The sequence below is a fragment of the Pocillopora damicornis genome, chromosome 1, assembly GCF_964200805.1.
Source record: "Pocillopora damicornis chromosome 1, jaPocDami1.2, whole genome shotgun sequence".
NCBI lineage: Eukaryota > Metazoa > Cnidaria > Anthozoa > Scleractinia > Pocilloporidae > Pocillopora > Pocillopora damicornis.
In genome coordinates, this window is record NC_142670.1 from 32,857,482 (window position 1) to 32,914,981 (window position 57,500).

Genomic DNA, 57,500 nt, shown 5'->3' on the forward strand with positions numbered 1-57,500 from the left:
CAGTAGTTGCTATCACAGTAGTCAATTTCTCTCATGCTCTTAATAATTAATTTCTTGTTCCTATTTGTCTTTGAGAATAAAAATGCGCTGTTTAAGTGTAACAGCCATAAAAGAAACTGGAATCTATTAAAAAATGTTGCAACTTTTCGAAATGGTATGAGTTACTAAAGCGAAACTTGGGGATAAATAAAATACAGATGATTTTCATAGAGTTTTCATCAGCCTAAAGATAAAAAACAACGTTAGAGGAATCCTTATATGATGAAATGAGACACATGCACTTCGTAGGGCAGGAAACTAACAAAATGGAATCACACTTTTTTGTCCCTGACAACGCATGCATTTACTAGCGTCAAAAAGAAGTCCTGCATCCTTAAAACATGGATGAAAAGAACCCCTGAACGTCTTTAATTAAATTGTGTTTTTTCTTTCATTCATATTGGAAGGTAATGATACATGCATGTTCGCGACATCATCCAAAATCAAGAACGACTATGCACATCAGGACAATTTGAACACAATAAGAGAAATTTCATATCTACAAGCAACCATCTGTTTTTTGTTTATCAAATAAACACAAAAGCCCTTTACTGACAAGAAAAGTCGACTCTATTAATGAATGAAAATAAAAGGATCGACAATCCTTGAATAAGAGTCGTTAAGTGTGTTGATGCACTCGAGATGAAAACATGCCTTGAATGACTACAAAAACAAACAGTGGGCCTAATTTCCAATATAAAAAAATTCACTGTTATTGAATTGGTCCTTGCCGACAGAAGAAATCCTTCAGGTACACGGACCGTGGCAAATCTTCCAACCTTTGATTTTCGTTTGCATCAAAATCGTCGTCAAGTAGCTTCGTTTCTGTATGCACAGCCTTTGCGCTCTGGAACTTGAGTCCAAGATAAGTCCTTTAAAAAAATTGTTAATTATGGTTCCGCGACCAAAAATTGATGCATTAAGGAAATTTATTTTTTGTGAGGTTTCTATTGTAGGAAAGACGCCACTTGGACGCAAATTACAACCGCCGCACCTGTGCGGCTTAAAGACAATTAAGTCCTGAATATTCCACTTCTCAAAGCAGAAAAAAGTAAGACCGGTCAAGCAATTTGAACTTTATTCTCTTGATAATTATTCCAAAAAAATTTTTTCCATTAACTGAGTTATCAACAATTGGGAGAAACGTTGTCTCGAATCATTTATCCAAAGTGAACCTTATGATTCATGCTATTAATTATTTTTTTTATTTATTTATTTTTTATAGTTGATATTTGTCTTGAAGACTACTCCAGCCCTCTATACATAGAGAATAAAAAATTTCCCGTACCAGATTTGACTCAATTTTTTTGCTCCTTTTGATTTGACACCGGAAGGGAAAGTAGAAGAACCAAAGTGGAATTCGATCAATATCGTGTTAAAACAAATACACAGACCTTCTATGGATGGCAATTGAAGGTGAAATTTTAGAGAGAATCCTTGTAGCTATTGTATTTAAACAAATGCCAGTATGGAAATATCGTGGTTTTTTATGTTCTATGTGATAAATTTTGGCCGTGTTTTGAAACTGTGAAATTTTCGAAAGCGATATTTAAATGACCGACCAAAAAAAAAAAAAATTACTGTGAAACAGCACTTCTAACCAGCGAGAAAATAGAGCAGTCCACCAAATAGGCCTTCTAAATCTAAGTTGATGTCAAAGAAACTGTTCAGTTTTCGTTTCTTTTCTAAATTCTGTGCCTGTGCGAGTTTACTAATAGCTTGAGTGATCCTAATGACTTTTAGTCCTAAATAATCTTTTATTCGAATTTAAATTTTACACCATGCACAGGTGGTCTGAATTCTGAAATTTCTAACCTCTCGGACAAACTTTGGCGCTTTTCCACGGACGAGCTTTTTTTGGGCAGTCTTAATAATCTTGTTTTTTTTTCTAATGTTAAGTACTACAGATATTCCAAAAAAAATTAATAAAAGAGTTGTGATTGTATTTCGAAAAAAGCGTCTGAGACATGGCGTTTATCTCCGTTAAGAGACTCGAAGTTTGAAGCGTACTAATTTGTTCACAGTTGGAGATTTTATCAGACGTTTATTCATTCGATGCCCTTCTAGTGCGCTGATTAATTTTGAACAAATAGACAATTGTATGTTTTGCGAGTAACCCATTGTGTTGCATTATTTTTGAGATAATGTTGGGAAAGTTTCAATCTATATTACGTTGACTTACTTTCCAACTATTAAGGTCCATCTATTTGCTAATTAGAATGGTGAATCCAACTTTTGTGGTTTGGGCGAGGTTACCTAACAAACCTAATATGGGTGGTCAAAACTCGCTCATGTCTCTAGTACTCTGTCACCTTACTTAGAGCACAAATACCACAGTACAAATGAGTGTTTGGTAAGATATTTGTTTGCAAAGATGAATGACACCTTTTATCTAAGAGAGAGAAAAGAAAAGTGAACCATGTACACCCTTACATCAGTATAAATTTCAAACATGCCTTTTACAAGGAGAATGTAGTTAAAAATCAAGAGCTCTTTCAAGTTTGGGATCATTTCTTTATTTTTTTTGAGCCTAATGTTTGATTCAGCAGTGAATAATTAATTGTTTGATTTTCTCAATCACAATTTCACTGTGAGGGAATTGAACTTGAGTCAAGGTGGTGGTATATTGAATTGAGATAATTTTGACTGTGTGTGTGTTGACTTGTAGTGAAGTATGCAGGGTATTGGTCTCTAATAAAGTCAATCAAATCCAAAAAGTCACCAGTGGTGTGTAACGTTCCATGTGTACCTTAATACCTTGGGCTCAAGAAAAAAAAAAGAATAAAATGTAGTACAATAAAGGAATTAAATTTATTATATTTTTTGGTGAATCGCTCTATTTCACTGTTTCCTTATGTTATTTGTTGTTCAATAATTTTACTTTTCTAAAGGATCAATACACGATGGTGGAATAAAACGGCGTGTTGGATGTGATTAGTGAGATTTTCAGGTCAGTTGGAACTTAATATGAGAAGTTAACTTTTTTTAATACGTTACAGACTAGCTTTCTATCTCTAGTTTCAAATCCATCTACATTAAATGGAGGTACAGTATTCCCCTTTTGAAACAATTTGACAGAGAACTGGACCGAAATTAGTGGAGAACTGATACCAGCTTGTTTGAGGACCGGATCCAGTTTTTGGGTTGACTTCCATTTACGGCTAAGTTATTAAGTCCACATTTTCATGAATTAGGTGTTTTATTCTTTTCCTTTTCTCCTCTCACGAAAGGTTCTTTTCAAAATCTTAGGCACGAAGGAGTAACAGGATTTTACAAAGGATTGATTCCCAGTGTCCTCAGGTTAGGTAGAATGTTAAGGATAAAATTGATAATACAAGTAGATTTGTTAAAAAGATTTATCACATAAACCGCGATGTTACACAAGGATTTCCGGTCCTGAGAAAAGCCGTAACAACACGATACGAAATTTTTTCACCTGTGTTGATATAGCGAATCAGCTGCTGACACGTCACTCGCCCTTGGCGCCACTCGGTCAGGTTAATGAATGAGCGGCAAAGCCTTCACGATTCTCAATACAAGGTAGCTTGTCGGAACTTTCTCGAATTGTGGCGGCTAAAACACTAAAAAATTCGTATCGCTGATAGAAGGTTAGATTCAAACTTTTCTAGAAGGGGAAAAAAACAATATACACAAAGAAAAACCGAAGGCTACGGCTTTGGTGTTGGCATTTCTCGCGGCTGAGAATGAAAATCGACAGCTGGAAGATTAGCTACTGGCCGATTTTGGCCGTTTACCTGAAAGACTTTTTCTGTTGATAAGGACAAAGTCAATAAATGGAATTTTGTAAATTGAAAATTACAAACATTGTTGTTTTTGAAATCGTGATTTAACGCATTTTTCCATCCAAAGAGTTATACTTAGCGCCAACGCACTCCATGATTGTTATTTGGCAATTGTCGATTCATTTATTTTCATTCATTAAGGAAGTCGGCGCTTCTTGTGAGTAAAGGGCCATTGTGTTTATATGATAAACAAAATAATAAATGGTTACTTGTAGATATGGAATTTCTCTTCTCGTGTTCAACTCATCATCTCACCCGTTCGCTGCGCTCACTCGTGAGCTATCGAGTTAAACACTCGCAGAGAAATTCCATATCTACGCGCGCCCATGTATTATTCTCTATTTATATGATCAAGAATTGGCCAAGAGGGCATACTGGGATCTCATATTTAATTTTAGTTGGCGCTTTGTAAACATATCAAACTCTTTCCCCAGCGCGACGCACATTTGTTTTTCTCGGTTCCAGGTGTACGCGACCACTAACCCTACGTGATGCACATGGTCTCCGTTGCGAATTTTAAAAATGGCGGACAGGCTAAAGAGGGAAATAAAAAAAAGCAAAGCGATTTTGCAACAAATACTTAACATAAACCCCCGTTAGAAAGGGGAATCCACGATAGAAAGATACAAAACTGTATGATATTGAGATCAGGGAGGTTGACAAAATCAACAAGAGAGGTTGAAAATTCATTACGTTGGCTATAGCACATGCTTCGATGAATGGACACTCTTCAGGGCCGATAGAGGATCTGGATATTTTCCGTTTGTTCGCAGCGAAAAGCTGTTCATTCCCTCGAAAAACTCTCTAGAGGATAGAAAAGAATCGTTCCGTGGCCAACTTGTTCGTAAAATAAAGAAAAAGCTTTGGTCTAGACGGCGATAGGACCCTGATATAAACATGGACCTTAATGTTGACCAAGATGTTTTCATGGAGGGTCTTGGGAGTGTTTTGCCCGGCGTTCTTCAAAGAGGGAAGATGGTTTACCAATTGGAGTTAAATAGGGTGCTTGATTCATATCTGGGGCTGAAGTGGGATGAAAGAGTTTTAAATGTAGCTGAAGATTTTGCTTATGTAATTCCAAGAACTATTAAGTATTAGCTGGGACAAAGAAGTCCAATCATTGAATACAAGCTCATCGTTGTAGGTGTTCTTAAACCCTTTCATAACCTGCTGCCTCCAGGAACTGAATCCTGTTTTTTTTCAGAAACAGTTGTTTGAGGGCATCAACCCCTTTGTGAATTGTGGATCTGAAGAAATCTTTAGAAGCTCTATTATTGTATTTTTCCAAGCCTTGCTATGTGTAATATGCTATGTTCTGATAAAGTGACAGGAACTCAGGAACATGATAACATAGTGCATGCATATAGGGAGTGACATCTTTTGCTTGGTAAACTTTTAGAAAGTGTTCAAACCATGATTTGATATTTCTTTGCAGTTCAAGAATACCCTCTTCAGATATAAAATCTAGCCTCAAATCACCAATTATGTCCATAAATTTAGCCCAGATCACTTGTATGTCTTTGTTTTGACTGCAAAGAGGGACAAGCATAGGTTCAGTAAGATCTCTATATTCCAGCTTTTTGCTCTCTTTGTTGATTCTAAAATTAAAAGTGATTCCCATACTTTTTATAAATTTTTCATAACATGCCATGTGTTTATATTTATCTCTTGGGAATCCATCAGAGGTTTTTTTTTCTCAGTAGCATCACTTCTTCTCAGCTCTCTTATGAACAAGTTAATGAAAACATCTGAAATCCTCAGAAAAAAATGTAGTGTATCTATGATGACAAGGTCCATAGGTATAAAACCAAATAATGGTTGTGCCTTACAGTTTAATTTCCTTCCAGTGGAAAACCTTACTATTTTGGTGACAGTTCTAGCACCAAATTTGGGGTCATTAATTGACCATGTCTTGCTTGTGTCCCACCGTTGCTCCCTGGGACACTTGCACCACACACAAGCATAATCCTCATTTGCCCTGCCTAAACCACATACCAGCGCTAAAAATTTCAAATATCCACGTAAAGAGTATTCAATTTTATATGTGCAATTATTTGCACTTATCTCCTTTAAGTTCGACATTTCCATTCGAAGGTCTGCTAGGCTGTCTCTCAGATTATCATATGTCTCTGTAGTTTTTATAACAGCAAGTATATAATTTCCCTTCACACCCATTACCACATCCTTTTCATGGAGAATAGTAAAAGTGAAGTTGACAACTGTAAGCCCCTTTCCAATATTTGTACCATCACCACCAAGCTTGATCTTAATAGTTTCTCCATCATTGATTTCTCCATTCTTCTTAAGCTTAACAATGTGCTTTTGCAAGCTTTCTGCAAATCCTAACTGAACACCTTCAGCATCTCCTGGTGTTGGTTTCTAGTTCCATTCACTGTTTAGCTCATTAATTTGCTTCTTGATGGAATATATATTGGGGAGATCATCAGCCTTAATGGCAATTTCATGCCAGGCCTCATTTGAAATAATGAATTTATCTTTGAGGTAAAGCCACATATTTATGTTATCAATGTCATCATTATTAAGGGCCTTTGGGTCAGACTCTGTAAATGGCAGCTCTCTCTCTCCAACAAGATTGAAAGTTTCATATTGATTAGTTTCAGTGTTGAGGACTTCAATTTTGGTTGCAACAAAATTGTACAGCCCAAGAAAGGAGAGTGTAGTTTGGCACCCCTCCTTCAGTTGGTTTTTAATTCTATTTTGATGGTGCTTAGAATAGTCATTAAACTTTTTCTTAGCTGGGCCTCTACCTTTTGTCCCATTTGTAATCACTTTTTTGGCCAACTGAATAAATTTTTTATTGTAGAAGGCCCCTTTCTTCTCAGCTTTCTCGAGAACTTCTCGGGCTTTTTTATCCACTCGCAATCGCTTTGCCTTCTCCTGTACCAACTATTCTTCTAATTTTATTTTTTCTCCCCTCGACTGGCTGTTCTCATCTTTAAGCTGATGTACATCAACCTCGTTGTAATACACCTTAAATCGATACCGAGGGCCCGTTTCCAAATTGCTAAGAAGTGCATTTAATTGCCACGATTACTAGCTTTCTTGACAGCTTTCTGAAAACAGAATATTTTCTTTCTGAAGACTTCTGATATATGGCTATTGATTATTATACCTCGTATACCTGATTGCTCAAACATTTTGTTTACAATTATTGAAATGACCGACTCATGGTTTTCTCTGAAAACTTCTTTGCTTTGAAATAGTATAGATTAGTAAGCTGAAACGAAAAATTAATCAGGGAAGTTTACGAAAAATCCAGCGAACAAGCTTAAAAAAGGCATTATTTAGACTTCATACTGCGATGAACTTCACAAATCTTACGTTTTTATCTCGTAAGTAAACAATGGCAGATTGATTCCCGAAGTGCTTTCTGAGTTTCCCGATCCCTCTCCTACTGTTTTCACGCTCACCAAACAGGAAAAAATCAAAAGGAGGAAGATACAGCTGTTTTGAAACGCCATTTGACGAGGGTAAATCTGCTTTTTGTTCGACACTTAACACATCAAAACAAAGGAAATTTGTTCCTCTTTTTTATTCTGGCGGTACATTTGTAAATTGCGCTTGCGTAAAAGGGATATCGCCCGAGACGCTTCACTCGGTTGTATTTTGAATAAAAACGCCTTGTTAATTTCACACAACCGCTCGGAGAAAAGATTAAAATGACGAGGGAAAAACTTTACCTTCAAGTTAGAAAATAAATGAAATAGAAAGCCACAATATTATAGTTTAATATTTCAGAGGTACATTGAGTGCTTTTTTCCGTAGAGAATCCGCACGATGGTAAAATGTTCGAAAATTACACTCGATTTGAGTGGGGCGTGAAGTGGGCGTGGTCACTATATTCATGTTAAGACTATTTGTACCCCGTGAGTTTGATATGAAATGGTTCGAGACAGGCGATAGATCATTAAGAGGCTGTTAAAATTCGAAGTTAGTTTTATATGGAAGGTGTTATAGCGTTGTTTTCGTCAGTTATATTATCGAATACTGTGAAGTTATTAAGATACTTGTCCTTGTTGAGTTTCGGGAATCCAGTTAAGGAGCGTTGTAGAAGATGTTAAGAAACCGTATTCTGTTTGAACACGTTCATTGTTGGTTTTACTTTATTTTTTCTTGTTGATTTTAGCTTTGTTAGAGAATCGCCAGCATGTGCACTCACATTCGTGGTGTACGAAAACGTTATTCACTTCCTACTACCGAACAGATGACATCGACGGGATAAATAATGCAATCCAGCAATGAAAGACTATGGGCAAAATTCCCCTTCGTGGTTTTATTACCAGGCTTTATTCAGCAACAGTTCCGACTGTTTCCAGATATAGGAAAAAAAATATGTTAATCGTATCAAGTTAACCGCCTAGAGCATTTACGCTTTTTATTTGAACCTCATTCACTAGCGAAATATGAATATGATTTTTTCTTAGAGCATTTTGTACACAACAATGCAAGAAGAACCATTCTTAGTTCCTAAAGATAACAATGATTTCTCTCATTATTCTTTAATTAAGAACTTCTCCCCTATCTTCCCCCACCCCCTCTTTGGGTAGCAAATTAATGTACATTCCTTAGCACTAAAAAAGGCAGAAAGTACGAGAAATACCTTTGTGCAAGTTTTTTTTCATCACTGTTTACTTAATAATAATTGACGATTGAATTGATTTTACTTGTGAAAATTACTTGCAATTTAATCAAGAAAAATGTTCAATATCAAATTAATTGTGACAGTTCTAAAAAAAAAATTCCTTTCCCTGTTCCTTACGTTACGATATTTCTCAATAACTTTCTCCATTTGTTATTGAATCCACCAAAAAAATAGTGAAAGTTACTCTTTCGCGATTGCTATCGAGTGAGTTTGAAGAGTCTTTCACAAAATCTTTCATCACAGAACCTACTCCAGCCCATGGAATACACAGCCCTTAACATTTACAGTTGTGTTCGTGTTATGAGACTCAGCTGAAAATAGTCCATGCAAGTTAAATATATTTATGAAGAGATACACAGTTTTTGTTAAATCAGGAGATAACATGCACGATGCCCTTCTATTTACACCTCTCAAGAAGCTGAGCTACATCCTGATACAGCTTTTATCATTTTCCTTTGAAAAGAGCACCAACAATTTTTTTATATTTTGATACGTCGTCAATAAACTCGCCCTGTTTTGCCCCATTTGCTTTGTGTTTAGCTCTCTTCTTGCAAATTAGAGACAAATGAACATCAAATGATTCAGAGACTAATCTTACAAAATAAATATCAAATCTACCCTGCAATCCTTTGGCCTTTGTTGGTTTCTTTCCTGCGCTTATTATTTTTCATAGGATCTTTTGAATATTTTTGCAGGATAAAACAAGGAAAATTTCACAGTGAGAAACTGTAATTCGGATTTCGGATATTTCTGTGAAAAATTGTTGGTAATGTGCTTGAACGGTGTACAAAGTTCTTTGCAACACCTAACAACTTACCTATACTACTCTAAGTCTTATTTGTAGCACATCGCAGCTTCGAATATTTTTCTTTTTGCGTGTTACTGTTGTAGGCAAACATTACACTTAGAAAAACAGGTCAACTTTTAAAAGCTACATGCAGTTTTTAAACGTAATCATACAGAAGCAAGTTGTACTCGCCCTAATGGCTTATTTAATTGAGTTAGCTTTTGAAAATTTACTCGTACTGATTTCTGCCAAATTGCACTCGAAACCCCTGATTACCCATACAAATTGCTGCAATAATTATTTTAACGAATTTCATCTTGAATGAATGAAGTGCCTGTGTGCTTAGTTAAATAAGCTGTATACGGAAGAAAGAACGAAAGAACAACGAACCGACGCCATTTATTCTATTCCTTGCAATGACTGTGATAACGAATACATCGGACAGACCAAACGCCAGTTTGGTACACGGTTAAAAGAGCACCAAAAAGCGGTTTTTCTTTGCAAAAAGGAAAATTCAGCTTTATCGGAGCATACTTGCCTAACCAACCATACAATTGGGTGGGATAATTCTAAAATTATCACCACTAATCGGCGTTACCATCAGCGCCTTTGTTTGGAGGCTTGGCACATTAACTCCGCCCACGCTCCTTTAAATCGTGACGATGGCGGTCTGCTTCCTGACGCCTATTTACACCTCGTCAGAAAAAAAAGGCCGCTAATTAGTGATCATATAAAAGGACCTCTTGTTGCAGCGTTTAGATCACCCCTGATGAAGGCACTAGACAGGAGTGTCGAAACGTTGGGTCTATGAATTGTAACTTCTTCGGTTACATTCATCAAATCTGCAAACCAGTGTAGCTTCAAACTATGTCTGATATTTATTGACTGTTGGCAACCAGTAGAGCCATCACTAAAGCAGACCGTCCTTTTAACTTCACCATCTTCCACTGTAGGATGAGCACCCTTCAACCGCTGGCACGCGCGTTGTTGGCACTTTTGTCCCTGCGGCTCCCACAAAACGATACCATCCCTCGAGGAGTTTTCTGTCACATAACTCTGAACCGTGAGGTGTACTGTAATTTATCTTTCTATCGGCTTCACTCAGGTTTTCATAATGATAGCAAGGATCAGCTGCAAAGTGAAACGACAATTGCAAAAGGATTGATATTATTAAAATCAATGTTTCAAGATTTTCTTTAATGTCATATAATTCTGGCTGCTTGCCAAAAAGCGGTGAAATTTAAAAGAAAATTGACTATGCGTTAACTAAGGGGTCAAGTGATACATGTGTAGGATATCATCACTCGAAGAACCTAAACTGGAGGTCAAAATGATTTCAGCTTAATCCGAAATTGAGCTCCTCCTTTTTCGGACGGCGTATTAAAGGACAGCTCTAGGCAGAAGTAAGGTACAACCAGTATCGTTTACATGTGTCACACTAATAGTGTGGCCGACAGTGGTCACCTCAGCAGCTTCAGGTTAGATTCGAGCAAAAATATTCCAAATATTATAGCAAAGAGATTAAATTCACTTGTGCAGTTTTGACCATTTCCATTAAATTCAGGCTGACATTCACAAACATAGGATCCGTCGATGTTCTTGCAGGTAGCATTCACGTGACAAGTGTGATTTCCCTTACATTCGTCGATATCTGAGAAACCGTATACGTATTTGTACTTTATCATGTTTGTCACTTTAAAATGGGAAGACTCTCAGTTGCATAATTACTTTAATAATTATAAACAATAAAACCAATGCCCTACTCTTTTTTTCGTTTCACGAATAAGATATTTGAAAGTTATATTTCATCACGAATATTACAATTAATCATCCCGACGGCCCTGAAACAACTGGCTAAATAACTGGCTTGTTCCTGCTTCTCGAACGTATCATGCAGGACTATTCTAAGTATTGTAACGAACAAATTAAATTCACCTGTGCAGTTTCGTCCATTTCCAGTATATCCAGCATGACATTGACATGCATATGATCCAAGGTTGTTCATGCATGTAGCATTCGCGTGACAGGAGTGATTTCCTTTACACTCGTCAATATCTGAGAAACCGTATATGCATTTTGCACTTTACTTTTGTCACCTAACGATTTGTAATTACTTTAATCATTTCAGATAATAAGAAAAAGCTTTCACTTTCTCGTCTTTAACGAAGTAGATTTTTGAAACATGCAACCTAAGTCTTGCATTCTCTTCTCCAATTAATTCCCTAAAATCAAGGCTCTGAAACAAACTGGATGTATATCATGGCAACTCCGTGCATAAACATGTATGGGTAATGCTGCTTAAAAAACATAACTTAGCACTAGTATGACAATGGTTCCTGCTAAAATGGCTTTGTTTGATGCTAAGGGTCCACTGATATAGCATCCAAGCTATTATTGGTCTATTATTCACTTAATCGATTGTAGATAGCTCAAATGTACCTTTAGGGTTTTTAGGCGAAAAAGAATTAAATACTGTACCTTGGCGTGTCTGTAATTATTTTACCTGAGCACGAATGTCCATCCCCAGTAAATCCTTTATTGCAGGTGCAATTATAAAACCCAACAGTATTGGAGCAGTTTGCATTTTCGTCACAAACTTTATTGCTGTCTTTGCATTCATCGATGTCTAATTGGAAATCAATCGAGAGAGAACACTGAGACAAGGTGATAGCATTTCACAAAAACGCAAGGGCAAAGGCAGACCAAACACTGTGTAAAGTAATTCTGTTCTTGTTATTGACTTACCTCCCAAAATCATTCACAATAAACCGACTTTGAACTCTCGACATTAGATGGATCCAACCAGTACTTTTTACTGATACTGTCTTCACCTTCACTTAATTTTATCTCTTGGCACGATAACGCTGGTAATTCAGGAATAGATCCTAAGGGGGGCTACGATATAAACATTACGTAATTAATAGTTTAAGGGTAATAGAAATTGCAAAACACATTATAGTGGAAAGTGTATTTGTCCGGGGAAGATAAACCTGAAATAATAATAATCAAGATCAGTGAAGTTAAGTTGATATTAATGTAGTGTGGAGGGCGAATTTTGCTTTAAGACACTGGCTCTATTTGAGAACAAAGCAATTACATACTTGCCCTAGGAAAGTGGCGGTTTTTCACCAAGAGCTCATCGAGAAAGATTTGTATAGATAATAAACTAAACCGGATACATACTTCTACCACTAACGCGTCCCATGTAAAAGCGTAAATCGTCTGGCTGGAAATTCTCGGGCCTTGCTTCCTTGGTTCGGGTGTTTAATTCACAGGACTTTTCCCCGATTACATAATTGTAGCTTTGACATATCGCTTCCCTCTCGCAAGTGATATCGCACACATGAGGAGCTGTTACTGGGACCTTCTTAAAGACATATCCTTTCAGAGCCGTACCAGGTATGCTAACTTCTGTCCTGCATTGCTTTTCAGCAGTAGCGAAGTCCATGAGATACAAAAAGGCCAGGAGGATCAGGAATCTTGAATTCCGCGCCATTCCCACTGATACTGAAACTGGAAAGTGTGGGTTACTTAGACAACCAGCAGACAAAAAAATATAACGGCGGACAGACAAACGTGTATGAAGCAACGTAGGAATCAATTCTGCATACATGCATGTTCGCGCAATCATCCAAAATCAAGAACGACTATGCACATCATGACAACTTTGAAACATGGTTTTGATAAGATAAAAATGAGAAAAGTACTGTAACTTTATTAATTTTCCTTCTCTCCTTCCTTTCTACAAATTCTACAATCCGGCTGAGAAGGACAATCAGCAACTAAAAGATTTGCCACCCGCCGATTTTCGCCGTGTACTTGAGGATTTCTTCAGAAATGAGATGTCGAGTTGAACACAGTAAGAGAAATTTCATATCTACAAGCAACCATGTTTTTTTTTGTTTGTGATATAAACACAAAAGACCTTTACTGACAAGAAAATTCGACTTTATTGATGAATGAAAATAAAAGAATCGACAATCCTTGAATAAGAGTCGTAAAGTGCGTTGATGCACTCAAGATGAAAACATCCGTTGAATCACTACAAAAAAAAACAGTGGGCCTAATTTTCAACGTAAAAAATAGTCACAGTTATTGAATTGGTCCTTACCAACAGAAGAAATCTTTCAGGTACACGGACCGTGGCAGATCTTCCAGCCGTTGATTTTCGTTTGCGTCAAAATCGTCGTCAAGTAGCTTCGTTTCTGCATGCACAGCCTTTGTGCACTGGAACTTGAGTTCGAGATAAGTCCTTTAAAAAATTGTTTTAATTATGGTTCCGTGACCAAAAATTGATGCATTAAGGAAATTTATTTTTTGTAAGGTTTCTATTGTAGGAAAGACGCCACTTGGACGCAAATTACAACCGCCGCACCTGTGCGGCTTAAAGACAATTAAGTCCTGAATATTCCACTTCTCAAAGCAGAAAAGAAGTACGACCGGTCAAGTAATTTGAACTTTATTCTCTTAATAATTATTCCCAAAAAATAGTTTTCAATTAACTGAGTTATCAATAATTGGGAGAAACGTTGTCTCGAATCATTTATCCAAAGTGAACCTTATGTTTCATGCTATCAGTTGTTTTTGTTTTTTTTTCATAGTTGGGGTGGTCAAAACTTGCTTACGTCTCAAGTGCTCTGTTCCCCTTACTTAAAACACAAACACCACGGTACAAATGAATGTTTGGTAAGATATTTGTTTGCAAAGATGAATGAAACCTTTTTATCTGAGAGAGAGAAAAGAAAAGTGAACCATGTACACCCTTACATCAGTATAAATTTCAGACATGCCACTTGCAAGGAGAAAGTAGTTAAAAATCAAGAGCTCCTTCAAGTTTGTGATCATTTGTTTAGTTTTTATAAGCCTAACGTTTGATTCGGCAGTGAATAATAAATTGTTTGATACTTTTCTCAAGGATACTTTTTCTCCGATTGTTTCCAGATATGGAAAAATTATTTTAACCGCGCGAAGTTAACCGCCTGGAGCGTTTACACTTTTTATTAGCAACCTCATTCACTAACGAAATATGAATATGAATTTTTCTTAGAGCATTTTATACACAACAATGCAAGAGGTACCATTACTATCCTTAGCTCCTAAAGATAACAACAATTTCTCTGATTGTCCTTTAGTTAAGAACTTCCCACCTATCTCCCCCCACATTCCTTAGCACTAAAAAAGGTAGAAACTACGAGAGATGCCTTTGTGTAAGTTTTTTTTATTACTGTTCACTTAATAATAATTGACAAATGAATTCGAACATTACTTATGAGAACTATTTGCAATTTAATCAAGAAAAATGTTCAATATCAAATTAATTGTGACAGTTCTAAAAAAAAATTCCCTCCTCTGTTCCTTACGTTACCGTCTTTCTCAATAACTTTCTCCATTTGTTATTGAATCGTTGTGAATTAAGTTGAAAGCATTTTTGATTGACTGCTCTGTTTTTACTTCACTGGGTTCTGGTCCCCGAACATTTCCTTTTTGTTGTTGTTATTTTTCCCAGGTTATATATATATATATATATATATATATATATATATATATATATATATTAAGTCCACTAAAAAATAGTGAAAGCTTCACTTTCGCGATTTCTATCAAGTGAGTTTGAAGAGTCTTTCACAAAACCTTTTATCAGAGGAGTATTATCGAGAACCTACTCCGGCCCATAGACTACACAGTCCTTAACATTTACTGTCGTGTTCGTGTTATGAGACTCAGCTGAAAATAATCCATGCAAGTTAAATGCATTTACAAAGAGATGCACAGTCCTTGTTAAATAATGAGATAACATACACGATGCCCTTCTATTTACACCACTCAAGAAGCTGAGCCACATCGTGACCCAGCTTATATGATTTTCCTTTGAAAAGAGCACCAACGATTTTTCTAAATTTTGATACGTCGTCAATAAACTCGCCCTACTTTGCCCCATTTTCTTTTGTTCAGGCCTCTTCTTGTAAATTAGAGACAAATGAAAATCAAATGATTCGAAGAGTAATCTTACAAAAGAAATATCACATCTGCCTAGAAATACCAGGCACTGCCCTTTGTTGGTTTCTTTCCTGCGCTTTTTTTTTCCATAGGATCTTTTGAATATTTTTGCAGAATAAAACAAGGAGAAATTTACAATGAGAAACTGTGATTTTGATTTCAAATAGTTAGCCTTTGAAAATTTTCTCGTGCTTATTTCCCCCAAATTGCACTCGAAACGCCTGATTATCAATTCAAATTGCTACAAAAAATGATTTTAACGAATTTCGTCTTAAATGAATGAAACGCCTGCGTAACTGCATAGGGACAAGTTGAAGCCAATGCGTAAAGAACTTTAACTTAGATTCAAAATCAGTCCGAGATGTAAGCGATCCATTACTAATGAATCTTAGTCGATTCAGACACATTTGACACAGGGTTACGACAGGCTGAACCATTGAATTTTTCTTACTGTTTGTCTGGAAATTAGTTCAACGTTTCAAAATACTGAGTTACAATTATTACGTTAACTTTGCGTAATTTCATAGGATATCAGATTTTGACTGTCTTTACTTATTTTTTCTACGCCGATATCGTAAGACATTGTATTCCGCCAACCTGAGATAAAATAACCTTGGCTAATAATTACAGCTAAAGAAAGACTAAAAGAATAAAAATGCACAATTAAAAGGCTCGAAAACCATCAGCTTGAGAGTTTGTGCCATGCAGATTTTACTTGAAGATTACCTTGAAGATCCTTCAACTGTCTTCGATGACAGAGGCTATCTAACAAGAATTATCATTCTAATGAAATAAATACCTGTCTCCCATCAAAGTTAAAATCTATTGATAATGTTCACGATAGAGAAGAAAGGTTAATTACGTCACACAAAAACCTTATACGCATGTACCTACGGAGCGATTTATGAGTCCTCTTGCTACGCAAAGTATATTTGCTTCATATTCAGTCTGTGCCACAGTAGCGTGAGTTACAAGTAGGTGGGCGAAGTTTGTAGATGAAGTAGGATTCACAGTTTTTCACAAAGGTAACTTCTGAGTATTTGCAGCCAGTAGAGCGATCGCTAAAGCAGACTCTGCGGTAAACTTCACCCTCCTCCACTGTAGGATCAACACCATCCAACCAGCCAGAGTAGGCAGTACCACATCTGAATACTGGTACACGCGTTGTTGGCATTTTTGTTCCTGCAGCTTCCACAAAACGATACCATCCCTCAGGGAGTTGGTTGTCACACAACTCGGACCCCACAGGTGTTAGGTAACTTATCTTCCTATTGGCATCACTCAGGTTTTTGTAATGATAGCAAGGATCGGCTACAAAGTGAAATGACAATTGCAAAAGGACTAAGCTTATTAAAACCCACGGTTCAGGAAATTTTACCTGACTAGAAAATTCGTAAAAAATTGTTTTTTTAAGGAATCTTGTAAAAAATACTTCAGAACCTTTGAAAAACATCTCTTGTTTTAGAATTGATATGTGGCTTCCGAATTGCTAGCGAAATAATTTTTTTTCGGCCGTTATCTTGAGGTGCACTATTTCACCGGGAAAACACGGTTAAGAACCCCCAAAACACAAAATGCCACCATTCTCCCAAAATGATTTTTTTGGGGGCATTTTTTATATGTTTCCGTAACTAAGGCCATTCAAACCTATCTATGTTCTGGCAATGTTCGAAAAAATTTCATTTTTTTTATTTTTAACATCTCTGCTCGATTTTTACAGACGACCACTCTTAAGATTCTGGCAGCTTGGCAAAAAGTAGTGAAACTTGTACTTAACGAGAATCAAGGGGTGCCGGTGGCCAACTCGTGGATAAAGTATTGAATAGATATATACTTGTAAAGTTGCTATTCGTAGTTTAAGGAACTAAAAAAAAAAAAAGATAGAAAGTAGAACCATTGCAAGTATAGAAATTATAGCACTTGAGTATGTGATGGAAACCTGGAGGGGGAGGTGTGAAATAAAAATGACCCTATGCACCCCCCCCCCTACCCCTGCTCTATATCTGAGTGTTAGAAACAAAGAGTGACGAAGCAAATTACTGCACATAATCACTCCAGGTAGACAATAACCATTCTACCTTGCGCTGCTTAAACAGTGATTGCAGCATTCCCACGTGCGTAAAATGCTTGTAACTTATGGAAAACAAACGCATGTTACAAGTTACGAAAAAAAAAAAAACCACGTGTAACAGAAAAGGCCGATTTTTCGCAGTTTTTCGTAGTTTTGAATTTCTCTTTTGTTTTTCAGTACACGCATATGATTGCATTTTTTTTAACACGGATGCGATAGAAATTAACTGGAAAAGCATTCCTTGTAATGGGAAGTCGTCGTGTGTTTTGAGCGAAAAGATCGTCAGGTGTTCAAAACAAGACCGGCCAGATTAGGGTCACGTGCTGTTAAAATTGCTTTGTTTAATGCGTGCAAGCTATTATTGGTGTATTATTCATCCACTCGATTGAAGACAGCTCAAATGTACCTCCAGTGTTTCATGCAAAAAAGGATTAAATTGTACCTCGGCATGTCTGTAACTATTGTACTTGAGCACGAGTGTCTATCCCCGGTAAATCCTTCTTTGCAGGTGCAGTCACAAAACCCAAAGGTATTGGAGCAGTTTGCCTTTGCATTCATCGATATCGAATTGGAAATTAATCGAAGATATCACGGAGACAAGGTGAAAACATTTCCCAAAAGGAGAGGATAACAGCAAACCTAACACTGTGTAAAGTAATTCTGTTCCTGGTATATTGACCTACCTCCTAAGCTCATGTCGCAATAAACCAACTTTGAACTCCCGACATTAGCTGGATCCAACCAGTACTCTTTACTGACACTGTCTTTACCTTCACTTAACTTTATCTCTGGGCACGATAACGCTGGTAATTCAGGAATAGATCCTAAAGGGGCTACGATATAGACATGACTTCATTAATAGTTAAAGGATAATAAAATTTGCAAAACAGATTAGAGTTAAAAATACATTTGTCCGAGCGAGGTTAGCATAGAAAAATGATAATTAAGATCTGTGAAGTTTAGCTAATATTAATGTAGTATGGAAGGCGAATTTTGCTTTAAGACTGGCCCTGTTTGATAAAAAAGTAATCCGACACTTGGAAAGTGACGGGTTTTTTCTAAGAACTCATTGAGAGAGATTTGTTTGTAAAATAAACTAGACTGGATACATACTTCTACCACTAAAGCGTCCCATGTAAAAGCGTAAATCATCTGGCTGGAAATTCTCGGGCCTTGCTTCCTTGGTTCGGGTGTTCAATTCACAGGACTTGTTCCCAATTACATAATTGTAGCTTTGACATATCGTTTCCCTCTCGCAGGCAATAACACACATATGAGGAGCTGCCACTGAGACCTTCTTAAAGATATATCCTTTGAGAGCCGTACCAGGTATGCTAGCTTCTATCTTGCATAACTTTTTAGCAGTAGCGAGGTCCATGAGGTAAAAAAAGGCCAGGAGGATTAGGAAGCTTGAATTCCACGCCATTCCCACTGATGCTGACATTGGAAAGTGTAGATTACTCAGCCAACCAGCAGACAAAAAATTATGACAGCAGATAGACAGACAGACAAACATATATGAAGCAATGTAGGAATCAGTTCTGAATCGAATGTATCTTAGCAATAGGAAAAGTACAATTTATTAGATGTAATTAAAATGATTGATGGCCTCTTTTAATGTTTTCCCCGCCCAGTTGTTTCCGTGACAATAGATCTCTTTTTAATGGTACAACTCGTTATTTCGCCATTTTAGCTTGAAAAGCAAAAAAAGTCAATACAATTGTAAGGGCCATAAGTTTTCAACAAGTTTTACTCCTCAACGCAAATCCCCGCACGATTGGCACAATTTTTTGGTCATGTGATTGGCTTCATAGCACAAAAAAAAAACTTTAAAATCTCGGAGAAATAAAAAGACTTCAGTCAATTCAACCATCATAATTCTTAAACTAAATACACACACCTTCTATGGATGACTATCCAAGGTGATGTTTAGGAATCATCTGTGTTCATATGGCGTACGAAATAGATTCCTTATGGATGATATTTGAGTGAATGACCCTGGTATATCTGGAGAAAAAAAACTCAGAGTGCTCGCAATGGGAGTTGAACCTACTACGTTCTGATAAGTACTTCGGATGTTCTACCAACTCATGTTATGCGTAGCTGTTAAACTCTGTACGTGGTGACAAACTTCGTGCACACTGCTAGGATATGAATCTCGAATGTGATGGTTTCGCTCAGTGATTAAACTAAATTAACAGCAGACACAATGAAGAATTCTCTCTTGTGCAGAAGGCACAAAGAAGAAAGGGAAATCTAAACTTTTCTCATTCTCTGCCCAATATTTTAACATTTAACATTAAAGGTTTTCTGTTGCATTTCAAACTTAAAATTGGAGATTTGATAAAGAAAGTGTTAATCATCAATTAACATATCCTCTTTGGACAAATTACTTGAAAAAGGTGAGAAAAGGCTGACGTCGTGAATCCGTCGACTTAAAAGATCCTTTCATTTTGAGTTAGAGAATCAGAGATATTATGGTAATTCCTACATCTTATTCCTTTACATAGCTGCAAGGAATGCAGTATCGCTTACCTCACAAGAGGGAGATCATCTCATCTTTGTTTTTTCGGAAGATATTTTTTTTCCAGAAAAGAATGGGTATCATACTATTTCCAAATAATCATTTAAAAATGAAATTTCTCATTTTCAGATTTTAACTTGCTAACGTCTAAGGAAACTAGCCTACCTTTTATAGCATGTAGCACGCTTCCTCCAGAGTTTTTAATGAGAAATAAAAACCCTCTGAAAACGATGCTGTCATCGGCGCTTGTTTCAGCAGTTGCTGTCACAATAGTCAACATCTCTCATGCTCTTAATAATTAATTTTTTTTGTTCATGTTTGTCGTTGAGAATAAAAATGCGCTGTTTATGTGTAACAGCCTTGAAAAAATTGGAATCTATTAAAAAATGTTGCAACTTTTCGAAATGGTATGAGTGTCTAAAGCGTAACTTGGGAACAAATAAAACACAGATGATTTTCATAGAATCTTCATCAGCTTTAAGATAAAAAAAAACAACGTTAAAGGAATCCTTATGTGGTAAAATGAAACGCTCGCACTCCGTAGGACAGAAAAATAACAAAATGGAATCACACTGTGTTGTCCCTGACATACTTTGATTTCATGGTTTTGATAAGATAAAAATGACAAAAGTACTGTAACTTTATTCATTTTCCTTTTCTGCTTCCTTTCTACAAATGCTACAATCCGCCTGAGAACGAAAATCGACAACTAAAAGTTGTTGGCGATTTTCGCCGTGTACTTGAAAGATTTTTTCTGAGATGAGATGTCGAGTTGAACACAGTAAGAGAAATTTCATATCAACAAGCAAACATGTATCTTTTGTTTATCATATAAGCACAATAGCCCTTTACTGAAAAGAAAAGTCGACTTTATTAGTGAATGAAAATAGAAGGATTGACAATCCTTGAATAAGAATCGTACAGTGCGTTGGCGCACTCAAGATGAAAACATGTGTTGAATCACTACAAAAACAAACAATGGGCCTAATTTTCAATATACAAAATTCACAGTTATTGAATTGGTCCTTACTATGACTACTATGACTTGCCTTCAATGACGTCATCGCCTAAAAACCCTCGCGCCGGTTCATCGTTCGAATAACATTTCAAAGTGTTCGTATTCCTTAAGGTATTTATTTTGTTGTCATTTGGAATATTTAACACAGTCGTGTTGTTAAGGGAAATTTAAAGAAGTTATCTTACGGATTATTTTTTTTGCCTAGAAAGTTTTAAAATAATAGCAAATGGCGACCACCAGTTTCTTCCTTTTTCTCTCTTCAATTAGCTATCGCAGGGTTTTGGTTAAAAAAAAAAAAAAAACACCCACTTTGTGGGAGAAGCGTTGTTTTAACCTAAGACGGAGGTAATGGGCTTTCCTTAAATTGAAATAAAATGAGATTGAGTCAGCGATGTCCATGTTTCATTAAGTCTGACGCGGTAATTTTATTTTGACAATATTGTCATGTGACAACCCGTCAAACATCAGAGAAATAAATTACGGGCCGCAAATCTGTGGTGCGAGCAAACTCACGGGTAAAATGGATTTAGTTCTACTGCGGGATAAGTTAATTTCATTGTTTGGTCATGGTACTTTCCAGCATGTTTTCATGCTTTCTACTTGATTCGTTCGAACTTCAGGAAATGGTTTGTCTCACAAAACATGGAGCCACGTTCTTTTCGCTCAACATCTCGAGGCGTACTTACTACTCGGGTTATGATCAACACGCTTGCAATACGATAACTTTTTTCCTAATGCTGGAAACTGAAGAATCAATCTCTGAAACTGGTAATCATCACATTTTGCAAGAAGCGTCCGAGCTGTGATCGTGAAATTAAACGGGTTCCTGGCAGTTTGATCTCACAAGCACGCTGGTAAGCACCTGGTTAGCGTAAATTATTGTTGTTTCCATTTTTCGAATTCAAGAGCTGTTTTTGAGAGTCCGTCTCTGTTAACCTCCTGCATATTTTCTGTTGAATTCATTCAGGTACAATCTCGGAATTTCATAACTGATTATGAACGATAAATTCGTATCGGCAACATAATTTAGGGAGGTTTTGTTAACACATCATCAGTTTACAATTTTGAACTATTTCTATAACCTGCTTGGATATTTTCTTTTAAATAAATTGAGTCACACTCTCGGAATTTCATCAGTAATTAAGAACGATAAATCCGTATATGCAGCAAAAGTGAAGCATATTTCAAACATTCCATACGAATTTAGGAAACTATACTTAATTGACTCACGATAAATTGGCCTGCTATAGTTCTCGTTGATTATTTTGTTATTTTGTAGCCCCAAAAACCGGCTTATGACTATGGAGGTACTGAACTTGATATATTTGATACCCAAGGCACCCTTCAAGGATTGGAAGATCAGAATAAAATTGCTTGTACGACCGTATATTACAACCGGTTTACATATGTAGAAAACTGCTTAAAAATACCTATAAAGCTGTATTCAGAAGCATAGACATGTAGGTAATATGCCTCAGCATTATTTTTATTGTATAAGGTCTCTTTTTATGTATATATCCATTGCTTTAATTTCCTCCTTGACCCGCCAGCGAGTAATTAAATTTTATGTTTTATTTCAAGTATGAGAAGATCAAACAGAAATGTTGTAGAACTCTCTTTTCAGATTGAATTCAGGTGAGAACATCAGTAAACTAGTTAATGTCATATGCCTCTCCTGAATCTTTAATTTTATTGCCCTGGTTTTTTTTTTTTTTTTTTTTTTTCGCAAAGCCTATTTTATATCTCTGTGTGCTAGCTAATGGTTAAAATCTCAGTGACTAGATATTCCATATTTTAATTGGTTTTGTAAATTCCATCTTTGTTTTAGGCATTTACTATTTTAAAATTCATAGTTGGCATTCTCTTTTCATCATATAAAAAAACATTAAACACTTCTTTCACTTAAATCTGAATCATGAAGTCAACTTAATTTCAATGAGTTTGAAACTTCATTGTACATAAGAACACTTTACTGGAGTATGTTACATTTATTCGCTGTGTTTCTGGTACATATGATTACCATATGTGTCTTAACCCTATAAATCTCAAGATTTCTATAGTAATTCTCCTTACTGTCTGCCATACAGTTTATTTGATGTTTAGATAGTTTGTAGAATTTGGAATTGGATCAACCATTAATTCCCTCGTTGATATTTTTCTGTATTCTCATTACTTGTCTGCATGATATAATACTGATAGCGTTAGGAGAAATTCTGCGTAAGTCGCTTGTGGGACTAAATGGTTTAAACTGGGGGATTTCATTATATTGTGATGAATAAAATTTTCTTATCCTTTTAAATGTAACAAAAAATGTGATTAGAGTCTGACATTATGAAACAATGGGAAAACCTGTTGTTAGTAGCTAATATCTGTATTGTCTAAATATTCAAGGAAGAGTAGCATCAAACCATGTCTGACTGTCCACCTGGTTGCCGTGTGAACTTTAATCTATTTTATTTGCGAGAAAAGCATGGTCAAACTGTTGTTATAAGGGTCGACCGGCTCGCGAACATCAGAATCCGCATTCCTAAGTATGGCCGTCATTTGTATTTCAATCACAGTTGTAAAGAAAACTATGTGCTTCCATCGAGTTTGAGATTTCGGCCTCTTTTACGGAGTGCTAAAGGACACAAGCTCATGGTCCGTACTGGTTTTTCTTTTCTGAAGTTACGAATAGATGAATGTCACAGTTCCATACTGTGTTTGCGTGCGTTATTCTCTCGTTCACTCAGTGAACTCTCTGCTTTGATTAATAACTCCGAAACTTCCTGGGTAGAGGAGTTCTGCAGTTCGAAAGAACAACAGACGTTTACTAAACAGAGAGAGAAACACGACTTAAAATTCCATCATCTGCTCAGTAAGAGGTCTCCTGTTAATTCAGGCTCATCTCTGATAGATAAATAGGTCATGAACTTTTCTTCCAAGGAGTTACCCGCGCTGGAACGGAGTGGTTTAGAGAAGGCCGGGTCCGAAGTTTGCTATTGCTCCTCGCAAAATACCGACTGCCGAAATTGTCGCCGCTGTCGAGGAGAGCATCTCTCAGCGACGACCGTAGGTACTTGGTAAGAGCAGAAGTAAGCAGCATGCTCAGGCGTGCTAAACCTCCTCTCAAAAACATTCAAAAGGATATTTTTAATGCGTTTATAGCTCTTAAAAAGGTCCGGACAGGCTCGTATTATCTCCCGACAAGGGTAATTGTGTTGTGGTTATAGACAAACAGCAATATCACGACAAAGCTTTGTCTCTGCTTCATGACAAGAGTACGTATGCAGTCTGAAACTCTGATCCTACCAGTAAAACTCAAAGAAAGTTAAACAAAATTTTGCTTGATTTGAAAAAAGCTGATAAGATTAGCTTCCCTACGTACAAAATGTTATACAGTAATGACGGCTTATGTCCACATTTTTATGGCTGACCTAAAATTTATAAACCGGGAATTCCTTTGAGACCCATTATCTCTTTTGCTAATTCTCCAGCTCATGCAATTTCTGGTTATCTTGCGAGAATTTTGTCGCCTGTTGTTGGGAATACTGACTACACTGTCAAAAATTCCTGCGAATTTTTCGGATTTCATAAGAGACAAGACTCTTAACGCTTGTTTCGCCCTTCACTAAAATCCCAGTTGATCTTGCCGTTAAGGTTGCGGAGGAGAGACTCAGAGAAGATGCTTCCCTAGGACTAAGAACCTCTTTGTCCGTGGAAGATATTATTCATCTGCTGTCTTTTTGTCCCAAAATCACGCAATTTGCATATAACCTACTATCAACAAGTTTTTGGTACAGCTATGGATTCGCCCGTCTCTGCTGTCATCGCCAAGATGGTAATGGAAGAAGTGGAAAAAAAGGGCCTCAGCCACTTCACCGATAAAACCCTTTTTCTGGAAACGATATGTCGATGATGTTATTTTTGCGGTATCTGGAATTGAGGCGGAGCGCCTCCTATCGCATTTGAATTCGATAGAGCCGTCGATCCAATTCACCCTTGAGCGTGAAAAGGATAGACATTTACCCTTTCTTGATTGGAAAGTGTCCAGAGGGGTTCAGGGTAATTTAGAGACAAGTTTCTTCCGTAAACCTACTCACACCGACAAATACCTCGCTTTCGATTCTCATCACCCTATTTCCCATAAAAAGTCTGTAGCCAAAACTTTACTCAGGAGGGCTGACTGTGTACCATCTTCACTCGATTCGAAGGCTGGGGAGAGGAAATGTGTTTCTAATGTCCTAAAGGCAAATAGCTATACAAAAATTTTTCTCCGTAACTGCCAAAAACCAGTTACAACTAGTAGCACTCTTGATGAAAGGGAGGCAGCGACTGGTTTTGCTGTTATTCCTTACACTCAGGGTGTTACGCAACCCATCAAGAGGATAAGGATCTTTTCACGAAAGAAACAACGAACCGAAGCCATTTATTCTATTCCTAGCATTGACTGTGACAACGAATACTTCGGACAGACCAAACGTCAGTTCGGTACACGTTTGAAAGAACATCAAAAAGCGGTTTTATTTTGCAAAAAGGAAAATTTAGCTTTATTGGAATACACATGCCTAACTAACCATACAAATGGGTGGGGTAATTCTAAAATTATCACCACTAATCGCCGTTACCATCAGCGCCTCTGTTTGGCATATTAGCTCGGCCCACGCTCCTTTAAATCGTGACGATGGCGGCTTGCTTACTGACGCCTAAATAAAGGCAGCAGATTAGTGATCATATAAAAGGACCTCTTGTTGCAGCGTTTAGATCACCCCTTAACATCTTGGGTTAGATTCATAAAATCCTTAAACCAGAGTAGCATCAAACCATGCCATAAACACTTGCGCTTACCATAATTAGATATTCAAGCAATACTCTACATATGTAAAATTGATTACATGATGTCTTTAACCCTTTACACCCTAACATCAGCATGCATAGTCTCCATACTGTCCTCCATACATTTCCTAATGTGCTGGAAAAAAGAATTTGTTTAACAGTCAAGAGGTTCTTTCGTTGAATATCATTTCCTTTATTCTCATGACGTTGTTTGATTCAGGGATGATGTTGTAAAGAGAAATTAGATGCTAGTCACTCTCAGGGATTAGAGTGTTAATAATTGTACACATTTCATATGCTCCTCGTATTTTGTTGGCAACAATAGCTAATGAAGTTAGGAGAGCAAACAAACAAATGAACAAAATACAGTAAAATGAGGTAAACAGTAAACTCAGTTTACCATATGATCGAAGGAACATCACAGAATACTTAGGAAGGGAAACTTGGATTGTGTTAGGTAATTTCTTCTATTGCACTTCATGTTTTTTATTCAAATAAAATTTGATCAGTTGTAACATTTGCCTGCAATGTGTCAAATTACCAGTGTGGACTTGATTCTTCTCAGATGTCAGCTGGTAAAAAGTATATACTAAGAATAGATGTCCATAAGAAGAAGTATAGACCATCAAAAAAATCTCACTGAAGTAGTGGTAGGATTGATTTTTGGTATTTGGAATGATAGAAGCAGGAAAAACACTTTGAGCTTTTTCCTATTTCCTTGTAAGTTAATTAGATTTTGGATTCTACACTCAAAGTGGGTGAGATTAAGGTGATTGTTATTATAGTTTACAGATGTTTTGGTTGCCATGCCAACTAACCCTCTAACGCTTAGATCAAATTTGTAATTCACCTTACTGTCAGCCATACAATTCTTGCGATGTTAGTTCTGAGAATTTAGTATTGGATCAACTAATTATCCCCAAATTGATATTTGTCTTTATTCTCCTCACTTATCTAGTTGATATTGTATTGATATTGTAGTGAAAAATTTATTCTTGATCACTTATGAGAGTTAAAGGGTCAAGATTCGTAACAAAGTTTCATTTAACATAGAATGTTTCAAGCGCCTTTTTTCCTTTCTCTTCAATGCCATTTACTATTCCTGGAGGACAATTAACCGTTTTAAACTCCCAAGATCTCATTAGTAATTCTCCTCACTGTCTGCCATACAGTTCTTGTGATGTTAGTTTTGAGAATTTGGTATTGGATCAACTAATAATTCCCTAATTAATATTTTTGTTTCTTCTCATCACTTGTCTGCTTGATATTTTATTGATATTGTAAGGAGAAATTCTGTCTTGGTCACACATGGAAGTTAAAGGAAGCAGGTTATCAAAAAATTGTAACTTTTCATTTAGGTAATTATTTGAATATGTGAGAAACATTTGACGCCCTCCCTCTTACCACAGATAGGTCTTTTGGGCATCATCAGTACAAACCTGGTCTAACTTGTAAATTAAGGTGATTGCTCCAGGTAGGCTAATCTTAAAAATTATTGTTGTGAAAATTTCTTGAACCTGTCGTTGTATGAATGTTTGACTCAATTTTACCTCACTAACCAACATGTAAACTGAATAAAAAGGAACGTGAAATGTATTTGTTCCCCTTTTCAGGTGTGCATCAAAAACTACAGGTTTAGAGGAAATCTGCATATATGTTTTGTTGATCGCTTTGCAAGTTGTGAGAACATGGTCCCCAGTTCCAGACCAGATTTCGTCAGGTCTCTTTCCCCCTTGAAGAAACTCTTCTACAGCCTGTGCTGAAGAGTTTTATTACAGTTTTATTCATTATAATGAAGGACTGGAAAATCAACTAACAAGAGCTCGGCTTATAGGCTTGGTTAAATCTACATATTATCTGTTATACCGCATAGTATAATCTAGAATTGGTCAAGAGGGCTGAATGAGCTCCCATCTTTAATTTTAGGTGGCGTTTGGTAAAGAAAAGGGTCTTAAGAGATAAGGTATCCCCAAAAGGTGTTTGAACTTATTTCTACATTCTAGTCTGTTAGCAACTGGGAAGGAGAGACAGGCGATAGATACATTAAGGGGCTATAAAATTCAAAGTTAGTTTTTTTTATAAAAGGTGTCATATCATTGTTTTCGTCAGTTATATGTTCAAATACTGTAAAATAATTAAGAATATCACAAGGTTTTGTGCTCCATCTGATGTGTTAATGTAAGTCTTTGAGGTTTTTTTTTCTTTTTTTGTTTGTTTCTTTGTTTTTTTTCTCGAATCTCGGAAATCCAGCTAAGGAGCGCCTTGGAAGATATCCAGAAACCACAATCTCTCTGAGCATAATCATTGTTGGTTTTTCTGTATTTTGTTTTTTAGAGCAACGCCAACATGTACATTCACATTCGTGGTGTGCGAAAACTTTAATCACTTCTTTCTGCCGAACAGATGACAGCAACAGTTCCGACTGACTCCTTTTATAGAAAAACAAATTGCTAACCGTCCGAAGTTAACCGCCCTATTCTTAGCTTCTAAAGATAACAATGATTTATCCCTTCGTTCCTCTATGAAGAACATCTCTCTCTCTCTTCCCCCCGCCCTCCCTGTGGGTAGCAAATTAATATACGTTAGCATATTTAGTTAGCAAAGACAGTAACAAAGACAAAAACTACAAGAGATACCTTTTTGCAAGGTTTTTTATTAGTATTAACTTAATAATAACTGACAATTGAATTGTGACATTTCGAATGAATCCTGGTCGATTCGGACTCATTTTACACTCAGTTACGACTGGCTGAACCTTTGATTTTGCTTACTGTGCCTCTGGGAAAAAAATACTGAGTCATTATTATTATGTTAACGTTGTTTAATTTCGTAGCAAGAATTTGACTGTCATCACTTTTTTTTTCTACGCCTATAACGTAAGATAGCGCCTGTTTGTATCCCACTGACCTACGCTAAAATAACCATGGTTTATTATTACAGCAATAGAATGAGAGTTTGTGTCTTGCAGATTCTAGTTGAAAACTACTTTGAAGATCTTTCGGGCAACTCTTCTTCGATCACTGAGGCCATCTGATGAGAATTATCATTCTAATGAAATAAAAACCTGTTTGCCACCAAAGTTAAAATCGGCTGATAATGTTTACGATAGAGAAGAAAGGTTAACTACGTCAAGTGTCAAAAACCTTATACACATGTATCTACAGTTCGATTCATAGGTCCTCTTACAACGCCAAGGATATTTGCTTCACATTCAGTCTGTACCACAGTAGCGTGAGGAACAACCAGGTGGCTTTTGAAGTTTGTAGATGAAGTAGGATCCACAGTTTTTTACAAAAATATGTGTTAAGTATTTGCAACCAGTAGGACGATCACTAAAGCAGACCGTACGGAGAACTTCACCATCTTCCACTGTAGGATGAGCACCATCCAACCAACCTGACCAGTTTGCACCACAGCTGTATGCTAGCACACGTGCTGTTGGCATTTTTGTTCCTGCAGCTCCCACAAAACGATACCATCCCTCAAGGAGTTGGTTGTCACACTCCTCTTGGTTCAGGGGTGTTGCGTAACTGCTCTTTCTACTGGCATCACTCAGCCTTTGATGATGATAACATGGGTCGGCTGAAAAAGGTTAATATAAATTTAAAAAATGTTGAAGAATCAAAGGTAAGCATACTTCCTTGACATCTTTTAGAGAATCAGTTCAGAAAACAGCAGAAAGCAAAACAAACAAACAAACAAAAAACTATGGAGTGCATTGTCGCACAACTCTAAATCGTAAGTTGTTACGTAACTTATCTTTCTATTGGCATCACTCAGGTTTTCACAATGATAGCAAGGATCGACTACAAAGTGACAATTGCAATAGGACTGAGATTATGAAAATCAATGTTTCAAGTTTTTCTCTAGCATCGCATAATCCTGGCAGCTTATCAAAAAGACAGACTTAAGGCACATCAGTATCGTTTACATGTGACAAACTACAACTATGGCCGACAGAGGCCACCTCAGCAGGTTGAGGTTAGATTCGAGCAGGAATATTCTAAATATTATAACAAAGAGATTAAATTCACCTGTGCAGGTTTGACCATTTCCATTAAATCCAGGGTGGCATTCACAAACATAGGATCCGTCGGTATTCGTGCAAGTTGCATTCACGTGACAAGAGTGATTTCCTTTGCATTCGTCAATATCTGAGAAACCACATACATATTTGTACGTCATCATGTTTGTCGCTTTAAAATGGGCGGACTCTCAGTCGTGTAATTTTGACAATTATTCGGTGGTGACACAATCATTTCCAAGGAGTATGTAATAAGACTCTGCGTTTAGCATCATCCAATTGTTGATAACGCGTATTGGCTTGCATAAGTCAAATAAGTTTGATCGATCGTAACTACCGATATAAGTAAATCATCTAGGTAAGAGATTTTTCAAGGTTTTTTCTAGTTCCACGGAGAGTGTAAGTTTTTCAAGTCATTTAAAATGTTAAAAAAAAAAAAAAAGTGATTCGATTTTGTGGATAAGGGAACGAAAAATTATGCCTTTTCGATGTGAATGTGGGATGAAAGTTAACTCTTAGCAATTTATTGCTATATTTTCAACTCGAGAAAGAAAATATATTGTTGGATTGCAAGAACAGATGTATGAGCCCTTGATAATAGTACAAGATTCATTTGGATGACATTCGTTGATTTTAGTGGCATAAGCCTTGGGCTGCATTTGTCAACAACATAAACCTCCATTTTACTTGAGCTTGCCGGTGCAATTAACAATTGTTTTCTAACCAAACAATTTGATGATAATAAATTTCAACCTCTCCCCTCAAATATATCTTAAGCGTCAACGAAAACGTAGCGCTATGGAAAACCATTCAGATATCAATCCTGTGCACAGGGTTCAGAGCCAAACGAGCGATTTTATTTTCGTGTTGTTGGCAGTTATTGTTGTAGAGTTCATTTAAAAACAGAATAACAATGCACCAGTCCCCAAAATTGTTCGTTCAAAAGTTGGGAACAATACCTAAAAGGTCCTTAACAGAAGAAACGGCTACTTGTATAAATTAAAACGAGTTATGAGTTAACACGGCTGAATGGTGCGGCGCTGTATTCGCACGTGTCATGCAGGACTATTCTAAATATTGTTAGAAAGAGATAAAATTTACCTGTGCAGTTTTGTCCATTTTCAAAATATCCAGGATGAGATTCACATACATGTGATCCAAGGGTGTTTTTGTATCTGGCGTTCACGTGACAGGAGTGATTTCCTTTACACTCGTCAATAATTGAGAAACGGTAGATTGGCACTTTATAGTTTTTGCATCTAGCAATTTGTTCCTGCTAAAATTGCTTTGTTTAATGGTAAGGCCTCTCTGATATAACATGCAAGCTATTATTGATCTTTTATTCAGTCACTTGATAGTAGATAGCTCAAATACACCTCTAGCGTTTTTAGGCGAGAAAGAATTAAATATTGTAACTTGGCGTGTTTGTAACTATTCTACCTGAGCACGAGTGTCCATCCCCAGTAAATCCTTCTTTGCAAGTGCAATTATAAAACCCAGCAGTATTGGAGCAGTTTGCATTTCGGTCACAAACGTTATTGCCGCCTTTGCATTCATCGATGTCTAATTGAAAATTAATAGAAAGAAAACACTGAGACTAGGTGAAAAAATTCCACAGAAGGGAAGTGTAAAGGTAGACCCAACACTGTGTAAAGTAATTTTGTTCGTGGTACACTAACTTACCTCCCAAGCTCATGTCGCAATAAACCAACTCTGAACTCCCGACATTAGTTGGATCCAACCAGTACTTATTACTGATGCTGTGTTTACCTTCACTTAACTTTATCTCTTGGCACGATAACGCTGGTAATTCAGGAATAGATCCTAAGGGAGCTACGGTATAGATATGACTTAATTAATAAAAAGGGTAATAGAAGTTGCAAAACAGATAAGAGTGGAAAATATATTTATCCGGGCAAGATAAAAATGAAATTTTAGCTTATATTAATATAGTATGGAGGGCGAATTTTGTTTTAAGACACTGGCCCTATTAAAAAAAAAAAGCAACAAACACTTGCTCTTCGAAAGTGGGGGGTTTTTGCTGAAAACTCATTGAGAAAGATTCGTATGTAAAATAAACTAAACTGGATACATACTTCTACCCTTAAAGCGTCCCATGTAAAAGCGTGAACCATCTGGCTGGAAATTCTTGGGCCTTGCTTCCTTGGTTCGGGTATTCAATTCACAGGACTTGTTCCCAATTACGTAATTGTAGCTTTGACATATCGTTTCCCTCTCGCAGGTGATAACGCACACATGAGGAGCTTCTACTGGGACCTTCTTAAAGATATACCCTTTGAGAGCCATACCAGGTACGCTAACTTCTGTCTTGCATATATTTTTAGCCGTAGTGAAGTTCATGAGATACAAAAAGGCCAGGAGGATTGGAAAGCTTGGATTCCACGCCATTCCCACTAATGCTGAAATTGGAAAGTGTAGATTACTTAGCCAACCACCAGTCAAAAGGTTATGACAACAGATAGACAGACAGACAAACAAACATGAAGCCATGTTGGAATCAATTCTGAATCGAGTTTATCTTAGCTATAAGAAACGTGCAACTGATTAGATTTAATTAAAATAACTGAAGGCCTCTTTTAATGTTTTCCTCACCCAATTGTTTCCGTGGCAAGAGATCACTTTTTAATGATGCAGCTCCTTATTTCACCATTCTAACTATCATATTAACATATCCTCTTTGAAAAAATTAATTGAAAAATGTGGTAAAAGGCTCAGGTCATAAATCCATCGACTTAAAAGATCCTTTCTCTGTTAGTTAGAAAATTATAGAAATTTTAGTAATTTCAACATCTTATTCCATGACATAGCTGCAAGGACTGCAGCTTCGCTGACCTCCGCAGAGGGGAATTATCTCATCTTAGTTTCTTCGGAAAATAATTTTCTAATTTTTTTTTTCCCTGAAAGGAATAAGTATCATACTATATCCAAATAATCATTTAAAAATGAAATGTTTCATTCTCATTTTTTAACTTGCTAACGTCAAAGGAAACTGGCTTACCTTTAGTAACATGTAGCACGCTTCCTCCAGAGTTTTTAATGAGAAATAAAAACCCTCTAAAAACGATACTGTCATCGGCTCTTGTTTCTTGTAACAGTTGTTGCTGTCATAATAGTCAAAATCTATCATGCTCTTAATAATTTATTTTATGTTCCTGTTTGTCTGTGATGAACCCTCTAAAAACGATGCTGTCATCAGCGCTTGTTTCTTATAACCGTAGTTACTGTAACAATAGTCAATGTATCTCATGCTCTTAATAATTAATTTCATGTTCCTGTTTGTCATTGAGAATAAAAATATTTTTGTAACAGCCTTTAATAAGTTAGAATCTATCAAAGAAAGGAAATTTTCGAAATGGATTGAGTGTCTAGACCGTAACTCGGGGATTAATAAAACTCAGATTATTTTCCTAGAATTTTCATCAGCATTAAGATGAAAACAACGTTAGAGGAATCTTTATATGATGAAATGAAACGCACGCTTTTCGTATGGCAGAGAAAATAACAAAATGGAATCACACTGTTTGGCAACGCATGCATTTATTAGCGTCAAAAAGGCGTCCTGCATTCTTAAAATATGAATGAAAAGAACCCCTGAACTTCTTTAATTAAATTTAGTTTTTTTTTCTTGTTTTTTTTTTATATATTGGAAGGTAACAATACATGCATGTTTGCGACATCATCCAAAATCAAGAACTGTGTCATAAATTATGTAATTATGACGTCACAATGCTTGCGATTTACTTCTAAGTTATGAATAAAACAACACAGCTGTCTTGACCATCGCGTGATACTTCGTAGTTACAATAGTTGTAACAAACTGCTTTGCACATAAAGACAACTTCGATTTTAAAAGCGATCATGTTTTTGATAAGAAAAAAAATACAAAAGTACTGTAACTTAATACATTTTCCTTTTCTTCTTCCTTTCTACAAATACCACATCCGTCACGGCCGCATGCGTTTAAAAGTTGCATTCTAAGGTGTTTGAAGGTGTTAAGAATATTTGAATCGCCAAATATATTCTCGTTCCTGAGTAATTCTCGAGATTCATGGTGTTATCTTTCTTATCTCGGATACTTTGAATAAATTTCTACATGTCATGACAAGTAGAAAGACGCTTCAGTTTAATGTTGTGCTTATAGGTCCCAATAACTCTCAAAACGAAACAAAAGAAAAAGCTCCTTCTTTTCATATATTAATGATAGCAGGAATTCTTGTGAGGAGTGATCACAATGAACACGCAAATATTTTCCATAACCCCCGCACTTAGTAACTTCACAAACAATTGATTATCAGCTATAGGGACCGTCAAGCTTAAACAGGTCAAACCTCTGTTAAAATCAAGTGCTCTCAATCAATAGATCATGACTTGCTGGAGATAAGAATTACGCCTTGCGTCAAACATCCCATACAACTCGTACTAACATTATGCGATCCAGTACTTAGTAGCCTCTTTACAAAATAAAGAGGGTAAAACCTAAATTTTTCAAAAATAATTTATCAGCTTTACACCCGTGACCAAAAATTACCTTCTCAAAATCATTAACAATCACGATGCATTGAGGACATTAATATTTAATATGGATCGTGATCATGATTTCATCAGTCGAAGATGCTACACGCTTATCACGAAGTTTTTAGGGAGGATTTCAAAACTACCTTAAAAGGACGCCGTTGTTAATATTTGTCGTTTTGAAACCATGTGTACGATCACGACAGCCAATCGATGAAATCCCACAGTTAACAAGATTACGTTCCTGTTTAATCCTCAATATTAAAGATAGCCTATTTCTTTTAGTCGCAAACCTGTCTTTTATCTTTGTAACATAACAATGTAAACCTGGAGAGTATTGTAACTAGGCATCTTCATTTCAGACCCGTGTACATCTTTTCTTTTCAAATTGATTCCGCAAAATATCGTGCTTTTTTTTCCAGACACAGTGAAATGCTTTCTTCAAAGCAGCAATGGTGAGAGTTTAGTTGCCAATGTTATAACATTTAATGATGTTACGATGGCATTAAATGTTTGGGCTCAAGCGCGAACTTTCAAAATTGTTTTGAGAAGTTTTTTGTCAATCTATAACGCTTTCCAAACTATTTTATATTTTCCAAAATAGCATTTACCGTGGAAAAGGGACCTTGTAGGGATTTTTCTTTCATTTCGATTGCGAAAAATATCGCGCTTTTTTCGAGACACATTAAAATATTGTCTTCAAAGCTGCAATATTTAGACTGAAAACACGGAAATTTCTCTTATGCAATAAAAGCAAATGCGTCAGGTTTCACGGATTAAGAAAACGTTTTGCTTCAAATGGTTCAATGCTGCAGAAGTTCTTAATCGTTTTATGCTCGGAAAAGGCAAATTGTTGAGGGCCCACTTATACCAACATTTTCGACCAATTGCCATTTTAAGCTTTCTCTATTTTCAGTCATTATAGTTGAAATGACGATATTGTGCATGCTGAGGTTTCTTTTATTACAGGTAGTGAAAATAACTATGCGGTTAATCTAAAGGCTATAAACAGAGATCGATAGCCGATTTGTTAAACAGAACTATTTATAAACCAGGCTTTCAATTAAATGCCAAAAGGGGTGCTGTTGAAAGGAACTTAAATTTCTTTTACCCGCGAGAAAAAAAAAATAAAAGGTTCGTTCAATCAATTTTTGTTCATATTTAAGATTCTTTTGAACATTTGTTTGAAGCTTTTAAAATTTCGCTTAATCAAAGCAAAGATGGAAGTAATCCTCTCTTAGCATGAAGAGTTTAATTATCTGTTGCATATAAGATGATTCGTTTATTTTGAAAGAAGTTTAAACTAACAAGCTTAAGATCCCTCGAATAAGGACACTTAGTGCCGAATTTACATGCCATTATTAAGTGACGATATCGTCCTTAATTCATATGGGATGAATGTTTTTCCACGAAGTTACCCGTTCAGTAATTTTCCTTTCCATCGACAATAAATCTATAATTATAGCTCTTACCATGAAATTGCGTCGGCGCTTTGCTTCAGAGGAAGAGGCAGCTATTCCGTGCCGCAGTAGCGGGAGTTACACACCAGTACAGCAGAGGAGTGTTATGCATTCTAAGTAGTCTGCGATTTTGGGGGCGGAGAGAAAAATTCATCTCCGCCACCAAAATCGCAGACCGCCAGCAACGCAGGCTACATTATAAGAGCCACAGTTTCTCACTTGACAAGTTACAACAGTTTAAAGACCAGTGAAAGCAGACCTGCCTGATAACTTGACCCTCAGTCACTGTGGGATGAACACCATTAAATCAGCTTGTGAGTTCAGCTGCACACCTATGAGTTAGTGGACAAGTGGTTGGCATTTTTATTGTGTGGCTTACCAAAAACCTTTCTATGTCATGGCCCAAGATACAGAGTGCTTGTCACGTGTTTTACCGTGCCTCGTCCCCAGTCACTAGCATCGTCGAGGATAGGTTGCAGTAGTAACCTGAGCCTCAGAAAGCGGCCATTTCGTATTCACCGGTGCATGTATCACGTTGTCAGTCGTTTTTCAATCTAGTTATTCGTTTATCTTCGTTGTTAAGATTTCACACGGCGGCTTTCCTTCAGTTGGTATGTCTTCTGAGTGCGGTCTGGACCTTTGGAACAGGTTACCCCACATTTAATCTTACCGGTCATCATCTAAGTCTGCTTAGCAAACAATGGACATCAAAGTGTTTAAAGCGACGAAATAAGCCTCTGGTCAACAACACTACGATTCTCTGGAGCCGTAAAGTGAAAACCGAACTTTTAGAAAGCAAATCAAGAACTGTTTGGAATAAAGCTTTCCTCTCGGTATATTTCTTGGCCAGTTTTATCTTACTTCTTATTTATAGATTCCATGTGACAGTAGATCTCTTCACACACGGAGCAATTTGAATATTCACGTTGAAATCCGATCCGCATACCTGATTACACAAAAAAAATTGTGAAAAAATTTACTGATATTTGTCTTTTATCTGAATTTGAGAGTAATTGATTTGCATCTATCGCTTTTTTTGTTGAAAATAATTTGTTTGAATGGTCTTCTTTCACTTGAGCTTATATTTGGGAAAAGATGATTTGTAAAGTTTATTGCGCTTGGTCTTTGCCTTTCTGGTTTCTCCAAGATGTTGACTTTTGCATATGATGAGTTTTTTTTTTGTTTCCTAAAATCTTCACTTTCAAAGCAAGACTGCATTTGCAACCTTTGCTGTTAAAATGAGACTTCTATAACAGAGATTGGCCAATAACCCTCAGCTTGAAAATGAGGATTTCAGAAACTCGGAAATGGTTTATTGTATGCCAGTTATCTTAATTTCTTGATTGACAGAAACAAAATGGAAAACTATCCAATCATGATCTCATATTAGCTTTACAAGTAGAAACTAATTAAAAGACCAAATACTAATTATTCGTCAGCTTCCCATCGAAACAGCTAGATTTCATTAGCCATACATAATCGCATTGCGGACCTATTTTTTTGTTCCTGCAGCTCCTTGGAAACGATTGGTACCAGCTATTAGAGATTGAGCTATCGAATAAAGCAGACCCGGTTTTACAGATTGTGAATTTACGGTTGGCACTGGTCAGACTTGAATAGCTTAGACACTCTCAACTGAAGCAAATATTCTTTTGCTTGATTAAACAATAGGGAGTTCACACAGATGAAAACTCAGTGAAGGGGAAAATCAAATGAATCACAAATGATTAAATTGGGGAGACACTTTTGATTATTTTGTGCCATTTGCTGGATCCAAAGGTACTATTTCGTACCTTGGCATGATTTACCATCCCCAATGTATCCTTCCTTACAGGTGCAGTTGTGAGAACCTTCAGTGTTAGTACAATCCGCATTTAGGTCACAAACATTGTTGCTGCCTTTACATTCATCCATATATAATTGCAAAGTAATCGAAAGAAAACATTTCATGCAGAGATTCCTTGAGCAGATAAGAAAGGGACACACGATAAATTGATTTTGCTCATACTAAACCGACTCACCTTCCATTTTCATGTCTTAGTAAAGCATCTCTGCTTCACCTGCTTGTTACTGATTGTGTCTTTACCTTCACTCAACTTCTATCGCATTGCACGACAACGCTGGTAATTCACGAATGGAACTTAAAGGAGCTGGAATAAATATTGTCTTTGTTTACTGTTATATGGCTGTAAACCTGCAAAAAAGAAACATAGATTTAAAGATATATCCGTCTGGGAAAGATGAAATCAGGGAAATAATAGGAGCTGTGAGTATGACCAATATTGAATAAATATGGAATCTGGCTCTATTTGTCCACAAAGCAATCAAACACCATTCACTCTTTGAATGTGGAGGGTTTTTTAATCAAGAAATCACTGAGAAAAATGAATATAGAATGAACTAGACTAATTATGTACTTCTGACGCAAACAATGTAAAAAAGTAAATAATCTAGCCGGAAATTCTCGGGCCTTGCTTCTTTCTTTCCGGAATGTTTTAATCAGGACTTTTCCACAATCACTTAGTTGAAGCTCCGACATCTCGCAGATAAAGTGCTGTTACTGTATCCTTTTTGAACAGGTAGCCCTTGAGACTCATGTCAAATACGCCTACTACCAGTAACGAGGTCCATAGAATCCAAAGAGATCAGGAGGCTTATGAAGCAAGAAATCCCCACCATCCCCTTGGGTACAGAAATGTTGAAGTGCAGAATGCCAAGCAGATGCTTCCAGAGTTTTACATCGCTTATGGATAAAACGCAAACCATTTCATGAATCTTTAATAAACACAAGTTGAACTTAAATAACGCAAATCTCTCAGTATCCTTTAGGTGGTCTCTTTTTGGACACAAAAGAGAGTTTTTAATCAGTATACATTTAACAAATTTTGTTCAATGTGCAGTATCGTACAAGAGGAACATTTCCGGTGATGGCAGACATTCGAGTTAGCACCTCAATAATTTTGCCTATCTGCAATTACGAAAACAGACATTAATTCACATTGCCGACGGGTTGATTCTTAAATTTTACAATTCGGAGGAGACGCTGTATAGAAAAGATGCCATTTCCCTAAATATGCACTTACGCAACCATTTGGAAGTGGTTATTCTCGACTACGGACCGGTAACAGCTTTTTGTGTTTTGACTTTGAACGATTTAATGAACTCTATGGGCAGTGAAAGAACAAACAAGAGACCAGTCGAACTTCAAATCCTAAAAGAATTCTCATCGGCTAGATTTCAAAAGGACATGAAAATCTCCTTGAAAAAAGAATCTCAAGGAGATTTTCTTGAATTTTGTTCAAATGAAGAAAATATTTCCACAGATGATAAAGATATTTCCTCTTCCGACTGCCGGAAGGTCTATGACTTTTTTAACATTACAACAAACGCACCGCTACGTGGAATAAACCGGTTGAATAAATCGGCGATTAATGTTTCGCCATGCCACGGGCTGTTAGTTTTGACGCCGATGATTTGAAGTTAGTTGCCTCCATCTATGAGGTGATGTACCCAAAGAGGCAAATTGAAGCAAGTCATCTCGCAGAAACCATATATAAGTTTGGCTCGCTTAAAACTGGTCAGACACTTGTGGGTCCAAAACGCAACCAAGAGGAATACGTTGTGCCGAGATACTAACATACTGGCCAGGAAACAACCTGAATATTCCACAGCATCGTATCAATTTTCCAAATTTCTCACTCCTTTTTCAGAACCCTAAAAAGTAAAGTAAATGAGCATTATGATGAGGACCCTTTAGCAAAAGAATACATCCATTGTATGACACGACTTCATTCAATCCAATTTATTCCTTAACTCATACACAGAGAGGAAAACTTGAAACTGGTGTTTAATAATTTCCATAGCAGAAAAAAAGTGTAATCGGAACATTTACTTCCAAAAAAATATTTTTTGACTGAACTCAGTTATCAGAAATTGCGAGGAAATTTGTCTCGAATCATTCATCCAAAACGAACCCTATGATTCCTTCTGGCCAAACTTACATGAACGGTATCAAATCAATATAAACCAAGTAATGAGAAGAAAGAAAAATATCAGCTTGAGGATTATTAGTTGACTCAGTACAAAATTCTCAGAACCAACATCATGAGAGTTGTAAGAAAGTAAGGAGAACTGCTTATGAGATCTTTGGAGTGAACAGGTTAAGTCAGATTATAATCTGACATATTGATGAATTCTCTCTCGCGCAAAATTAAAAAAAAAAAAAAAAAGAAAAGTGATTCAAAACTTTGCGCTGCAAAGGAAGTCGTAGAAAGTTGTAGAGAGTCGATAAAATAAAATGCTATTTGAACTTCTTCATTCCTAAAGAATATGTAACGATTAGTTATCGAGTTCTTTCATGCTTGCGCTTAAAAAATATGATATTCAACGTAGAAAGCTTAGTTCAGCAAAGCGTAAACGCTACCGGTTCTCCTTCAGTCACCCGTAAACAGTTGTTATTAGAGTTAAACTGTAACAGCCACCTGTCATGTCCTTTTGTGTAATTGTTATCCACCGGAACTGTTTAAAAGTAATTAATGTTGTAAAAGGCGAAATTCCTGCTTAGCCAATAGTGTAGTGGATTACATGATTCTTTAGATTATTCATGGCATTACGTTATCCATGTACGTTAGGCTTAAATAGGACTGTTTTGTAAAGATTAAGAAAAAAAGAGGAGAAAAGAGAAGAGAAAAGAAGAGCAGGGTCGAACCAGCCCTGGCCAGGTCCTTTCTGGTCAAAATTGTAGTAGAGCTTGCAGAATAAATCTACGTTGGAGCCAACCCTGTTGTTGTTAGTCATTTTCTCGATAGTATAGTCAGCAGCCGTAATAGATTCCGGTTCCTTCCCGCAGCCAGCAAGTGCCCCCAAGGAAAGCCTTTACCCAGAAGGAGTTTTTAAGAGTTGTCCCCGTCCGTCCGTTTATTTGTGAAGGCAAAATCCTGTTTTCACAAATATTTTTGCCATATTCACATCTACAATGCTTCATTGCAAGAGTGAAATTAGATGAGTAATACAGATAATTTTTATAATAAATTAACGTCGTTTGTGGACAGATTGTTTTAAAAAAGTTATATAAAGCTCGTGTTCTGAATCCGCTCGTTTTTTAAATGCACATCTTTCGATAAATTCCTTGTTACAAAAGTTTGAAAAGAAAAAAAAAGAAATGGTTGTTTTTTCGATTTCATCCAAGAGCGAAGAAGGAGGAGTTTAAAACTATTTAATTAAAAAAGCATGGTGTTATCAACATTTTTATTGATAACATTTAATTTATAATTATTGTGTTTGTTGCTGCAGTAGATAACTTCGGTCGTATTATTGGAAGACACCTCCGCTTTTTTGCGTAGTTCTCGAAATAATTGAATTGTACTTGATTTCCTATCGTGGTGGCTTGGAATACATTTTAAATGTCATAACATACACCAATAATCTTTCGGTTATCTCCGGCAATGATTCTTAAAAACAAAGACAACCCCTCTTTTTTTCATAACAATGATAGCAGGAACCCATCTCACCCTGAAAATATAATGGCAAAATTAACACGAAGCAAGAAAGGATATTCTCTCGTGCACGCAATTTCCTTTACAGCCCCTCGCCCTCAGCAACGTCCTAAGAATCGATTACCATTTCTCATAGGCTGTTAAGCTAAGACATGTCGAACTTCTGCTCAAAGCAGATGCTCGTAAATAGTTCAGCATAGTATGCTGACATATTACAGAATATAGGATTCTATTTTGCGTGAAACAGCACATACAACCCTCCATAATAAGGTACTATTAATTACTTTACAGCTTGTTTACGAAATGCAGAGGCCGAGGCCGAGACTTACACGACTAATACAGAGTTTGTCCTATTTTCAAAACATTGCTCAGTTAAAATATTGATGTAGAGAGTTCATTATTAATAATATCATCATTTTTTTATCAGGTGAAAATAATGAACGATTACCAAAGAATTTATAGAGAGGAATTTAAACTGCTTTTAGAAAAGACTCCTCAGTCAATATTTGTCGGTTTGCAGCTATGGGTTCTGTCACAACAGTCATTCAAAAAAAATGTTATTAGTAAATAATTCCTTGTTCCTGAGTAGCGCTCGAGATTTAAAATACACCGTTTATTTCTCTAGGCTTTTTCATCGAACTCTACTGTCCAAGAAGTTGAAAAAAAAGGGGAGGGGAAAGACGAAAGAATAAGAAAATCACGAAAAACAAAGTTGTTTTGCGACATAGTGAAAAATTTTGCATGTTTCGATTTGAAAAACCTCAAAATTTGACGATTGAAGGTCATAATGAGCTAACCTTTCAAATTAAAAAGAAAATTTGGCCAATATTTGAGGTTTTTTTTTTGCTCTAATCGCCAAAAGTGGTGTAAGTTTACCAAAAACATACATTTTCCATCAGATGAGTTAATACTTGAGTACAGCCCATGCAAAAGTCTCGAGTTTTTAACCATTTTTTTAACCAAAAAAATTGCTTGTTTGTCATAAGATTATTCTGTAATCTTACGGTAAAGTGAAATATCGGATAAATTGTTACAGGGCAAATTGACCAAGATTAACTCAATCTGTGGAACAGTTTTCAGTGGAGTGTCAAAAGTAACCCGTGGCTGTTTTTCCTTCCTCTGTTCTTTACTTAACAATCTTTTCAGACAATATATTTGTCATTTGATGCTGAGCCAGTCAGATGCAAAGTCAAAGAAAGTCTTGAAGTATCGATTTGTAAGTTGAATCCCTGATGTACATGTACTTACGAATCGATTTATACATCCTGTGATTACATAAATTTAAATTGCTGCAAATTCAACCTGTACCTGCTGACATTATTTAAGATAGAAATGAAAGGTCAACTACGTCATATGTTAAAAACCTTATACACATGCACCTACGGAGCAATTTATGAATCCTCTTAATTCGCAAAGTATACTGTACTTTGCTTCACGTTCACTTTGTACCACAGAAGCGTGAGTTACAACTAGGTGGGCGATGAAGTTTGTATATAAAGTAGGATCCACAATTTTTTACAAACATATCTGTTGAGGTTTTGCAATCGTTTCATCTATTACTAAAGCAGACCTTCCTGCAAACGTTACCGTCTTCCACTATGGGATACCACATCCCTTTTCTTGCACACGTGTTGTTGGCATTTTTGTTCCTGCAGCTCCAGCGAAACGATACCATCCCTCAGGGGGTTGATCGTCACACAACATTGAACCGTGAGATGTTACGTGAGATCTATTTCGATTGGCTTCACTCAGGTTTTTACGATGATAACAAAGATCGGCTACAAAGTGAGATGAAAATTGCAAGAGGACTGAGGTTATTAAAATCAATGGTACAAGATTTTTTTTTAACGTCTTAAAATTCTGGCAGCTTGCTAATCAGGGGTGAGACTTACACTTAACAAGAAAAATGATTATGATTAATTAAGGGGTCGAGTAGTAAATGTGAAGGATATCATCACTCGAAGAGAGTAAAACAGTGGTATTGGAGATCCAACTGAATTCAGCAAGATCCGAATTTGAGCTCCTTCTTTCTCTGACAGCACATTAAAGAACAGCACTAGGCAGACTGAGGGCACAACCAGTATAGTTTACATATGAAAAACTAATAATATAGCCGATAGTAACCTCCTTAGCAGCTTCAGGTCAGATTCAAGCAGGAATTTTCTAGATATTTTAGCAAAAAAGATTAAATTTACCTTTGCAGTTTTGACCATTTCCATTAAATCCAGGGTGGCATTCACAAACATAGGATCCGTCGGTGTTCGTGCAGGTAGCATCCACGTGTCCATTACTTTCACATTCGTCAATATCGGAGAAACTATATATATATATTTGCACTTCACCATGTTTGTCACTTTAAAATGGGCGGACTCTAAGTCGTGTAGTTACTTTAATAATTATTACTTGTAGAAAAGAAAAAATCATTTTTTGGGGTGTCGCGAATTAGATATTTTGTCTCCACTACACAACAAATAACACAGTAGTGTACACCAAATAAGTTTATTTAGGGAAGCCTGCCGAGAACCAACCAGATGCATATATAGCCCGGGGAACGCATATAAACATATATTCGCAACTGATATACCATATACAATCCTGATATACAGTCAAAAAAAAAAGGTATACATTACTAACATGCAAACTTCACCAAGTCTGGATTAACAGAGATTGGCAACCGCTTACAAGGACATAACTACGGTTATACAGAGGCCAGAAAAAACCTCCCAGATAAAACCCCTTTGGGGGAAAAACATGACAGGAAATCTGGGTAGGAACCATGGCCCAAACTCAGAGCAGTTGGCAGCCCATCCTACGATGCTTCACAGCTAAAGAAAATATATTTTCAAACTAAAATATATTTTTTATCAGCCAGAGGTGAACGGTTGGTTCTGAGGCCTAGATGGACACCACGTGCTATAGTTCACTTATATACCACTGCATCATTACCCATGATGCTCGGGCCTAAGGCCCAGGCCTTGTCGTATCTCGTGCCGACAAAATATTTATCTCTGCCTTATTCGCAGACTCATTCGTCAGAAATACCATGTTTTGAAACGTATATTTTACCACGAATATTTCAGTTTATCAAGGTGACGGCTCTGAAACAACTGGCTTGTTCCTGCAGCTCCCACAAAACGATACCATCACTAGGGGAGTAAGTCATCACAAAACACCTGTACGGGATTTGAACCTATAATCTTTACGATACCGGTGCAGCGCTCTACAAACCGAGCTTACAAGCCAACTGGGAGCTGGTCATTATGTTGGTCCGAAATCCCGTACAGGCCTAAACTTTTTTTCATACCTTTTTTTCACCACTGCTTAGGCAGTGTTCATTACTGCGAAGATCGCTATTATATTCATGTCTTTATCCGCAGTTCAAATATATGACTTTTATATATCCACAATCGTTTATTCACCACTTCACGGATTTATTTGAATCAACATAATGACTAGCTCCCAGGTGGCTTGTTAGCTCAGTTTGTAGAGCGCTGCACCTTTATTGCAGAGTTCATGCGTTCAAATCCCGTACAAGCCTGAATTTTTTTTTCATATTCACATCTTTATGCATAGTTCAAATAGACGACTTTCATATATTCCCAGTCGTTTAGTATTAGAACACTTTGCATTTTCGTCACAAACGTTATTGCTGCCTTTGTATTCGTCGATGCCTATTTGGAAATTAATCGAAGAAATCACTGAGACAAGGCGAAAACATTTCACATAAGTCAAGGGGAAATGTAGACCAGACACTGTGTAAAGTAATTCTGTTCTTGTTTTACTGACCTACCTCCCAAAATCGTCACGTCGCAGTAAACCAACTTTCATCTCTCGACGTTATCTGGATCCACCCAGTACTTTTACTCGTGCTGTCTTTACCTTCACCTAATTTTATCTCTTAGCACGATAACGCCGGTAATTCAGGAATAGATGCTAAGGGGGCTACGATATAGACATGACTTCATTAACAGTTTAAGAGTAATAGAAGTTGCAAAACATGTTAGAGTTTAAAGTACATTTGTTCGAGCAAGATGAACATGGAATAATAATAATATTAACAAAGAGCTGTGAAGTTTAGCTGATATTGATGTAGTATAGAGGGCGAATTTTGTTTTAAGACACTGGACCTATTTAATAACAAAGCAATCAGACACTTGCTCTCGGATAGTGGCGGGTTCTTTACTAAAATACACGCTGAGAAAGATTTGTATGTAAAATAAACTAGACCACATACATACTTCTACCACAAACGCTTCCCATGTTAAAGCGTAAATCATCTGGCGGGAAACTCTCGGGCCTTGCTTCCTTAGTTCGGGTGTTCAATTCACAGGACTTTTCCCCAATTACATCCCTGTAGCTTTGACATATAGTCTCCCTCTCGCAGGTGATGTCGCACACATGAGGATCTGCTACTAGGACCTTTTAAAGACGTATCCTTTGAGAGCCATACCAAGTACGCTTACTTTTGTCTTGCATGGATCTTTACCAATAGCGAAGTCTATAAAATACAAAGAGGCCAGGAGTATTAGGAAGCTTGAATTCCACTCCATTCCACTAATGGTGAAATTAGAAAGTGTACTTTACTTAGCCAAACCAGTAGAAAAAAAGTTTTGACAGCAGATAGACAGACAGACAAACAAACATGAAGCTACTAAGGAATCAATTCTGAATCGACTTTATCTGAGCAATAAGAAAAGTACAACTTATTAGATTTAATTCAATAAATTAAAGGCCTTTATTTTTATTTCTCTAATTTTAAGTTTGCAATGCAGCATAGTAAACGTATGTCAAGTATTGCTGCTCGACACAGAAAAACTTTTATTACGTTCTAACTCACTACGCTCAAACAAACGCAAGTTATTTTCCCCTTTAATACTAGAAAGACATAACCACAACAGCTAGATGGCTGGTTGCTCAGGCATATCCAACCAACGCGAGACTTCACAAAATGAAACGGTAGGGGATCTTACCACGAAAAAGCTGAGAATTACTACTGGACTTTAATTGTTTGAGCGCATTACCACCGATGCCTTTGACTTCTTTTCTTTTCCTCTCCATAGCACTCTTTGCATTGCGAAACTTTTTTTCATCCTCTGAATCAGACGCGAGATCATGGGACTCTTACTCTCAAACTACAAGCCAACCCTCCTTATTTCTACTGGCAATCTTGATCAGCTTCTGACGCTCCTTGATTAGCTGCTCTCCTTCGGCGACTAACTTGAGAACCTCGGATGAGTTCTCGACGCTGTCTTCAATTTGGGTCAAAATGCTATTCGAGTGCAAATTCAACTCGAACTGCTTCGCATTTCTCTTAAACTTAATCGCAGAAGCTTTTTTTTCCGATTTTGACGGTTTCTTCCAACTGTTTGTCTTTTTCCTCTAGTTGGGAAGTGATGCACCCCTTGAAAAGAGAGAGCACTTGGTTAATTAACTGAGAATTCGGGGTTTCAGGCTGCGAGAAGGATGAATTTAGACCGAATAAATAGGCTTCAGCGGCAGAAGACGTGGGATTTAGACCGGAAAAAAGGGCTTTGGAGACAAACGACGTGTAACCATCTTGTGGCGTAGTCATATCAATGTAGTATTACACCAGGAATGAATGAAGGATAGTCAGTGGAAAGCGAGAGTAAAAGGACGTGATAATACTCTGTAACGCCTTAAATACTACAATCTACTCAATCACAAAATCCTTAGAGATACGCTTAGCGGCGTGTCACAAAAACAAACGAATAGCAAGCTATAAAGTTGTAAAAAAACTGCATACCAGCGGAGAATACATATGCTGAAATCATGGATAGGGAATGAGAAAAGTTAAATTATTCTTTCTTTTCATCGACTTTCTACAACTTTCTACGACTTCCTGTGAAAAACAAGGTTCTGGAACACTTTGATTCTTTAATGTTGCGCAAGAGAGAATTCTTTAATGTGTCTGTTTTTAATTTAGTTTAATCATTACTCGAAAATGTCATATTCGACATTCATATCCTAATAGTGTGCAGGGAGTTTGTCACCGCGCACATAGTTTGATGGCCTAGCCTAAATTCATCTTTTAAAAAGCTTAGATGTTTCCATAAGCACTCCATTTTGTTTACCGTACGTACACGGACGATTCCCAAACATCAGCTTAGATCGTCATCCATAGAATATGTAGAATCCATGCGGTAAACTCCGCCGGCCAGAAAGATAAATCGGTCAGTTCGTCTCTAGTGTAAATTGCAAACACAACTTAGCATATAATATTAACTAAAAATAACATTTGAAACCTAACTCAGTGAACATTTTTTCCCTGATTTCATTCCATCTTTGAATATTTTTGTTGTAAATAAGGGCAATGGCATGAGATTAGCTTCTATTTTTCCCTGCTGAGGAGGAATACGTGACATTCCTAGTTCAAGTAAAATGCCATGTCACGCATTGGAATTATTCATCTTAAACTCTTAACAGAATACTTTGCAAAGTACACTAGGAATTTTTTCCTTTCGTTCTTTCCCAAGTTGTTATTATTCTCAAGTGTATGTATGTAATCACGCTGGTAGTGAACCGACCGATTCATCCATGCCGTTGGCGGCCTTAAGTTTTCTGCAATTCTATTGGTGTAAATTACAGATCTATAGATTTTCCATATTTCCATTTCGAAAATTACAGAGAACCCCTCGCTACGATTCAGCAAGAAGTAAAACTACGGTTAAAAAGTGACATCAAAACAAGTGAGCCACGAGACCTCTGGAATGTTAGAAAAGTAATACGTCCACGCATTAAAATTTTTGTTAATGGAAACTTGCCCTGACTTGTTCGTAATTTCTCCTCCAACAGTTTTTTTGCGGTCTTTGGCAGGAGAGGCAATTTTGATCTGCTTCATAGCTACAGCTTTCTTGCATAAATCAAACAGTTCTGCAGTTTTTTTCTTTGACCGCCACCACTTCACTCAATGCCTCTCTCGCCAAATTTTTTTTTTACCCTCCCACTTTTGAAATTCGCTCAAAACACTTTGCTCTTTATACCGATGAGAGCGCCTTCGCATTTAGCCTCGTCCTTACGCCGTAATTTCGGTGCCAGAACCGCAAGAACACGGACACAGCCTATTAAATGTCAAAAGGGAAGCGGATGAAAGGTCTTTTCCCCGCGAGAAGAAAAAAAAATCGTTCAATCAATTTTTTGTTCATATGTAAGATTCCTTGAAAAGTTTGCTTTAAGCTTTTTTCTAATTTCGCTTAATTAAAGCAAAGATGGTAGTAATTCTCTCTTAGCATTAAGAGTTTATCTGTTGCAGATTAAGGTAATTAGTTCATTTCGAAAGAAATTTAAACTTACAAGGTCCTTCGAATGAGGACATTTACTGGCGAATTTACTTCAACATCATTAAGTGACGATATTGTCACTAGTTCATGTGAGATGAATGTTGAAGTTACCAGTTCAGTAATTTTCCTTTCCACTGACGATATATCTTTATAAAATAATTCAAATAGTACGTGCGCTCCATAGTAATAATAATAGTACGCGATTGGCCATAAAACAATTTTACATGAGCGTATGTAAACACGGTTTTCGTTCCTCTTTCATTAGTTATTTTATAAAAGAAATGTAAAATGGCTTCGCGTCGTGGTTTCCTACGCTTATCTCGTGTTCTCCCAACCTCCCGCGTGTTTACATCAGGCTATGTAAACACGGAAACCATTTTACATTTCTTAATTCTAGTTCTTACAATAAAATTACATTGGCGCTTTGCTTCAGAGCAAGAGTCAGCTTCCATGCTACAGTAGCGGGAGTTGCACACTGGTACACCGAAGAAGTATTGTACATTATAAGAGCCCCACGCAAGATGCCATGGACGGTACCAGTTTCAAATAAATTTCTTACAAGGAAATTTCGAGAAATCACTGAAATAACCAACCTGAATAAACCACTGATGATTTTAGATGAATCAAAGACAGTTAAAGACCTAGATGGTGGTTTACTCAGGTCCTTTAATAACCAAAAAGCTAAAAATAATAATTAAAAAAAAAAACACTTACAACAACAACAATAATGACGACAACAAAGCAAAAACAAGACTAGTAATGGAAATTTCATGAAGACGAAAGTAACAGCTCTTTCCTGGCCCCTTGGGTTGCCAATGCCGGGGAGCTTTATGAAAATATACTCACAGAGAATTCATCATCAAAGAAAAATTTATTAGCTTTAATAAGAGAGAAATGAAACGATAACAATGTTTTCATAAAATGGATAAGGAGAAAAATAATTATAGAAGATTTTACACTTCTAAATAAAACAACTGGAGTTTCTGTTGTCGAGTTAAACACTAGTGAAAATTTTTTTTGGCAGCTAGGTATTATTTTGTTTATTATATAAACAACATAGGCTTTTACTGACAATGAAAGTCGACTTTATTCATGAACAGTTAAAAAAATATGAATAAAATCGTGAAAAAATGTCTTTAAGTGTGCAGATAATGAGACTGTTAAACAAAGAAGAAAGCTTGTTTTGGTTTCTTCTGTTTTTAAAAAGGTTTGAACTTCACTGTCATGAAAGGTGAGTGAGTGTCAGCAGCAGATTGGCGATATCAAATAAACTCACACAAAAATGTAATTTTACACGTACGCAATCACGGTTTTCCTCAAGGCTGGAAGTCTTTGTAAAACACCGCAGTTTATATAATAAAACAATGCAGCAGATCTTCACAAGCGTTAAAATGTACCGGTAGAAGTTTTTTTTCTTTACATTTAGTCTGTACTACAGTAGCGCCCTGGACATTTCGGTGGTGTAACAAAACGGTAAATGTAATAAGACCCACAGTTGATCACGGAGATGTCCAATATGAATCTGCAACAGCCATAGGGCAGCTGGGAAAAGCAGACCCTTCTGGAAATTTCACCGTCTTCCACTGAAGGATGGTCGTCATTCAACCAGCCTGAAAGAACTGTATTACATCTATGCCGACGAATGCATTTGTCTGGCATTCTTGTTCCTGCTGCTCCCACGAAACGATACCATCCCCAGAATCCACTGTCACATGACATTTCATTGAAGACTGTGACGTAAGAGCTCCTTCTGTCGGCATTACTCAGGACTTTGTAATTAACACATGGGTCGACTACAAGATTAAATGATAATTGCAAAAAGATTATTTTATAACTCTCATAATTATACCTTAGTTGTTTGAGTTCTTTGGAGAAAGCAGTGATTGCTAAGGCTCCATGAGTTCCTTGGAAAATATCACGCCCGTATTATGTAAAAACAAACTGTAAAACTATTTCACAATTTTTAGTTCAATACATTTCGTTTTCGGATGATATTTGAGCAAACTAATGATAACTATTCTTAACATATTCAGGAGTGCAAGAAAAGTGTTGCGGACTACAAGTAGTGGTGCGGAAGGTATTTAGATGATAGTTTGGTATTCTAACGGCATCAAAATAATTGCAATCGTACGTCAGTATTGTGAAGAAAACGTACTCAGTAAAGAAAAACAAAGTGTGATTTGCAACGAGCATAGAATATAGTAACTCGAGTTGCCGTTAAGATTCTAGTAATTGCGGCTGAATGCTCTGTCAATGGAGTAGCAGGGAATCCGTTGGCGGGCAATGTCATTCTACATATAAGTTAAAATGATTGAAGTTTCCTTTCATGACCGTCTCCCAGGTATCTTTCCTTACCTGTACAGTTTCGGGAGGTATTAGTTCTGGCTAAGCTCGCATTCATGTCCCTGCATGGCTGAAAGGGTCTAACATAGTCACCCTTACAGGTACGATTGTAAGAGCCATTAGTGTTAATGCAGTCCACTTCCTTGTTTGGATCTTGACTATCGTTCCTGACTTCTTCTGTACCATGAAAGAGAAAACAGAAATATTGAAGACAACGAGAAAAAGTAAGACGTCTTTCGAATTATCGCCTTGGTCATGATAAACCTTACATGAATCCGTACACCCATAGTTTCAATCATACGATCATACAGCTGTATCGTCACACAAAACATCTATGTGAGCACAGTCATAAGCCTTTTCGCTGAACTATGCTAGATTTTCCAAAGAATTAGGGACCAATCATTGTTCACCACTTGGAAGGGCAGGCGGGAGGAAGATTCTGGGGGGGGGGAGAGGATAACATGAGGGAATGGAGGGGTGCCAGCCATTATCAACAGAGTTTAAAGGAGGGGGGGAGTGACTACAGTAAATTGTCTGAGAGCTGATAAACTTTTAGTGAAGAGGGGTGGGTGGCGGGGGGGGGGGGGGGGGGGTTTGAAGATTCATAAGATTATTAAAGAGCCTTATGGCGGATGTAAGATCCAAATTGCTTGCTAATTATTTTTTATGAAATTTTGGATTTATTTATTTATTTATTTCCTTTTTTTTCCCCACACCTCCTTTTAGTGTTTTTCATTAAGTTTGTCATCATTTCCCTTCTTTAGTTACACCTTATTTGTCTTATTTGTACATTTTTGTTCTTCATACCCCACGTAGTTACACAATCCTCTTCTATTTTTATGCATTTTTATGCATCATTTTTCTAAGCCAGTTTACCTAAACTGGCCACCGTAATGAGTTCAAAAGCTGACTTTTCGAACGTTAACGTTAACCCTTCGTTAACCCCCTGGCGAGGGGCTAACGCTCGAAATGTAAGCTTTGAAATCTTTACGGTGGCCTATTTACGTTATCAACACTCCCCACCGACGCAGCACCACCGTTTCTGTAGAAACTTACTCCCCTTATTCAATTTACGTAAAGTCGCGTTTGGCGCAGTTCTCTTTCTAAAAGTTTTCTTTAATTTTTCGTTTCGTTTTGTATTTATTTTTGTTCGTAATTTATTTATCCTAGTTCACTTAACTTTTATTTTACATGTTTTTAGTCTCAACCTGCTGCTGTGTGTTAGCTGTGAAAATAAAAACTCTGAGTGAAAACCATAACTCTTTTACTGTTCCAGGGGGGAACTGTATTGTATCGACCTTTGGGCGAAAAATAAAGAAATTAAAAAAAAAAAAAAAAAAAAAAAAAAAAAAAACGCAACGGAACTTAAACAAAACAGATCAAACAAATTCAAAATAATACAAAATAAAAGAACACGAAACATAATACAGAACCGAACAGCATAAAAACAATGGCCAAACAATGGGTTTGTTTGAAACTGGTCACCAAAAGAATCAGTTCTTCGTGGGTTTACTACCTTTTCCTCTACTTGAAAATTATTGACCGACGGCGAAATGAATAAGATTGTATAATAATGTTCACTGAGCTTGAGGCGAATCATTATTGTGATATAATTGCGCAGAAGCTTTCGAATTCTGTTGTAAATTCTGTAAATAAGGCTATTATTGCTATAATTGTGGTGATTATGCGTATCATTGTAAGCTTCTCTCTTTTAAAAAGTGTTCCGTCAAACTCAATAGCAAATTTTGTGTTCTTCGCAATTGTATTTTCTTCTAACACGTTCACCACTTCCGCAGAAACATTAACAAAACGCGAGGCAGACACTTTGCAATTTAGCATCCCTACTATAATCACCTCGTACGAGGTGATTACAGCGAGATATGACGCAAACCTCGACCGATCAGATAGCGTTAGCATATTATACTGATACGTGACATTATAACAGCGGTTTCGTAGATGACGTTATTTATCACACACTCAACATCAAGAGGAAACAGGACCTTAATCAAGTAATCACTCTATTTTGGAACTGCTGATTAAGTTTCGTTGGATCCATTCACGACATTTCGGTTTTTTTTTTTCTTTAAATTTTTTTGGACTGTGATCTCCAGTTTGGTGTATAGCCGGAGCTTACTTTTCAGGTTATTCCTGCTGAAAATCTTTTGGAGTTGGGGCGATTTGTTAAAATGATTATCTATTGCAAATGTAATCCTATGAGTTCGTGACATTTCTTTTAATTGTCGTGCCGTAAGACGGATTAAGCCAGATAATATTTTTCTGATCTAGTTATGTGCTCATTAACTCTCTGATTCTGGGTTTTCAAGATTTAGACATTGAGTGCAGTCGAATTTGGGTGGCATATTCGTACAATCGCCAGTTTTGTGAATCCTTGGTTGTCCCAAGTTCTAGATAAGGTTTATTTTTTCGGAGATTACCGAGGCCGAAACTTGCCCAGGTGATGGTTCAAGGGTTTTTGAGAAAGTGTCAAGGAATTCGAACTATGGATGGCTGCCAGCGTTTCTAAATGGATTGTATCTGCAGGGTGACAAACGCCAGAGATTATCCGTTTAGAAGAGTGGTCACTAATCTATAAAACCTCAATGGCTTTAAATCCAACCATCTTTCTTCCATCATTGATTTTTAAAAATTGCCTATAACGGCAAACATTTACCAGAAATCCTGAATCAAAGAATAACGTTGTAGATCTCTAGCACCAGTCACGCTATCCATTTTAGTCATTGGCTCCGCAGTTAAACGCTTGGCATATCAAACATCGATTTAATTAAGGTTGGACAATAAAGTTTGTGAGTATATCGTTAATGATCTTATCCATTGTTCGAGGGGATCTTAAAAGCTGTTTTGGTAAGAAAACAAAGACTTGAGTGACTTGAAAGACCGACTTTAAGCCGAATATTTCAGCAGGAAAATCTAGAAGAATTGTACCGAGAAAAAATACAACAAGACAAAAAAACACACCAAGTAAAAAAGAAAGAAAAAGAAAAAAAGAAAAATAAAAAGGAAAAAGAAGTGAAATGCAAAGCAGATGTCTCATTTCAATAATTTTCGAGGAAAAGGAAATGCTAGTCTACGAGACTAAACTCATCAAACTTTCGCGAATGCTGTCCATGTCTCGTATAACCCAGTCAGTGTTCTTTACCAAGTATTCTGTTTTCCGTCTCTGCAGTCTGCACTTCCCTTCTCTAGTTTCATTGAAATAACTGATACCAAATGTCGATCGATAAATACTAGGGCTACATAAGTAGTTTTGGGTTTCTGCAGAAAATTAATTGTTAAACTCTAACTTCTTCAGAAATGGAAAAGAAAACGGCGCTGTGAAGTCTCGACCACTTTCTAACTATTTTGTACTTGTGCATCTGGTTCATCAAGAATAACTTTCGAACGAAATCGCTAGGGCACAAGATGAATCAATTATTACCTCTTAACTCGTTGTGGTCATGGCTTTGCGTAAGATGTTTTCCTACAAACACCACTGCGATAAGTACGGCAATGGACACTATGATAGCAACAATGGTTATCAAACTTTTTCGACGGCACCTTGCGAGACAATTGATAGCTGTCGACACATGTCTGCCTCTGGTTTCTGATGGCTGTTTCCCAGGACCTTCACGTTTTGAGTGAACACGATCGACAACGATTGTCTGTTTCTCTTTGGACGCCATATCCTTTTCTGTGCCATAAATGTCGGATTTACTTCGTTTTTATCGGAGATTTTGGCCACTTACTGTGCTTTAAAGCTGCTTAAGGGAATGAGGAAATATTTACCGAGAAAATCAATGCCGACATGGAGCGATTTAGAGAATCTCACTCCACTAACGAGATCTAGCCTAGGTCAAGACCCCTTTCAAAGGCATGACTTTTTGTTATGTTTTTTTTTTCCTTTTAATATGAGGGTCAAATTTTATTTAGTTTGGAATCACGTGATACAATCCAGGATTCACTGAAGATGGGTGTGCATAAATGTCCGATGAGGCGGACAGTTTGGTTTTCGGAAAAGTTAATTTCGTATGTTTTATGGGGTCATTATTGTTTGTTTCGAGCCTTTGGATCAATCTCAGTTTAAGTCATTATAACATCCACTATGTCCAAATAAGTTCTTTATTAGAAAGCGCGCTTGCTTAAACGTTTTTCATTTCAGTTTAGGGACTCGATCGAACCACCCGAGGCACTCTTGGATTATATCGACCACCCCAGATTTCCAAGGGGTAGTGATACGTTTGCCATAACATCTTGTGCAAGCAAAATTGAAATACTATTTCATCGTTAAATCATGATATTATTACAAAATAACTTAGATCCTACAAGCTCTCTGATAGGTCAAAAACTGATCGTTTACTGCATCGCTAAACCCGTGAAAAATTTGAACATACTGGGTTTGGTTTTAAGTTTATTTCATAAAAGCAAGAGACTGCACTCCCCTTCGGATAACGAGCGTAATAACACATTTGAGATGTTGGAAGAATATGAGGAAAGCTTTTAATTCACTCGCCCCCGGCTCGTGATTAACATAATTTTTTCGTGTTCTCCCAACATCCTGCATGGAATTTTTACGCTGGTAAACCGATATAAAGTGCGGTCTATTGCTTATACAAACAGCTAAGTGCAGGAAATAATCTTTGTTACGCAATTAGTTTATATCACAATTCCGTAAAGTGGATTAAACGTTGGAAAAATACATATCATTATGGTGGCTTTCAAGAATTTTTTTCTAAGTGTACATTTTTGCCACAAGGAAAAAAGGATACGACTTATCTGCTTGAAAATTTTTAGGTAACTTCTATATTTAGAACGAGAATTTAATGCGAAGAAATAAAATATTCCTGCCAAAAATTAGCTAATTGTTATAATATTTTAAAAACAAAGAATTTATCCAATTGTTTTTATTATCCCTAGAGAGCTTTTAAGTTTTAATACTCTGTCGATTTTGGCACGGACACCCATGCAGCGTGTCTTACCAGAGGAATAGAGCACTCTCCGATTCGTTTTAAGGTACCTAGTTGTTGCTGTGGTTACTGATACGGTTTGGACTGGCGAACTTGACAAGTTCATTTATAAATAAATGTCAGTTTTTACAACCCTCGTGGGTCAGCACAATGAAATTGACATACGCCCCAGCAGGAAATGTATACAATTTCCCATTTCTAGTCAACAAAAGACAATGTCACGACTACGTATTTCTATGCTCTTCCCTGACGACAAACTGAGATCACCGTTCGCGACACGCATGTCACGTGGTCTTGTGACAGTTGTTGCACGCAGTCGTTTTTAAATAATCCAATGGCTGGTATATTGTTTTCAAAAGAGATTATATATCGAAAGAATGGTTCTACTGTTTTCAATATTTTTCATGGTAGACCCCAAATATTTGTGGTTCAATGGAGCAAAAAACTGTCACATAGTAAACATCTCCTGGTGAGTTAAATGCTAAGGAAATTAATCAAAGCGTAATTGAAAGGTTCGTTGTACGCATTTACTTCGGCTAGCTTTGAGATCAATTATTTTTAGCACATAAAGCTGTTTTAATGTTTCGCCGTTCTGGGAAGATGGATGGGAATGTAAGGTGCGACAAAATTTGGGCAAAGTCTCTCAGCTCTGGAAACAGCAAGTTTACGAATGATTTGGTAAGTGGAATTTTTTTCCTAGCTTACAGTATATCTGAAAATTGATACATCATCAAGAGAGCTTTCAAATTAATTTTTTTAATAGTGTTACAATAAGAAAAAAACAACAACAACAACAACATCGGCGAAAACAAAAGTTAGCATGCGGAATTACTCACGCCATTTCAGCAGTAAAGGATATTGACTAGTCCTTAACAGCGGATGCACATTTTTGAGCAAAATAAAATAAAAGGACAACCAAGGATTGAAGAACTCAACTGTAATGGTGAAATGATGTATAGGGGCTACTTCCAGTACGTTCTGTGGTCACTGTAATAAACCTCAGTCTTATTGGTGTGAGCTAGCTATGTTGGGTTCATAATTAACTTCTGCTATCAATTAATCTTAAGTACAAATTTGTGCGTTTTTTAACTCGCCACAGTTTGTTCTTGCGAATTCTTAAATGCTTAAAAGTAGTGAACGCCTATTTAACAGCATAACGTCTTTATCAATTGAAATTTAGCAGGTATCAAAAACATACAATGGTTCGTAGAGGACATGCTAAATAAATTATCGCGCGATAAAATCAAATTTTGGCGCGATGAATGGAAATTATCGCGCGTTAAATGGAAAATTATTGCGCCATAAATAAAAACGATCGCGCGATAAATGGTAAACTTGATAGGTCACACGTGACCGGCTGTCACGCGCGTTATTTCCATGGACGAGACGACAATGGCTGCAACAGTTGGCAAGTTCTTTCTTAATCTATTATTTATTAACCTGCAATGTAATCAGATAGATTAGATGGTCCACACTTGTTCTCAGACACTGACAGCCATCTCTGAAAGTGTCTTGTTAGATTCGCAAAATCAAGGTTTACTGTGCTGATTCATAGAACTGTGTGTCGAAGAAGTATTGCAAAGTATTGCTCAATGATCTTTTCTCGAAAATAAAACAAACTAGTGAGCTCAAATCATACCTCCTCAACTGTGGCAGCCATTGTCGTCGA

At 36.8% G+C, this 57,500-nt stretch overlaps 3 protein-coding genes across 3 annotated transcripts; all 3 read right to left on the reverse strand.

The window, feature by feature from the left end:
- Nucleotides 1–16,227: 16,227 nt before the first annotated feature.
- Nucleotides 16,228–18,786, reverse strand: LOC149053393 (uncharacterized). Its single transcript, XM_089182904.1, has 3 exons — nt 18,474–18,786; nt 18,044–18,193; nt 16,228–16,600 (listed from the first exon to the last, which is right to left on the reverse strand). The coding sequence occupies exons 1-3, from the start codon at nt 18,784–18,786 to the stop codon at nt 16,233–16,235; spliced, it is 831 nt and encodes a 276-aa protein (XP_089039030.1). The 3' UTR covers nt 16,228–16,232.
- Nucleotides 18,787–28,899: 10,113 nt separating this feature from the next.
- LOC149053394 (uncharacterized) lies at nt 28,900–32,150 on the reverse strand. The gene is made up of 4 exons (XM_089182911.1): nt 31,838–32,150; nt 31,425–31,574; nt 31,182–31,304; nt 28,900–29,299 (listed from the first exon to the last, which is right to left on the reverse strand). The coding sequence occupies exons 1-4, from the start codon at nt 32,148–32,150 to the stop codon at nt 28,929–28,931; spliced, it is 957 nt and encodes a 318-aa protein (XP_089039037.1). The 3' UTR covers nt 28,900–28,928.
- Nucleotides 32,151–49,379: 17,229 nt separating this feature from the next.
- LOC149053395 (pancreatic secretory granule membrane major glycoprotein GP2-like) lies at nt 49,380–54,697 on the reverse strand. Its single transcript, XM_089190271.1, has 3 exons — nt 54,307–54,697; nt 50,883–51,047; nt 49,380–50,320 (listed from the first exon to the last, which is right to left on the reverse strand). Exons 1-3 carry the CDS (start codon nt 54,548–54,550, stop codon nt 49,950–49,952), a joined length of 780 nt encoding a protein of 259 aa, XP_089046397.1. The 5' UTR covers nt 54,551–54,697; the 3' UTR covers nt 49,380–49,949.
- Nucleotides 54,698–57,500: the final 2,803 nt, after the last annotated feature.

Coding starts and splice junctions, on each gene's coding strand:
- LOC149053393 (XM_089182904.1), bottom strand. CDS start 18,786: ATGGCGTGGAATTCAAGCTTCCTAATCCTCCTGGCCTTTTTTTACCTC. Junction 18,194..18,473: donor GGGACGCTTTAGTGGTAGAA/GTATGTATCCAG, acceptor TCTATATCGTAG/CCCCTTTAGGATCTATTCCT. Junction 16,601..18,043: donor TTGCGACATGAGCTTAGGAG/GTAGGTCAATAT, acceptor TTCACTTTGTAG/CCGATCCTTGCTATCATTAC.
- LOC149053394 (XM_089182911.1), bottom strand. CDS start 32,150: ATGGCGTGGAATCCAAGCTTTCCAATCCTCCTGGCCTTTTTGTATCTC. Junction 31,575..31,837: donor GGGACGCTTTAAGGGTAGAA/GTATGTATCCAG, acceptor TCTATACCGTAG/CTCCCTTAGGATCTATTCCT. Junction 31,305..31,424: donor TTGCGACATGAGCTTGGGAG/GTAAGTTAGTGT, acceptor ATTTTCAATTAG/ACATCGATGAATGCAAAGGC.
- LOC149053395 (XM_089190271.1), bottom strand. CDS start 54,550: ATGGCGTCCAAAGAGAAACAGACAATCGTTGTCGATCGTGTTCACTCA. Junction 51,048..54,306: donor TGACCACAACGAGTTAAGAG/GTAATAATTGAT, acceptor TTCATGGTACAG/AAGAAGTCAGGAACGATAGT. Junction 50,321..50,882: donor TACCTCCCGAAACTGTACAG/GTAAGGAAAGAT, acceptor TTAATCTTGTAG/TCGACCCATGTGTTAATTAC.